The sequence below is a fragment of the Vulpes vulpes genome, chromosome 8 (assembly GCF_048418805.1).
Source record: "Vulpes vulpes isolate BD-2025 chromosome 8, VulVul3, whole genome shotgun sequence".
NCBI lineage: Eukaryota > Metazoa > Chordata > Mammalia > Carnivora > Canidae > Vulpes > Vulpes vulpes.
In genome coordinates, this window is record NC_132787.1 from 37224941 (window position 1) to 37297029 (window position 72089).

General features: G+C 39.6%; 1 protein-coding gene across 1 annotated transcript; it reads right to left on the minus strand.

Annotated features, from left to right (window-relative positions):
* Window positions 1–18408: 18408 nt before the first annotated feature.
* On the minus strand, window positions 18409–49932 carry LOC112917512 (antigen WC1.1-like). The gene is made up of 14 exons (XM_072765101.1): window positions 49793–49932; window positions 42527–42847; window positions 36682–36987; window positions 36271–36588; window positions 32041–32109; window positions 31649–31963; window positions 30293–30607; window positions 22930–22971; window positions 22523–22837; window positions 21643–21780; window positions 21147–21239; window positions 20775–20858; window positions 20101–20238; window positions 18409–18661 (listed from the first exon to the last, which is right to left on the minus strand). The coding sequence occupies exons 1-14, from the start codon at window positions 49866–49868 to the stop codon at window positions 18543–18545; spliced, it is 2649 nt and encodes an 882-aa protein (XP_072621202.1). The 5' UTR covers window positions 49869–49932; the 3' UTR covers window positions 18409–18542.
* Window positions 49933–72089: the final 22157 nt, after the last annotated feature.

Consider the following 72089-nt stretch of genomic DNA (forward strand, 5'->3'; position numbering starts at 1 on the left):
CTTAAAAAAAAAAAAAAAAAGATGATGTCAAATTGGGCAATTATTTGCATCTTTCACCAGGCTACCTTCCCTCCTCACTGCTTCCCTCAACACTAAATTTCAGCAAATGCTGATTACATAAGCTTTTGATAATAATGTTTTGGAGGAGGAAGAAGCAGCAAAATCTCCTACATTTGATGAAATGAGACAGCAAGAAGGTAAGAGGCATAGGAAAGAAAGGAAGAAAACAGTGATGGAGAATTCAACAAAAGGACGCTTTAAGGAAGTAGTAGTGAGAAGGATGATAGCCTAAATACACTCAAGAACCATTAGAAATACTGGGAACAGTATGCAGAGCTAATGATTCAAATTATTTCATTTCTTATTTTCCAAAGGACTTGAGAACTTGAGCACATTATATGTAGATGGTCTATCAGTCCCCAGCAGATGTGTGAGCTCTAATGATTTTTCTCAGGAACCTCAGGAGATGAGTCTCACCCTACTGTATATATCACATGTGATCCTGTTGACTTTAACACAGCAGGCCAGAAATAAGGGATTTCATTCTTTTTCCCTTTGATGGATAGGCACACATTCAGATGGAATTTGGGAGTGAAAGTGGGTACTTTTTACTTTTCAGGATTTATCATTTGACCTTCCAATATTCCTAGCTTGAATCTAAGGGGTTACTTCATTTCTTCAAAACAAGTAATTCAGACATAGTGTTGTAGAGAGTAATTTTATAGAAACAGTATACCACTTATCACAACTATTTTCCAAGATGTCATGCACCTGTTCTCACTTCCCCAGGCTATCAAAAAAGATCAGAAATTACATATCTCTTGGTGAATATTGGGAATGCTGGAAGCTGGATTAGAGTCAGGTTTAGTGATGGTTGATTAGGAGTTGGGCCATTATTATTCCCTCAGCATGTTATAGTCATGGTGAGTGTGGATAGTCTTCTCAAATCATATCCTATAAAATATCCCACCTATGGGGTAACTTGAACCAATTTACATTTTCAAAGATTACTGGACTGAGGACACAAGAAATAATATTTATTTTAATTAAACTTGTGTGTGCTATACCTAGTAACCCAATAACTCAACCATGAAAAGGCATATCAGGTTTAGAAGCAAGTTGAGGTTTAGATATCTTCACAGCCAAAGTCATAAAGTTAACACAAAAACATTCCACTTCCAAGTGAATTTTGTGCTTTACTATTCCAATTATGCCTCTGAGTTTTCAGATTTGTTTATTTTTACAAATATTTAAGATATTTCTGAAATACACACATCTATCCCCCCACTCCCATGAAATCACATTCTGAAGTCCAAGGGGGGAGGGGCTGAAATTATGTAAGAAAAGATGATGTAATTAGAACATTTCTGGAATATTCACATGTTTTCACTGTGAAGTCATCCTGAGGAAAGAAATCTCAGATCCGGAGCTGGATTCAGCATCTGCTTCAGTCTGAGCGTGGATCAATCACCTAGGATTTCACTCAGGGGAAGAAAATGTGTTTGGATTAAAGCAGTTTGGGGTATGAATTCTATAAAAGCAGTTTGTGTTAAAGTCTCTAAATATTCACAAAGATTTCTTGATAACACAGAACTGGTCTGAAAGGACAATTTATATAGAAATGGAACACAAGTTGGCACTATCTTATCTGGATATAGACAGTGCTACTTTCTGGACCTCTAGTCTGGACCAAAATGTAACAGGAGTTTCAATACAGGCATATTTGTTCTTCATATGACACCCCAGTGCCTCTAATCTCAGTATCCTCACATACAAGTGCATCTTCACTCAGGAGTTTCTCCTCTTCCACACATTCATTCCATGAAGGATGTGAAAACCAATCTGCAAGAGCAAATTTAGGGCCTGGTTATAATTATATCTGAAGACTAAACAGAGCCCTCTAGAGGTATCAGAGTCATACGCAAGAGGAAAATGCAGCATCCCCGGGGACCCAGATTGAGATGATTTCTGCACAATATAAAACACATCAGGGAAGCCATCAAATACAAACTGGTGATTTCAGATCATTGTCTAGAAGATCTCTGTATAGAGGCTAAAAAACTCTGTGAAGAGTCAGCCAATATAAACAGGAAAGACAGGAACCTGGAGAAAGGAATAGTAAGTATCCTACTTTTCCCAATTAGATTGGGCTGAATCAACAGGAATTTGGTGACAGGAAGGTACAACTCTGTTACCACCTGTCCCATAAGGTCACTTAGGGACCAGATCCTGGTTTCCCAAATGTCCACAAGGATAATCCCAGGCTTTCCTGAAAGTCCTCTGATGGATAGAGTTGCTTCAGCTTCTACTGTTTTTCTCCTGCCAAGTGATCCCATCACCTTCTCACAGGCTACGGTAGCAGATGATTCATTAGGTCTTCCAACTCTGTAGTTGTATGGATAAAGCTTCATGAACATGTAACTGCATCTTAAGGATGGCCCTGTGCTTGGCCTAATCTCGCTCTCAGCCATCTTCAAAGTCTTAATAATTTTTGAACAAGGAATCCCACATTTTCATTTTCCATTGGGCCCAGAAAATTATGAAACCAATCAATCAATATGGAGTAATTCCTGCCCTTCACCCAAAACTTGTCCCCATGAAGACACATAACTTAGCAGAGTAATCTAAATATCTTAGTAGCCATAAAATATCAAAATGTAGTTAAACATCAATTTTTTGCCATTTTAACTACAATTCTCACTTTGCCACATTTTGAATTACCCCCCCAAAATCTTTTGGTAATCTATGTGATTATTGTGATTGGGAAAATAGGATCACAGCATCAAAAAATACATGCGTGGCTATAACTGCAGGAAAGTCTTTTTCACGGAATCCAGTCTATTCCCATCCTCCCTAAAGATATCAAGAAATAACTGAAATTACTTGGAAATATAATTCTGGTTCTAAATAAGAAATATTCTTTTACTTGTATATAAGGGACTATTTTTTTTACTTGTCTGTGAGGACTATTCTTTGGATTATACAATTTGTGGGACCTGGTGCAAAACAAAATACAGAGCCTCTTATTCACACATTATCAAGAGGTTCAAGATAGCAACAGGAGGACAACAAAACGAGTGTGAGATCCTTCTTAGTTTGGGAAGCTGGGTAATTGCATATATCACATGTCCATGAGGGTGACCCCAAACAGGTCCATCGCATCCATTCTATGTAAGTAAGTCTCGGGAAGAATTTTAGGTACAGAAAATCCTTCATTGTTGTAGCTCTATTCTAGACCATCCCTCTCTTTCCCTCTACTAACAGGCTACGGCCTCTGGTGGTGCATATAGGTAGAGAGGACCTACCCCCAAGAATCAGAATAGGGTCATTCTGGATCTAATAGTGACTTCTTGCATAACTTTGAGAAAGTCACACCTTATCTACTTTTGGTTACTTTATTTATTTATTTATTTATTTATTTTATTTTTTTTTATAATTAATTTTTATTGGTGTTCAATTTACCAACATACAGAAAAACACCCAGTGCTCATCCCGTCAAGTGTCCACCTCAGTGCCCGTCACCCATTCCCCTCCAACACCCGCCCTCCTCCCCCCTTCCACCACCCCTAGTTCGTTTCCCCGAGTTAGGAGTCTTTATGTTCTGTCTCCCTTCCTGATATTTCCCAACATTTCTTCTCCCTTCCTTTATATTCCCTTTCACTATTATTTATATTCCCCAAATGAATGAGAACATACACTGCTTGTCCTTCTCCGATTGACTTATTTCACTCAGCATTTATTTAATAGTATTTGACTATACAATTCCTTTCAAGTACGAATAATCCAGGGTCTATAATTAAAGGCATTCCGGATAATTGGTCTATATATCAGCTTAAAAAATTGTGGCAGCATTATCTCCATAAAACACCAAAATTTTCACAAAATCCTAATGTATTTCAGTAAAATGATATTTCTCACTTACCTCTCATCCTGAAGTTTTACAATGTTTTGTTGAACCAGATATCTTGGTTTGAGAAATACCATATGAACATATGCTTGAAACTATCAGAATAGCTATGTACACATATAAGCAAGCTGGAGAAACAGTAATTCAGTTCCTCAGAGAATGGTCCCCAGGAAACCAGACTTGCCCTCTTGGAGGCCTGAGATTGCAATCTCCCAAGGCTCTATTCCTCCTTCAGTGTCTCTTCCAAACAGACCTCCTTACCTTCACCCCAATCCCAAGACCAGATTGGCCTGCCTTTTCTACAACACGTCCAAACTAACTTTGTCTTCATACTCTTTGGCACACAGTGGCAGCTTAGCCACAGAATTATCTGTCAGGTAAGCTTTCCAAGAACAGACAAGAAAAGATAAATTTGCACATGTGAAAACTAAATAAGGGTTCAGAACAGAACCCCAGGCTTGAAATAATTTCCTTCCAGAGAGAAGACTTAGTGTTCACTGGGGATCAGAGAAAACTGTTGATAGCCTTAGAGCATGGAGAAAAGATATGGTTCTGAGGAGGGATACAGAAATGCCATGTATAGAAGTTGCACCCACAGATGCTATGAATCACCCCAGATGGTGCTTTATGGCCAGAACGTGCTGGAGAGGGTGGGGACATCCATGTGACTCCAGCTGTTTCTCCTCCTTAGTTTCATAATCATATCAATGTCCTCATATAGATAATATTTATAAGCAGGCAAGATTGATACAAAAGTTCTGAGTCAGAGGCTCACATCCTCAAACATCTTCCCATAAAGCCATCTTTGAAATCTATGGGGCTGCTCTCAGCTCATCAGAGCCATTTTCTTGTTCATGCTTTATGGGCATATCCTGATCTAGTCCTAACCTGTATCCCTATCCCTGGTGCTGAACTCGTTACTGTCCTATATAACTCCATATTTATTTGGCCCTCCTAGTTCAAGGTCATTGAAGCTTGAGCAGTACAAGTATAATTTTCTAGAAAATGTAATATGGACAAGAGGCACCTTCAATATCCCACATAACAATGGGTCCCTTCTCATCCACTGCCCACAAGCTCTTCTCATACTCATCTCCTTTTTAGAGCTTACCTTGGCACTTTATTTTCTTTTTGCATTGCTGAATCATCAGGAAAATGAGAAAAAGGAAGATACAGGGCCCAAAGATGAAAATGAGGATACCCGTCACAAAGAAGATTCCAGGGCCAGGATCTGAGCCTAAATTGGAGTCTGAAAAAAACATATCCTCGGGGTGGGAAAGGACATGGGGAAATCCTGCCCATACTGTCACCTGTTGGGTTTTTAGGTTGGTGAAGTCATAGCACAGGCACAATGGGGAGATTGTGAGAGCCTAGCTGGTATGGGCCTGGCCTTTGCTCTGCTGGGAGCTCAGCATCGTCAAGTACTATCCTGTGAAGTTACATGAGAGAATGCTAAGGAATATTAGGAAACTTCAAATTGCCACAGACTCATAGGTTCAGAAGCACTATATCCAATGCCCTTTCCAAGGATAGAGCTCAGTCACATTAGAGCAGAGAGAAAGCTCAGAGCTCTCTTATTTAGGATAAGAATATTCCCAAAGCAAACAAGACACACATGCATGGCAAGTGGTTTGTTTTCCCAAATTTTCTATTGTAAGTAAACCCAACGAAGGAAAAAATTTCCCAAAAAAGGGACTCCTGATCTTTTCCTGAAGGGTCAAAGTTTCCTTAGGGCACATCCAATCTTGTCTAAAATGTGTGCACCAAAGAGAATCTTAGAATATCTCTCCTTTCATGTGGAACAAAAGAAAGGAACACTGTATCCAAGTGAATAGGAGGCAGATTTTCCCTATTGCCTGGGCAGTAAAGAAAGGGCTTACAATTGTCTAGTTATCACCAGGACAACTATGCCCACTCCCTCACCCTGCTCCTGAGGTGCCCAAGGTTTCCCTCTTTCAAGACTATGTGGAGAAACCCATCAATTTAGGTACAGAGCCTCACCTGGTATAAGAACTCTTATAGTTCCATTGAAGCACTTTTTGAAAGAGCATTTTTACATTCCTACGATGTTTTCTACAGCTGCCATAGCAAATTGCCACAAACTGCATAACAACAAGAATTTATTGTCTCCTAGTTCTGGAGACTAGCAGTCCAAAATCAAAGTGTCAGCAGAACCATGCTCTCTCAGGAGGTATTAGGTATTAGGTATTGCCTAATGTCTGGTGGGTTTTGTCAACATTTGGCATTCTTTGCTTGTAAATTCATCACTCCAATCTCAGCCTCCTTCATCACATGACATTTTCCTTATGTGCCTCTGATCTTCACAGTGATCACACAGTGTTCTTCTCTGTGTTGTATCTAAATGTCCCTTTTCTTATAAGGGCACCAGTTATTGGCTTACAGCCCAGCATAATTCAACATGACTTCATCTTAACTTGACTACATCTACAGAGATGCTATTCAAAATAAGGTCATATTCTGAAGTTATGAATGGGCATGAATTTGGGGGCAATACTATTCAATCCAATATATAGCTCATCCCCAAAATTGTCAAAACTATTTTCCTTTACAGAGTTTCAGTCTATAACCCCCTCTCACTCAAGAAAATCACTCAAGGATTCTCTTTGCCCTTACAGTTTGTCTTACAGTGACTGCAAGCACTGGCTTGTGAGGAATACTGGCTACCCCTGTACTGCACCTCAACCCACCAGACATTTCCATTCCCTAGACCAAATACAGCCTCTCAAAATAGCCAGAGGGTTTATATGCACTCCGTGATAGAAAGTAGAGAAAAGAGAAACCACATCTTCAGGAATCCACTAATCTGTATAAATACATCCTGCACAGCATCATGAGTTGTATAATAAAAGCAAATTGTTTAATCCTTTTTGGGATTCTCAACAGAATTGACACCAGTAGTCTGTGACCTGCAGTGACCCAAAACACAGGATATCAATATTACCTTAGAGCTTATAGAAATGCACACATTAGTAAGCTCTGAGCCAACTCTTCCAAAGCTTCATACCTGATACCAAAATAAGGACCAAGAACTAACACTTTAAGTACTCCTTCTGAAACTTTTCACTATAACAGAAATAGCTGTTACAAGTTGAGTACCCCCAGAAAATAGGCTTAAGATGACGATGTGAGAAAAACAAAACAAAAACAAAAACAAAAAAAAAGTTGACGATGTGAGGACAGGAAATTTATTGAGGAATATTCTTTTAGGAGACCAAAGGAGGCAGATTAGACAGAAGGATAAGTTGAAATATAATGTAGTCACACAGAGGCTCAGTTGATACCACAGGGAGCTGCGGTGGTCCTTTGTAGTTGTCCCAAATAGAGACAAAGGGGCCCAGGCACTGAGTCATGGGATGAGGACCCAAGGAGAGGACAGCCACCAGCACTTACAGCAGCTGGGAAATGAATGCCTTAGTCAGAAAGAGTGTCACATAACAGCCTCCACCACAGCCATCTTTTGCATCTCTCCAGTTCATTCACCTTATGCATTAAGTATGAGAATAATCTTGCTTAATGTTTCTTTTTCTGGAGTAATCTGTAAGAGGAAGGTTAAGACAAGCTACAGACTCCCTCCACTGCAGTTGGGTCTTGAGTCCATAACTATAGATCATCATCTCTGACCTCTACCACATTCTAGATTTCCTTCATCCTTTATTAGCACCTCTGCTCATCTAGATAGCTTAGCTGGTGGGGTGATCCTGACCCTCACCCTGAGGGATCTAAAACTCTGGCACCAAACTATCAAAATGAGATAAGGGAATGCCAAGAGATACTCAAATATAGGTGCCAAGTATATTCTTGTCTGCACTTGTTGTGCAGCAGTTCTCCTTGTCCTGATAATTGGGATAATTTACCCCAGTAATGAGGTTACTGTTTTCTTGCTTGTTGATAATTTGTCATGAATATCCTGATGTGACTGGAAAATAGCCATAGCTTAAAGTTTAATGTGATACTTACTGTGGCACCTGGTAGAATCATTTTGCCTTCTGGGAACCAGAGCTTCTAAATCTACAAAGCCTAGACTTGGAAGATGGAAATCCCAAATACTTCAAGGGGACCACTGAGAATGAAGGTAAGCATTGCCACTCCTATTTCCACTGATTCTTGGATCCGTGTATCCTTACCTGTTGGCTATATCATGGGGGACTATAAAATGGTAACTGATTTTGAGGATATATATTCTACTGTGGATGGTGGGCCCCATCATGGCAGGGTATCATCTCCAAGCTGGATTTTAGCTACATCTTCAGTAAACATTTCCATCACTCTTGTCAGTGGATAGATGATAGAGTCCTTGGATCCTACAGTCACATAACCCCTGCCAAATCTCCTTTGCCATAAAATGGAACTCTTGGTCTGAAGCAGTGTGGTTCAAGATCCCATATCAATAAGTTGAACACTTTACAGGACTCCAAATAGTGGTACTGGTTGACATCCTGCAGGATTTCCTGATACCTCAAATAGAAAAGAACATTACTAGAAAAGAGAACTAAGGTCAATATCCCTGATGAATATAGATGCAAAATTCTCAGCAAAATACTAGCAAAGCAAATTCAGCAGCACATTAAAAGGATCATTCATCATGAACAAGTGAGATTTGTCTTTAGGATGTAAGGATGGTCAATAAACTCGAATCAGTAAATATGAAGCATCATATTAATAGAATGAAAGAAAAGAATCATAGAATCATATGATCATTTCAATAGATACAGAAAAAGCATTTGACAAAATTTAACACCTATGCATTCATAATAAAAATTTTTAATAAATCAGATATGGAATATAACTCAACCTTAAAAAATCCATATATGACAAGCCCACAGTTAACATCATACTCGATAGTGAAGAGCTAAAAGCCTTTTCTCTAAGATCAGGAACAAGACATGGGTGCCCACTCTCACCACTCCTATACAACATACTATTGGAAGTCCTAGCCAGAGCAATCAAGCAAGAAAAAAGAAATAAATATTATCCAAATCTGAAAGGAAAAAATAAAATTATCTTTATTTTCAGATGACATGATTTTTATGTAGAAAATCCTAGACTCAACCAAAAAATGATTACATCTCATCAATGAGTTCAGTAAAGCTGTAATATCCAAAATTAACATACGAAAATTAGTAATTTCTATACACTAACATTGAATTTCCTGAAAAATAAATAAAGAAATGGATTCTATTTATAATAGCATCAAAAACAATAAAATACTTAGGAATAAATTTAACCAAGAAATTGAAGGATATCTACTCTGAAAACTATGGGACATTGACAAAAGAAAAAAACACAAACAGTTGAAAAGATCTCCTGTATTCATTGGATTGGAAGAAGTAATATTGTTAAAATGTTCATACTACTCAAAGTCATCTTTAGATTAAACACAATCCCTATCAAAATCCTAATGGCATTTTCACAGAAATAGAAAAAAACAATTCTGAGATTCATATGAAATCACAAAAGACCCCAATTAGACAAAGCAATTACAAGAAAGGAGAACAAAGACATATCACACTTCCTGATTTCAAACTATATTACAATGCTATAGTAATTTAAGCAATGCAGTACTATTATAAAAATTAACACACAGAAAAATGGAACAGAATATAGTGCCCAGGGGGATCCCTGGGTGGCGCAGCGGTTTGGCGCCTGCCTTTGGCCCAGGGTGCGATCCTGGAGACCCGGGATCGAGTCCCACGTTGGGCTCCCGGTGCATGGAGCCTGCTTCTCCCTCTGCCTGTGTCTCTGCCTCTCTCTCTCTCTCTGTGACTATCATAAATAAATAAAAAAATTTAAAAAAAAGAATATAGTGCCCAGAAATATATTTCTACATATATCATCAACTAATATTTGACAAGGGAGCCAAGAACACTCAATGGGGAAGAAGTTATCTCTTCTACAAATGGTGTTGGGAATACTGGTTAACTACATGCAGAAAAGTGAATTTGAACTTCTGTCTTACATCAATCAGAAATTAACTCAAAATGAAATAAAAACTTTGACACAAGACGGATAGAGTGAAACTCCTAGAAGAAGAAAAAATGGGAAAGAAGTTCCTTGACATTGGTCTTGGCAAACAATGATGTTTTTAAAATATTACATCAAAAGAGCAAACAACAAAAGCAAAAAAACAATAAATGAAACTACATGGGAAAAGGGCATTATGCTAACTGAGATAAGTCAGAGAGAAATACAAATAACTGTGTGATATCACTTGTTTGTGGAGTCAAAAAAAATCAAATTCTTATAAGCAGAGAGGACATTGGTGCATACCAGAGGTGTGGGTTGGGAGAATTAGGAAGATGTGGTTTAAGGGAACAAACTTGCAACCAGTGGGTAAATTCTGGAGAACTCATGTACAGCATAGTGGTCATAGATAACAATACTGTGTTATAAACTTCGAAGTTGTTAAGAGACTAATCTTAATTGTTTCCACCACAAAAAAGAAATGATAATTATGTGATATGATAGAAATGTTACCTAATGTTATGGTAGTAATCCTATTGCATTATATAAACATACCAAATCAATACACCTAAGTGTACACAATATTATATGTCAATGATATCTCAAAAAGTAACTTTTTAAAAAAAGTGAATACATGACAAGTACTTGTTTTGTTGACAGCAAGGATATGATAAGCAAGTTGTGTAAAACTGACTTCATTTCCAAGGACTGTAATGATAGCCATCTTATTTACTTACTCACAGACCTGGAAAGAATGTGAAAGTAGACTAGCTGGTTTATATGAAAATGAACAGAAGAAAGGGAGGAGAGTCACAGAGACAGAAATGTTGAAAAGAGGACCTAAGCATAGGAAGGCATGTATCTTCTAACCACTAAAGACTAGATTGTCAGGAACAGATTGCCACTGTGTAAAATAGGGATTCATTTTGTAACTGTTTTGTAATATGTAGGCCACATGTCCTGGGGAAGTACAGTTTATTCCTTGGTGACATGTATGCTGGCCATGATAGTCTTGGGGGCAAAAAGTTCTCGATAATGTGATAGAGAAGAAAGACCTACTTCATTCTTGTTGACCTCAGGAGCCCTGGATCTTTACAAGGCTTTCACTTACCAACCAGAAATCAGAGGAAAGCCAATGCTAAGACCCAATAATCATGTCTCCTTGTTGTCCATCTGAACTTTTTGTTTACGACCTAAACAACCATGACTGGATTCTGCTTTCTCCAAAGAATTGCTTTTCTCCTCCTCAGGGTCCTGGTGAGTGCTCAAGGTAAGCATAGCCTCACTTCTTCAATTCAGCAGAGATATTGGATTAGCTCAAAGTCTCTGGGGAGATGATCCCTGGGACTGTAAAGACAATGCCTTTTTATCAAGTATTTGATTTTAACCAAATGTGGTCTTTAGTGACAATGAATGTTGATTTTCCTCCTGTGGAAAAGGACTCTGTTTTTCAGGTTCAGCAGTGAGATGTTGCAGACATATAAAGTTTGTTTTCTGAGTCAGCCCCAGTCACCTAAAAGCTCAGATCATTTCCAAGGCTTCTCATAGTGGGTTATGGCTGAGAGACTACATAGCCTGGATCTCTGATCAGTCTGTCCTTCCTATACTCTTTGTTACTCTTTAGACTATGGGCATGTACATGAGAGAGGGGGCAGGGAGAGGAATCAAGTGAAGGGGAGTCTGAAGAATGTGTGAAGGCCAAATGTGTAAGATTATGTCTGCCTGGTAAAAGTAAATTTTTTTAGATAATTCTCTAAGACAAATTGCTAGATTTGGTGGTGGAGGTGGTAGTGGTGAGGATGATATGTGCGTATATGTATATGATAGAGCAGATATGGAAACCTTTCTGCCTATAAAGACAGTTCTCCCAATATGAACTATAGTGACACTATAAGCCTGACTTTGACTTTCTTTTTCTTCCCCACAAATCTATAGCTCAGATGTTTTTCTGTTTTACTGTGGTCTTTCTCCAGCATTGGCAGAACTTTGTCTTCCTGCCTATAATGTTCTCCCTTCTTACTTCTTGGACTGATCATCCTCCAACCTCATTGTGCACCAGCGAAAAGTGATACCAAATGCAGGTGCCCTTAGATGGATTGATATTAGCCTTGAAAGCAGAAGAGAGATCTAGCCTTACAGACATCAGGATGTGCCTCTTTTGGTCAATATTCCTCTCCTCATTGAGGGGTATTCAAGTTTGTTTTGTGACATCCTAATGGATCTGCCATTTAGGAAGAACTCTGGGCTTAGGAATGTCCTTTGGTAAATTTTCTCCCTTGTAGTTTCTTCAGGTCCCAATTGAAATCGTGTCTCTGTTGGGCCCCTGACTCAGGGGAATGCAAACTATCAGGGCTTGAGCTCCTGAAATGAGAACAGTCTAATCACGTGGCTAGAAAGCCAGCTTTTCCAGGTATGGGCCTTGGTCCCTGGCTGCTTTAGCAATGTTCCTCATCTCTCTGTCCCTTCCCTCAACTACATTTCCTCCTGTTTCAAACCCCTGCAACCACGAGTCCCTGTCTCTCTTATTGGGGAAATTCTATGCCTCTAAACAAGAGCAAGAGGTTCTGCTCCCCAGGTCCTTGTTCAATTTCTTGGAACTTTCAGTTCCTTGAGTTTGGAATGCTAATGATGGTTATCCTTTTTTAGGCTTTGCAGGCTCTTTGGTGTTGAGGTAGACTCAAAATAAAATATAAAATTGATGCCCTCATTTCAGATTGGCCTCTCCAGTTCTGAGAACAATGAATAGATTTCTCATTAGGCTAAGAAGAAATCACATTTCATCAAGTGTATTTTTTCTTGGAGAGAACTTTTTAGAATCATATTTTTGAAGAGTATGTTCACATATTAAAGCATCTGTTCACATGAGTTTGCCGCATCTATTTGTGAAATTTAAACCTTGCTATCATGCTGTCAGAGAGCATCAAATATTTCCCGAGCCTGGCACATGTTACAGAGTTTGTACAGTACAAGTCAGAATCTTCCAACTCTCTTTAGATTCTTTCTGAACACTAAATCTCAGTCTCTACACACACATGTGCATACACACACACACACACACACTCATAATTGGATCATAAAGTTCCTATATGGCATTTTATATATGCTTTCAAAATTAACAATAGATTTTATATTTCTTTCTGTCCTATTAAAACATCTTCTATGTTATTTGTATGGTTGCCAGTATTTCACTGTACTACTGAATCATAACTTATTTATCTAATCCCATTTGTTGCATATTTATGTTTTCAATTACAATGTTGTGATAATATTTTTATGAATACTTACACTGACCCAATAGAAAATTCATTATTATTTTCTCAAGGTAACATTCTAAAGGCCTCTGATATATATTGCCTAATAGTCCATCAGAATAGTTTTCAGGAGCTTTAATTTTCAATAACATTAACTGAGAACATACTTTTCTTCATTACCTTGCCATAGTGCATTATATCGTGTATTTTTATTCATATTTACCCTCTACACACAAATATTATCTTCTTTCTTATCTCATAGCCCTAAAATGTCTGTCATACCATTTATATTTTTCTCTAGAATGTTTTTCATTTTCTTACTTACTTATAAGAATTCTTTATAAACTAACATCATTTACTATTTGTCTTACATATCTTACCCAATTTTTGTATATTAATGTTTTAGGGTTATGCATGCATTGAGGGGATAGGTTACATAATCAAACCTATAAAGCCTTACCTTTAGGATTTCTGCCTTTATTTATGCACTTATTTGTTTGTTTATTTTTGAGAGAGAGAGTATGAGCAGAGAGGGGCAGAAGAAGAGAGAGAGAGAGAAACTTAACCAGGCTCCACACCCAGTACAGAGCCTGATGCAGGGCTTGATCTCACTACCCTGAGATCATGATCTGAGCTGCAATCAAGAGTTGGTCAGTTAACTGACTGAGCAACCCAGGCGCCCCTAGGATTTCTGCCTATAATGCAATGCTTCAAATGACATTCTTCATCCCACAATTACTTTTAATCAAGTTTTATTTTCCATAAATAATTGTATAGTTTCATTAGAGAACATTCAAAACCTTACTGTGTCTGAATTTATTTTACTGTGTGTAATGATGTTGTATAAATTGCACCAAATAGGAATTATATTTTAGATATGTGACCTATGAACTTATGAACTAATTATTTCTTTTTAAAAAATTTATTTATTTATTTATTCTTGAGAGACAGAAAAAGAGTCAGAGGGAGAAGCAGGATCCCTGTGGGGACCCTGATGTGAGACTCAATCCCAGGACCCTAGGATCGCCACCTGAGCTGAAGGCATACACTCAACCACTGAGCCACCTAGGGGCCCTGAACTAATTATTGCTTAATGTGCAATATTTATTACCACAAACCATTACGATTAATTTATATTTCCTTCCATCCATGTTATGCTGAGTGAAGTAAGTCAATCGGAGAAGGACAAACATTATATGTTCTTATTCATTTGGGGAATATAAATAATAGTGAAAGGGAATAGAAGGGAAGGGAGAAGAAATGTGTGGGAAATATCAGAAAGGGAGACAGAACATAAAGACTCCTAACTCTGGGAAACGAACTAGGGGTGGTGGAAGGGGAGGAGGGCGGGGGGTGGGGGTGAATGGGTGATGGGCACTGAGCGGGGCACTTGACGGGATGAGCACTGGGTGTTATTCTATATGTTGGTAAATTGAACACCAATAAAAAATAAATTTATTATAAGAAAATTTATATTTCCTTTGTTATTTTACTGATTAACAAGAATTTAAAGGAATTGTTTTACCGCATTCTATTCACTCATTCATTGAATAACTATCAAGCCCCTATACCTAGTATTTATAAAAAGTTTCTCAATGCACACTTGTTGAATGAATGCATACAATATACCAGGTACTGTTCTAATAGCAGAAACACAAAGGTGAATAAGACATGCAAGGTCTTTCCTCTCGTGGAGATTGTGTGTGTGTGTGCATATACATATCTGTATTTTGTTTATTGTGGAATGTGGAAAGTGATAAACAAGTAAATAGATAAAATAACGCCAGATGGTGATAAAGGCTATGATTTAGCAAGCGAGCGTCTCAATAACTCAGCCCATTAGATTAATTACAAAGCCTGTTATTTACACTTGTCATTTGGACTGAGCCAAGCACTTTAGATCGTCTTACTTGAGGCAAGACCACCCCCAGCTGTCCCTGATCTAGCACTTCCCCATTGTCTGCTTCTGCAGGAGTGAGACCCAAGAGCTGTCCGACCGCTGGCCCCTGCACAGGTACATCAGCCCCTCCTGCCTCCCGTGTTGGCTCCCAAGGGCTCCTTCCTTCCCACTGGGGACAGTAACAGAAGGTGCTGCTGCCTTTTCAGGCAAGGAGAAGCTCCGACTGAGGGGAGGAGACACGGTGTGCTCAGGGTGAGTGGGGGTTTGGCACGAGGGCTCCTGGGGCACAGTGTGTGATGACTCCTGGAGCCTGGCAGTGGCCGAGGTGGTGTGTCAGCAGCTGGGCTGTGGCTCTGCCCTGGATGCCCTGCAGAAGGCAGCATTTGGGCCAGGAACTGGGAACATCTGGCTGGATGAGATGAAATGCAGGGACAGAAGGAACAGGGTATTGAACCAGGATCCAAGGACATATGAGTTTATATCCAGAAGCACTTCCTGGACTAACTTTCTATTGTGCTCTAGCTTCAGGAGAGGCTATTGCCTGATCTTTTGGGATATGGAGGAGAACAATATGCCACTGATGTAGGTGCAACCCCATGGCTTTTTCAGGCTAACTCAACACAGTGATCCCATTCTTCTTCTTTCCAGATGAGAGGACAACAGTTCCCCACCCCCCCATTCATGCAAGTAAGTGGTTCTTCTACTCTGAGCCATATGAAGAAAGAGACACCCATATTTCCAGGGACCTGCACTATGGAATCTACATATTTATGGAAAAATTAACCATGCCAATATAAGAAAGTCTTAATGATCAGGTATTCATAGTCCTATTAAGTTGTGGCAGCTGTTATGTTTCAAAGATTTACCAGCTTTCATTTTATAAAAATCCCTTAGAACCAGATTTATAAGACAGTTGACACAGCTCAGGGCAGGACCTAGGTCGATCACATCTTGAGATTCAAGTAGATCCATTGTATCTGAATGATGATTTCATGGTCTTGAGGACTCGGGAGATTGCTAGACTATGGGGGATTCTCCTGGGTTAATGACCTTCTCTAAAATCTCATGCCCCTCTTTTCTCCTCAGGCACCAGTTCAGGCTCAGCTCCTATTCCTGGTATCTTCTCCCCACCTGGGATACTCTCTATATCATCCTGAGGGATCTTCTTTCCCTGGTCCTTATCATCCCAGTGACTCAGCTACACAGGTGGAAAGCAGAGTACCAAAGTGTACCTTAGGGATGCTAAAGGATCTGGAAAATAGTGGGAAGACTATTAAGCCAGTTGTGATATCAAGAAAACTGCACAAGTACTAGTCTCAGGCCTCATATAGCAAAACTCTACTTTCTCTACAATAGACTTTAAGAATTGAAAGATTTGAATCCTTGGCTCTGGGCTGAATATAAAATCTCTCAAAAATTATGACTTCCTATGTGAACATGTTGGTGGAAACTGAAAAATTGGTGGAAACTGAAAACTTGTAGTAGCCAGCTTTCTATTTTGGCTTTGTTGATAGCATTTATCAGAAGTAAAATATAATAATCTTGGTGGTTATACTTTATTCCATCATTGACTTCATTATTTCCCTATGGCAAATGGCCATGTATATTGCACTGAGAGAAATCTTGAGCATCTTCTAATCCCCCTCCCCTGTGAAAAATTATGATGACTGCAAAGTGATTGTAGATTGGAATCCCTGACAACATCCAGAGTCATCAATTAAGTACTAAGAGGTTGGGCTCAGCTCATAACCAGGTCATTACTCTCAGTTCTAATACTATGTGATGGGGGGTTTGGAGACATAATCTTTCCTTGGCTATTGCTACAGAATAGCTCTCTCCATCTTGAGGAATCACATTTGCATTGTAGATAGTTACCAGATCAACGCAATCTTGGAGCAAAATGTTTTCAGAGAAGAAACCCACTGGACTCAAATTCTTCCTCTTAGAGTTCAATCATGTCAAATCCCTCCATCCACATTTATAAAACCCACATAGCTGATAGTCCCTGGTTTGTCTACAATTCCTTCTAGATCTCCTCTGCCTCAGTCTCTTCTTTGCCTTCTTGTCCCACTTGGATGCAAGTCTGTAGATAAGTGGCAAATTGTCCTTTATCAATTTGCAGTAAAGAAATATGAGTTTATATAATTCACCTAGAAGGCTTTATAATTGGGCAGACAGGAAATGACAACATCCTGAAGAAATAGGAAGTAGTGATGGAGAGGAAAGACTGAATTTAAAAGGAGTTGAGGGCAGCCTGGGTGGCTCAGCAGTTTAGCGCCGCCTTCAGCCCAGGGCATGATCCTGGAGACCCAGGATCGAGTTCCACATCAGGTTCCCTGCATGGAACCTGTTTCTCCCTCTGCCTGTGTCTCTGCTTCTCTGTCTCTCTCATGAATAAATAAATAAAATCTTTAAAAAAAATAAAATAAAAGGAGTTGATAACCAACTAGACATGAGAGAAGAGTGAGAAGGAATCTGTATGAGCTTGAGTAACAAATGGAGAAAGTAACCTACAGAATAAGAGCTTAAATAGGAAGATATAGTTACGGAGAATTGGATTTTTAAAATTTTACTTATTTATTTATTTTTGAGAGAGAGAGAGAGCAAGTGCATGAGCAGGGGGGAGGGGCAGAGGAGGAGGAGAGAATCTTAAGCAGGCTCCACACTCAGTTCAGCACAGAGCCCAATCTAGGGCTGGATCTCACAACCATGAGATCATGACCTGAGCTGAAACCAAGAGTCAGATGCTTAACTGAGTGAGCCATCCAGGTGCCCCAACTTGGATTTTTAATTGAGCCACAAAAATTTGGGCAAGATATGGAAAACTGTATCCCTTCTCTCCCACTAGCCAACCTCCCACCTTCAACTTTGAAATTCCTACCTAAGTATGGTGTCTAGGAATTGTTTAAAAACAGATGATATGGGCAGCCCCGGTGGCTCAGTGGTTTAGTGCTGCTTTCAGTCCAGGGCGGGATCCTGGAGACCCAGGATGGAGTCCCACATCGGGCTCCCTGCATGGAGCCTGCTTCTCCCTCTGCCTCTCTCTCTATGTCTCTCATGAATAAATAAAAATTTAAAAAAAAAACAGGTGATATGACATCTCAAGGAAGAGCATACATGAATGTTCAGGTCTGGTTTTTATCACATGAGTTCATCATAGTAAGAATGAAGGTATGAGTATGGACTAAATTTAGAGTCCCTTGCCTAAGAAAGAGACCTGGAACATTTGTGAACTCAGGTAAAGTAATGCCTAGAGTAGTCTGTAGGGGAGTTGAGAAAACAGGTCAGTTTGTTCACCTTGTATTTCCTTTGAGGGAAAATGTGAATGGAGATAAAACCTGCTAAATAATCAACAAAGCAAAAAGTACTTTATTCAGAATATTTAATTTTAATTAATTTCCATATAATTCAATTATAAGTCACTATTGAAATATAGGCAATTAAATATCTGAGACTTTATCTCATTTTTAATGCAATATCGGGGGGGAAATATAGTGAGTGTTTAAGGTACATTTAGTTCAATATCATCATACCCAGGGTCCCCTTCCCCCTGGAGCAGCCAGGGACTATCTTCTCCTTTCTCAGGTCCAGCTACTCCTCTAGAGAGCTGTAGAGAAGAGCCTGAAACAGTAAAGATAAGTTTGATTAGAACTGTGACAAAGGGGGATCCCTGGGTGGCGCAGCGGTTTGGCGCCTGCCTTTGACCCAGGGCACGATCCTGGAGACCTGGGATCGAATCCCACGTCAGGCTCCCGGTGCATGGAGCCTGTTTCTCCCTCTGCCTGTGTCTCTGCCTCTCTCTCTCTCTCTCTCTCTGTGACTATCATAAATAATAAAAAATAAAAATTAAAAAAAAAAAACATATTAGAACTGTGACAAAGGGAGAGGACAGTGCCCCACAGTGGAAGCAAGTCAAGTAAGTGGTGATGACAAAGTTTCAGGTAGGCTCAGACAATTTAATATTAGTTACAACACAGATATATCAAGGTTATTGCATCAGGTTCCAGTTCTGTGGGTCTCTGGGAAACCCTGTTGTCACAGGAGATCTAGGTCAACACAGATGTTCTATGAAGGCATGTTTCTCAGCAAAGAGATGGCCCAAGGATGATAAGAATCATAAGAAAGGCCATGAAAATTTCTCCTTTTACAATTGACAGGTCTGAATTCAGCAGAAGGAGGACACAGGAGACCTGGAAAAAATCTCAGTTCCTCCCTGACCATCTATCTCTGCTCTTGATGGCCTTGACTTGTGTTCCCAAATGCCCACAATCACAGGATCCTTCTGTAGTTGCCACCTTCCCAGAGTCACATGCCCTAGATGGAGAAATACTCTTCTCTGGAGAATTAATATCTTCATTAGACCACTGAAACATCTGGAGCATATTGGCCCTTTAATGCCCATAATTCAGACTCTATAATCTACCACCATGGCTTTAATTTTCAAGACTACCATATATCATAGACTTTGTGCATATTAGTGCTAATATATGATTATAATGCATCTAAAATTATCAAAATACCTCATAAATTCCAATATTGCAATATTTCTTAAGTCTCTAAATGCCTTTCACATATGAGAGCACAAACATGTTATCAGAACAGTTGTTCTATTTTTGGACTTGATTAATTTATAAGTCTTAATGCAAGCACATCAAAGATGAAGTTATAGGGATCCCTGGGTGGCGCAGCGGTTTGGCGCCTGCCTTTGGCCCGGGGCGCGATCCTGGAGACCCGGGATCGAATCCCACGTCAGGCTCCCGGTGCATGGAGCCTGCTTCTCCCTCTGCCTGTGTCTCTGCCTCTCTCTCTCTCTGTGACTATCATAAATAAAAAAAAAATTTTTTTTAAAAAGAAAAAAAAAAGATGAAGTTATAGAGATGCAGATATCAAGAATATAGAAGGATTCTTCCCTCCCAAGAAATGTGAGAGCACTAAAGAGAGGAAAATGGTCAAAGGATATAGATCTTCTGAATTTTGACTCTATAGGAAGGATCGGCAGTGCGAGGCTGAAGTTCACCCCTTCCAGGACAGAGACAAAAGATTACAAGAGATCCACTCACCTGCCTGAAAGGCCCTCATCCCATTTTCCTCCTCTGGGGGCACTTCCCCCTTCCTCATCCATGAGGCAGGGGCAGCCTCAGGCACTGGTAGGTCTTCAGCATTATCATAACCCTCACTGGGGGCATCAGTCCTTTGAGCTGGGGGTTTTAAGGACAGACAAGGGGTTCAGATGAAACCACAGTAAATGGGTTGACCTAGGTAATATCTACAATCCCTTCTGCCACAGAGATTCTGATGGCTGCTGAACAGAGGCACTATTCACCCTGTGTTTTAACAAGTCTTTTCCAAGGTATATATTTCATTTTGATGTGTCCATAAACCAGAAAAATAATCTGAACATCCCAATATTTCCTCGTTTAAACTACATATTTCAGAGATACTCTTACACCAATGTGCATTACTAAAATATTTGGTCAGTTACACTTTCCAAATGTTATTTATTCAAAACAGCGTGAATTTGTTGGGACTGAATGAGGGTGGTTCTGGACACAGACAGCCCAGCCTCACCAGCCTTCATCATTGCTCTGATGAAGTACATCAGAGCAATCAGAGAAGGAGAAGAGAAGAGACTTCTAATCCTAGTCAAAGGGAGACTGTCCCTCTTGAATCTCATCTCTAGGGAGGAAAGTTACGTGCTCCCAATACCCAGCCGAGGTGGATTCACCCCTACTACCTGGAGCAGACTGAAAGTCACTATTCTCCTCACGATCTCCAGGGTAATATGGCAGCTTAGGCACGGATTCATCTGACAGGGCCCCTAGTGTGGAGAAAAACATCACAAAACAAAAAGAACACACCTTCTCACACCCATGGGACCTGTGGTAAGGCTGAGAAGAAATGCTGGAGCACATGTGGCTCCTGTTGTATAAAGAGAAGGCTCAGAGCTCACAGGGGCTCAGCAGGAACCCATCCTGCAGTCTTTGGAGGGGCTGCTCCTGTGAGCCTGGAATAGATAATGGGTCTGCAGATTCTGAGAAGCCTTGGATGACAGACGGCAGGGAGCTAACACCTAGGGGGCCCAGGAGGACAAGGCAGGGATACACACCAGTGCTGTCCAGCAGATCTTCCTTCGTTGTCACAACATGATCAATCTCCTCATACTCAGCCTCATTAAGAACATCTCTGAAACTGGGGAAGGCTGAGCAAACCACCAGCTAGTGAGAAATTGCCCCCTGAGTTCATCCCTGAAACAATAAGCTAATCATTCTCCCCAGTGCTTTGCACATGGAAAAAGCCTCGGGGCTTCCAGGACTCCTCATACCCCAAGCACCATGTCTACATCTTCTCCCTCTCCCCTGTCTAACCCTGTATCCATAGCTCAGCCTGTATTCATTCTTGTCTCACACAGAAACCATGACTTATGAGTGCTCACACTCCAACCTTAAAAGCTTCTACAGATTCAGCCCTTAGAGTTTAACAAGGGGCAGATGAAGTTTCTCAAACATATTTCCGCCCCCCCCCCCCCGCCCCCGCCCTTGTACCTGGCCAGATCTCCTGCCTCCACACACTCTCCATGTTACCCTGTACCCTCTGTAGCCTACCTCTTTGCTTTGCTCTCCATCTGCACATCTGAGTCACCAGGATGACGAGGACCAGGAAGAGAAGGGCCCCCAGGATGAAGCAGAACATCTCAGACAGGGAGAAGATGTCATGGACAAGACTTGGGCCTTGTCTGATCCCTAAGGAGAATAAAACCAATAGGATTTGGAGAAAGGCATGGGCCCAGGGAAACTCCCTCCAGAGCACCTGGGACAAGGAAGTCCCAGGCTCGGACCTAACAGAATTGACTGTGACCCTGACCCCAGGCCTTGTCCTAAGATAAATTCAACTCCACTCCAGTGAGGTCCAAGGGAGTGCTGGGATTAGCAGACAGCTTCCCTGCTGCAACAGCCTCAGAGGACCAAACCACACAGCTGTGGCCTCCTTTCTTCGGGCCTCACCAGACCAAAACATCAAGCAGCTCCTGGGATGGGCATCTTGCTGTGGAGGAGTGACACTCATGGGCAGACGGGAAAACCTTAGATTCTGCAACACCGGAACCAGACTCCCTTGGCCCAAGGGCAAAAGAAATTTGAAAGGAATAAAAAGAAGCTTCCTTAAGGAAAATACCCTAAGACCTCCCCACCAGCTGATGGCTCTTTAGGATCTTCCCTTTTCTGAATTGGTTAATTCTGTCAGATTCCACAGAATAGACCTCAAGAATCTGAATATTTGACCTTGCCTCAGATGGTGGCTGCAGTAGATAGCACAGGGCAGCCCCTTTTCCCTACATCTTAATTACCACAACATCAAGGTTGAGACTTCCCCTTCTTCTAGATCAGAGCTTACAGCACCTAGATATTTTTTGAATGCAAACTTCCCATTTTACCCAAGCCTACCCCACTGCCCCACTCTTGCTCCAGCTCCACCAGAGCCACTCACCAGAGCACCGCACTCCAGCATCATCCTCGTGCTTGCAGTCGTTCTTCCCCCAGGGGTCCGCAGCACAATCCCACAGGGAGGACTCCCTGCCCCTGCATTTCACCTCATCCAGCCAGATGTTCCCAGTTCCTGGCCCAAATGCCGCCTTCTGCAGGGCATCCAGGGCAGAGCCACAGCCCAGCTGCTGACACACCACCTCGGCCTCTGCCAGGCTCCAGGAGTCATCACACACTGTGCCCCAGGAACCCTCGTGCCAAACCTCCACTCGCCCTGAGCACACCGTGTCTCCTCCCCTCAGCCGGAGCTTCTCCTTGCCTGAAAAGGCAGCAGCACCTTCTGTTACTGTCCCCAGTGGGAAGGAAGGAGCCCTTGGGAGCCAACACGGGAGGCAGGAGGGGCTGATGTACCTGTGCAGGGGCCAGCGGTCGGACAGCTCTTGGGTCTCACTCCTGCAGAAGCAGACAATGGGGAAGTGCTAGATCAGGGACAGCTGGGGGTAGTCTTGCCCCAAGTAAGATGATCTAAAGTGCTTGGCTCAGTCCAAATGACAAGTGTAAATAACAGGCTTCATAATTAATCTAATGGGCTGAGTTATTGAGACGCTCGCTTGCTAAATCATAGCCTTTATCACCATCTGGCGTTATTTTATCTATTTACTTGTTTATCACTTTCCACATTCCACAATAAACAAAATACAGATGTGTATATGCACACACACACACAGTCACACACACACACAATCTCCACGAGAGGAAAGACCTTGCATGTCTTATTCACCTCTGTGTTTCTGCTATTAGAACAGTACCTGGTATATTGTATGCATTCATTCAACAAGTGTGCATTGAGAACCTTTTTATAAATACTAGGTATAGGGGCTTGATAAATATTTATTCAATGAATGAGTGAATAGAATGCAGTAAAACATAATTCCTTTAAATTCTTGCTAATAAGGAAGATAATAAAGGAATGCAAATTGATATTAGTGGTTTGTGGTAATAAATAATGGATATTTTTTAAAGTCCAGAATCACAGAAGTAATTTGTATTCAATATCCCATTATATTTTTAATGGGAAATTATATAGCAGATTATAAACTTTTCTTATCTATTTTTCAGTATGATGTGTGCACAAGCAAAGATTACTACATTAAGGAGATATTTTGGGGGGCACCTGAGCGGCTCAGTCAGCTAAGCACCTGCCTTCAGTCCAGGTCATGGTCCTGGGATCCTGGGTTTGAGCCCCACATCAGGCTCCCTGCTCAGCAGGGAGTCTGCTTCTCCCTCTGCCCTCCTCTTGATTTGTGTATTCTCTAAATAAATACATAAAATCTTTAAAAATATTTTTAAAAAAATTTTTAAAGAGGATTTTTTTTGCCAAAAACTGAAATAAGTAGGATTCAGAGAAAAATATATTAAGTAGACAGTGGCTAGGTACTAAGACATAAATGTTTGCATGATACGCAAATATACTGAGAAAAAATACATTGAGAGAGGACACAGATAACAAATATGGTATAAAAAAACATAAAAAATTGAAACCAAAGGAAAAACATAAATTTGAAACAATATAAGAAAACTGACGTATACAAAGTACTTGTCATAAGATATCAGAATTAGCATATCCTTTTCATATTATCCTATCTATCATAGGGAACTTCATACCCTTTGAACATCTCAGAAAATGATGGCAGGACCTCTTTAGGGTGGTTGCTCACTTTCAGGACTGGAGACCTCATTATCACCCAACTCATCATATTTGATTGTAGACAATTATCATCCATGTAAGTTCTGATAGTTTAATATCTAATCAGCTTTCCACAGGAACAAGAAAAGGAGGTGAGGAAAGAGAAGGAAGGGAAGGGAGCGAGCCTCTGCCTTTGAAATATCTATCACCATGCTCTCCCTTAGCTGTGGACTTCGCCAACTCCTAGCGGATCACCCAAGTTATACCTGAGCTGGCAGAGAAGGGATGGGGGGACCAAGGAACTGGAAAAGAATGTTGAGGAAAGAGAAAACACTGAAAATGCAAAAAAAGTAAGAAAGGGAGAGAGGGAGAGAGGGGAGGAAGGAGGCAAAGAAGAAGGAAGGGATAGAGGGAAGGAAGGAGAAAGAAACCAGGAGCAAAGCAATTGTTACTCTTACTTCAGAGTTCAAATATTTTAGCATAAGACATGGGTTTTTTAAGCTTATTGATTTGGGAGCTTCTATATTATTTGTCTTTAATACTCCCGTTATTTAAAACCTAAACATTTATATCTAGATAAGAAGACAATTGAAAAGAGTTAGTCCTCAAAAGTAATTTGACAATATCTATTAAAATTTATGTGTGTGTGTGTGTTCTTTGATAGAATAATATCAACAGTGAGTAATCCTACAGTAAAAAAAACCCACCTGTATGTAGAAAATCATATACAAAAATATTTATCATGGAAGAGGGAGGAGAGTTACCATGAGCTGCTCCAGGGGCAGGACTCTCTTGCTGATGGATAAAGGTTATAAGGAGGCAGGTTTACATTGTTTATAAAGTGGGAAATCAAAACCAATCAGACTACCAATAAATAGGTAAATGGTTACATTAACTGCACTAGCAATCTGGATGAATGAAATATTATACCACTGATTTACAAATGAATTAGATCTACCTGGAGGAATATCCATGATATATTAGGCCAATATAACAATAATGTGTAGGGTATAATTCCAATTTTGTACAATCAAAAGACAAGACACTATCAACATAAACCCTTTAAGAGCATATGAGTTTGGATATGTTTCAGTGAAAATGGATGATTTGGGAAAACAGAACATACCAGTCCATTAATCCTGTTTACAACAGGATGGTATGAAAGGACAAGGAGTCATGGGATATGATTCACTTCTCTTTCTACATTTTTATATTTGTATTCCCTGCTCATGATAAGTAAGCAGTGTTTTTGTAATTTAAATGAACAAGAAAGGAACTGATCTCTCTCTAAGTGTAAAAGAAACTAGTGGAAAGAACATGATTTCCCTAGTGCCACGCATGGTACAACCCCAGCAGGAGCAGGTGTCATTGATTCAGGAAAGAAACATAGAGACAGGCAAAAATAAATATAAGGGAAGGGCGCTGGCCATCCCATCATGACTCTGGTGTTTTTTACCTGATAGTATTATTAATTCCCTGAGGGACCATCACGAGGTGAGATACCTTTATGCTACGTGTACTTAAAATGGATCCAAATCTGCCTTCTTGTAACCTCTATCCATCAGCTGGAGTCCTGCCCCCTGGATTAGCTAGTTCATAGTGATTCTTTTCCTTCTTCCATGGTAAAGTCATTCAAAGTCTGAGGTCAACAATCAAGTTACATCTGTTCTGGCATTTCTGCTAATTAGCCTAAGACGTCCTATGACAGTCCATAGAGTGTATTAGCTTTTAAAAGTTAGTGCTACTTGATGGAATGAGCACTGGGTGTTATTCTATATGTTGGCAAATTGAACACCAACTAAAAACTAAATTTATAAAAAAAATAAAAAATAAAAGTTAGTGCTAGTTGGAGTCTATTTTAGGATCATTTATATTCCCAGTGATCTCAACCACTCCTATCTAAGCATCTCTAAGACCACTCCCATATTTATATCTCCCACCCGGATTTCCTTTCTAAATTCAAATTGTATACTTTTAAATGCCAAATGAAATCTCTACTTGAGTGTTCTGACCCACTTTAAATTTAGCATCTCCAAAACTGAGCCCATGAATTTCCTCTCATGAGTTTCTGTGTCTCCTATATTAGTAAAAAATCAATGTCATCCTTCCAGCAGCCACCCTTGCTCCTCCAAGCTATTGCAAGTCACCATTATGCATTTACATTTCCCCTGCAATAATCCTTTATCTTGTACTCAGAGGGATCTTTTCTTAATGCAAAATGACACTTCCCAGCTTAAAACACTTTCAATTAGTTTTGATTATACCTTGATGAAAATATCTTTAATTGTAACTATGCAATCAAAAAGATTATTATTTGATTCAAGAACTATTTTTTGTCTGTTGTATACCAGGTACTGACCACAGACAGCATTGGATGTACAGTGGTGAACATAATAGTCAAAGTCCTTGATCTCATGGAATTTACAAACTAATATGAGAGAGAGAGATAATCTGAAAAGAAATAAATGATCGTTTCACATAGTAGTACTATGAAAAGCAAATATATATTATATATTACATATTTTTTTACTGTAAAATGTATTATAGGTTGGGCAGAGGAACTGGAACCCTGCAGGAGATATTGAGAAAAGCAATCATTATATTCAGGGATAATCACAGAGTATCAAGAGTATGTCATAAAAAATTTTGGGAGAGGTAATAGCACTTAAGTTGATAAGAAAGCCCTCACCAAAAAGATGATATTTAATGTGAAAACTGAATGATGAGAAGTTGACAAGCAAGCAAGCAAATAGAAGAGCCAGTGGAAGGTCTTAGAGTGAATAATACCATCTGTCTGGTAAAAAAATACCAAGGCACTAAAGGATGGTCAGCCTGCCTTCCCTTACTTCCTCCATGCCTGGCTATTTCATGAACACAAAGAGAATCAATATGTGTACTAACTGAGTGGAAGAGTGTCTCCAGAAAAGGACTGAGTGGTGGGTAGGGGACAGATTATATATATAGCTTTGTCAACCAGTATAGGTTCCTTAAAACAGGAAGCCCCTGGAGGCTTGTAAGCAAGAAACAAGATACAGACTAATTTTTAAAACTTTTCTCTGTCAGCCAGAGAGAAAATATTATAGAAGAAAAAGAGTGGACATGGAAGACCACGAGAAACTTTTGGAATAATTCAGGCAAGAAGACTAAGATAGTGACAATGGAAGGAATAGAGGCATTGAGAATATATTTGCAGATAGAGCCAGCAGAACTTACTGGAAGTGGATGGAGTCTAATAGGAAGACTAAAGAGTCTGATGCTGAGCCCTGAAAGCATCCAAGATCTAGAGACTGAGCACAGGAGTTGTAAATCGGTAAGCAGAAGAACAACAATGAGGCCAAATAAGAACAATCAGTGAAGTCTAGTGATGTCAGGGAAAAAAAAAAGAAGAAGAGAAGTGAACCTGCTGAATACTGTTGTAAGTTCAGGAATACTGAAGAGAGGAAAGTTTGCTAAATTTAATTACTTTACCAATTCAGAAGAATGGTGGACCCTAATACTTAACTGGGTGAGTTTAGAACACTAGAGAACAGAAAATTATGAAGACCCTGAGTAGTTACTGACCATACTTTCAGAAACTTAGCTGAAGAGGAGAGGGAAGTGGGATGCGCAATAACAGAGAAGTCAAGGAAAACTGTTTTTTTCAGGTAGTTTTCAAGATGTGAGACACTCAAGCCCATATATACAATGATGAGAACAGGAGACAAAGCGGGGGAAGGGAGTTGATGGTGCAAGGAAGTGGGAATAGAAGTGAAGACTTTGACAAGATAAGTGCAGTTAGGATCCACAGACTGGGCAGAAGAGTTGACCTAAGATTAGGACTGAGGCCACTGATCCAGAAGGCCAGGTAAGCACAGAGTGTGTGCAGAGACCACATGTGAGTAGATTTGGTGAAAGGAAGATGAGGAATTCCCAAATGACTGTTCTAATTTCTCACTGAGGTAAGAGGCAGGATTATGATTTGAGAATAGATGAAGGGAATCAGGTGTTGACAATGCAAGAGAGCTCTCTTGCATTGTCAACACCTGATTCCCTTCATCTCTCTTGCATTGTCAACACCTGATTCGCTTCATCTATTCTCAAATAGAATAGGTAAAAAGATAGGGCAAGCACACATATTGGAGAAGTACAGTAGAACCCAGACACACTATGGAATGCCCAGTAGAGATTGTGTCCATGGATTCAAAAATAGACTAGCAACATGACTATGTGTTATTTCCCCACATTTCCCTTAGTCCAGTTCAGGCAAGGAGTACTCAGGGAGTTGACTTTAACCAGGTCTAGAGTTTGCCAGGTGAGGTTGACAAAGAAAAGGCAAGGGAGTTAAATAAACTAAAGGAGAATGATTATAATGTTGGATATATTATCTCATCTGGCTAAGGAAAAAAAATGTGCAGACATGAGGAGAGTAGGAAAAAAAAACTGACAAGGGAAAAGATTGGGCATCTCCACAAGAACGAGAAATTATTTGAAACAGAGCACTCTAGGTGAGGATCCATAAGAATAAGAAGCATTGGTCAGAGAATGGAATAAAGATATCAAGATTTTGAAGTGTACAATTATTGGTGGTCAGTAGTATATGCATAGGCAGAGATAGGATGGGAGGAAAGGTGCTTAGAAATGAGAAAGTCAGTGAACTGAGAGGCCAGATGTTGTCTCAGTTGTGTTTAAGGATGTTGAAGCAAGCACCAAAGGTTCCAGGAGTGAGACAGAAATGAAGGACTTGGTACAGTCTTCAGTGGACCAGGGGAAGTGACCAGAAAGTTAAGATGATGACAGCAACAAACAAATGTACTGGGCGGTATTGTCTCAAGGTGTGAATTTCAAGTAGCTGGATGTTGGGAAGAGAGACAGAAGAGGAATTGTTGAAAATGACAAACTGAGAGCAAGGAGTATATCTCTTCCAAGTCTCAGCCCAGAGAAAAGTATGTTCAGAGAGAAACAAAGAGCCTCCAGTTGACAGGAAAATCAACATTTTCAGGGAAAAGTCAGGTTCTAATCAGAACATAAAAGTGAAGGGAACAGTGCGGGCATAAGAGACTTTGAAGATGATGGGCTTTAAATTCCAGCAGTCTCTCCAGAACATTTTGGGAGAGTGAGATGAGGAAGACAGATTAAGCACATTGTAGTTAATGAAAAGCCTAGAGGACAGGATCAGCCCCAAAAACTGGGATCCTGAGGGCCTCTTATAAGGGACAAATTAAAGCAGAAAGTCAATGGAGACATGAGGCCACTGACTTCTGAGCGGTTCCTCATGGTGCAGCAAAGAGACATATTGCTCTTTAACAGGAATGTTTTCCTGAGCCTTCCCACAGAGGGGTCTCTGGCTCTGCTCACCATTCCAGGGAAACCCTGAGCCACTCTCCCACCCTTTTCTGCTCTGGCCATGATGGGATTTTCTCAGTGCTTCAAAGACACCATGTTTCCTCCCACCTCAGTACATACATTGAACCATGTGATCCTCCACTTTCTTCCTCTGAGGAACTCTTACCCTTCAGCTTTTCATCTAGGTATGATTTCTTCTTTTACCCCAATTCCACAGTTCCACGGCACTTTCTAACTCTTCATGAAATTTCTGCCTAATGAGAGTTTTTAACACTGAACTGTATGCTCTGTGATGGCAGAGACTACATTTTCTTCTCTTCCTCATCCTCCTGCCTGCAGTATAAATTTGTGCCTACAGGCACTCAGTCACTATCTACGGAAAGACTGATTGGAGAATGAGGCATTCCGGAGTAAAATACCATTAGCTTAAGAGACAAAACGATCAGGGTGGATTCCTTACTTGGTTCCTTATTTACTTTAACATGTTGGGATATCACTTAACTACTCCTAATTAATTAGCAAGTTTATCAGGGTATTACTCATGTTCAATGCGATCCTTCTGGTATTTTTCACATAGGCTGCTATTGACACAGGTCTCCTTATTTTTTCCTGTGAAAGAAGACTGGAATATGTAAATTAAGCAATCATCCAAACTTCATTTTGTAGTCTTATCTTAAACTCATTCCTTAGATTTGAAGATATAAAATCTCAGTAACAACATTCCACAGGACTGGGACAGACACATGGAAACAGACAGTAAATTACCTGCACACGAGATATAAGCTTCCTCTCTTGAAGAGCATGAGTTGTGTCTCCAGGGGTCAGAAGGACATTGCCAGAGAGAGGAATCAGTTTTCCGACACTCAATTTGATCCACCCATCGAAGTCTAGAACCTTCCCTGGGAGCTATGGAAGAGTTGAGGGTCCCACTGTCTCCACAGCCAAGCTGTCTACAGATGATGGACAAAGTCATGGCTGCCATGGGGCTGTGGCAGACACTGCCCCAGATCCCATTGTAGAAAACTTCCAGCCACCCAGCACACTCCTGGTCCTCGCTCACCATCCTGAGTTTCAGGAAGTCTAAATTGAAAGGGGTGAGAAGGGGAAACAATCCACAATAAGCATTCCATTCAATGCTCTTGATTTTTTTTTCTCCATGCCAGAGATTGTGAACACTCATCACTGACTCTGCTGAGTAAGCACACATTAGGTGGTAAGACTGAAATTGGTCTCCCTTTTACCTGATTTTGTGTGTTTGTGTCTGTGTTTCTATGTCCACCACAATGATGCAGTAGAATATGATCAGAGAGGAATACCCACCTGGGCACTTTACACAGAGGGAAAGCTGAATCTTGCTTCCTGACAAGACTTCTGAAAGAGTATGTGAAAGTGGGGAGGTAGGCAGAAAAACGGCCCCCCAAAGGTGTTGCATAAATGCGCTACTTTACATGGCAAAGGAGACTTTACAGATGTGATTCAGATAAGGACCTTGGGATGGTGAGATTAACCTGGAGTAGTGTGGGTTAACCAGGTGAAAATCCAATCACATCCTTAGACCTACTCTCCTTAAAAAATGGGAACTCTTTCCCAGCTTCAGTCAGAAGGAAATGTGACTGTGGAAGAATGGTCAGAAGCAGGCAACATTGTCAGCTTGAAGGGGAAAAAAGGGAGCCAGTGAATGCACAGGGCCTTAAGAAACTGGAAAAGGTAGGGACAAGGAATCTCCCCCTAGGGCCCCCAGAAAGAATGCAGTCCTGTCCACACCTTGATTTTAGCACAGTGAGACCCTTGTTGGACTTCTAGCATACAAAACTGTGCATTAATAAATTTGTGTTGTTTCTACCACTAAGTATGTGGTAATGCATTTCAACAGCAATAGGATCTCAAGACTTTACCACCATAGTGAACTGAAGAATGAGCCCTGCTTTCGAATGGAAGTCACCTGAACCGCAGCTGTGGGAGGAAAAGAAAGCACCTAATCTTCACATCTAGAAAGACAGACAGTGTAGAAGGAAGGTTTCTTCTTCTCTGGCCCTCTCAACGACACCCCTCTGGGCTCAGACTCCCCTTCTCCAGAGCCCCCACCTCCTCACCCAACCCATGGACAGGGCGCGGGCAGACCTGAGCAGATGACCCCTGCGTCCTCCTTGTGCCTGCAGTTGTGCTGCCCCCAGCCCTGGGAGGGGCACTTCCAAATGTAGGATTCTTTTCCAGTGCACTGCAGGTCATCCAGCCAGATTGGGTCTGATCCCGCCCCGAAGTAAGCAGAGACTGTGGCATTGAGAGCTTCTCCGCAGCCCAGCTGTCTGCACACCACGTGGGCATCGTCCAGGTCCCAGTTGTCATCACAGACGGTGCCCCAGGAGCCCTGGTGAAGGATCTCCACTCTGCCAGCACAGGGACCACCCCCGTCCACTAGGCGGAGCTGTCTGCTCTCTAAGGAGAGAGAATCATACCATTGGCGCGTTTAACAGGAAATGAGAAGGGCCTTCTGGTCCCTTGGGACCCCTCACCTGAGCAGCGGGTAATACTCTCCTCAGACACAGAGTCGTTGCACTGGGGCAGCACCTGGGTCTGGTTTCCTGCAGAAACAGCATGGTCAGAGGGTTAGTAGGGTTGAAAAACAGGAAACTGAATTAAACTAAATAGTAACCTAGTGCTGGGGTCTGAGATGAAAGCTGTTAACATACCAGTAGAGTTCCCATAATTTTAGATTTCACCTCTTTATGGAAAGTTCTGCTTCTAACAATGCCAAAATTTGTTTCAAGCCAAGTGCTGCACTAAGAATGAATTTTAAGAAGTAGGAATATATCAGTACTGCTTGAAAATGGTGAAGAGCTACCAAGGCAGTGCAAATTTTTGAAGCCAAGGTCTGAGAGTAAAGTAAAGGGCAGAGGTGAGTCACTTTCTCCTTGAGGTCTTTGTCAATTCAAAGATTATAGATGAGATGCTGAAAAGTTCAGCAGAGGTTTGCCAGACTCATAGGGCACAGGGAGTACAAAGTATAATTCAGCCAAGGAGGAGACACCCTGTTAACCAGAACCTTCTACCATAGAAGGAAAAGTGAACTAAAAGTAGACTATTCCTCATAAGGATAGACACCCAGTGTCTAATTACTTCAATTCCCTTGTATAAGGTCATCCGTCCAGGGGCACCTGGGTGGCTCTATTGCTTAAGTGTCTGACTCTTAGTTGTGGCTCAGGTCATGATCTCAGTGTTATGAGACTGAACCTCATGTTGGGCACCCTGCTCAGAGTCTGCTTGAGATTCTTTCTCTCCCTCTGTCCCTTGCCCTACTCACAAGCTCTCTCTTTCTCTCTCTAATAAATAAATAAAATCTTTTTAAAAATCCAAAATTTAAATAAGTAAATAATAAAGTGATCTGTCCATAAACAGGTTCCAGGAGGAAGCAAAATAAAATCCTTTCTGAAGAATTTCTGTAATTTTTCACCCATGATGCCTGCCAATCAAAAATACCCAGACATAGGGGCACCTGCCTGGCTCACTTAGTAAAGCATGCAACTCTTGATCTAGGGTCATGAGTTTGAGCCCCACATTGGAGTTAGAGATTACATTGAAAAAAAGGTTAAAACTTAAAAAAAAAAAAAAAAAAAAAAAAGATTTGACAAAAATCCAGGAGGATAAAAGAGGAATTGGAAAGAAATTTGCAAGGCATCCAGATATTGGAGTAACCTGACAAGGAGTTTAAACTACCATGACTGAAATATTCAGGGAATTAAACAAGATAGCATTTTGAAAGGAAAATATTAACAAAAATCAAATAAAAATTCTAGATACTCTGAAAAAGTCAATAACTGAAATAACTCAAGGGTTGAGTATAATAGCCCATTAGATCAGCACAAGATAGAATAATAAAATGGAAAATCAAAAGGAAATACACAGAATGAAGCCCAGAAAGACCAGAAAGTGGAAAATATAAACAAGAACATAAAGACATGCTGAAAAGTTCTAACATTCATATATACTTAGTCCTAGATACATAAAGGCACAATTGACAGAACTGAAAGTAGAAATTTAAAAACCCACAATCACCTATTTCATATATCTTGCTGTTTTTTTAACATACCCCAAAATCTTTGACACTGCATCCTTTGATAGGTGGGCATCTCTGCTTCCTTCCTTTGAATTTTGGCCTTCATAAATTGTTTGTAAGCAATGGAATGCAGTGAAGGTAATACTACTTGATTCTGAAAACTAGATCAGAAAGGTCATGTAGCCTCCCATGAACTCACTTAGGAGAGTTGCTTCTGGGGAAATCTACCCTGAGGAGACTACCATGCTGAAGAGACTAATCATATGCAGGTGCTCTGTCAACAACCCAGTTGCACATTCCAGCTGCCAGACATGTCAATGAACCATACTGGTTTCCCAGCTCAGTTGAGTCCACAGATGACTTCAGCCTCAGCTGATATATGAATGCAATTTCATACAGACCCCAACAGAGAACTGCCAATTGGAGCCCTTTCCAAATTCCTTATACAGGAAATAATAGGCAAAAATACAAAGGAGTTTTAAGCTGCTAAGTTTGGAGGGAAATTTTGTTATGCAGCAATAGGAAACAGAAAACTTATACTTTCCATATTATTGAGTATTTACTGAAGACAAATGAAATGTTTGTCTTCATTAGGACTTGTATATACATGTTCATAGTATCTTTATCCATAATAGTGCAATACCATGATGCCACCTAAACATGTGGCATTGCCTTTGGAACAAAGAACAGGCAGAAGCTGGATGGCCTGGGGCAATGCTGTCAATGAGGACTTAAAGGAGGTAAGGAAAATGTTACTACAAAGCAGGAGGGGAAATGAACAGTGATCCGTGTTACAGAAATTAAAGTGGAAAAAAAAAAAAGAAATTAAAGTGGTTGCTTCAAGTGATTAGATTTGGAAGAAACTTGTTATCCAATAGTCACCAGAAAATACTTTCCATCAGTCTCAGTAAAGCAAACCAGCAAAATCAGCCAGTATATTTACCTCAAAACCACAGAATACACATTATTCCCAGGGCATACAGGTCATTTGCCAAGGCTGATCACATGTTATACCAAAAAGAGAGAGAAAGAGAGAGATCTAAAAAATTTTCAAAGGGCTGAAATCATTAAAAATGTTTTTTGAAAAAAAAATTTTTTTGACCAAATGGAATTAAACTAGAAACAAACAATTCATACTATGCAACAAGGTAAGGAAGATTGGTATTCAGTGATTGACTTTGCTAATATTTTCAATTTCTACTTTGAAAAAAAGCCAAATCCCAATTTGCATTCAGGCAGGATGGGATGTAATACCAATTTACCGTGCTTCCACAAGATTTAATTCTGATTATAATTCTATATAGAATTCTCATTATTATAAGAATTGGAAAAGTGTATTTGTTGGAGATGATGATCTCAGAAGACTCTTCTGTCACCATCTTGGACTAGATCATCAGGCTTTTTTTGGTGAAAAAACAAACTAATTCCAAAAATTAAATGGAAAAGACCAAGAATGATCAACATACTTGAGAAGAAAAGCAACAGTTAGAGGTGTAACTTTAATACATATCAAGACATACTACAAAGTTATAATAACTACTGAATTGAGGATTTAGTGCTGGAATAGACAATGAAACAATAGAAGAGAATAGAGCCCAGAAAGAAACTTAGACATACTCTAGATTCATTATGACAAAGGTGGCACTGCAGTGGGGAAAGATGTCTCTTCAGGAAAAGATTCTGAGTCTACTGGATATCCATATAAAAATTGAAATTTGACCCCCATCACATGTGAAAATCAATTGGAGGACTACGCAGTTACAGGTGAAATAAAGATAACTAAACTTCTATAAATATCATAAAGGAAAATCTTCAGGATCTTAGGGTAGACAAAGTTCTCTTCAGAAGGGCAAAAGAAGTAGTATTCTTAAAAAAAAAAAAAAAAGAAAGTTGATAAACTGAACCTTGTTAAAGTGAAGAACTTGGCTTATCAACAAACACCATTAAGAGAGTAAAAATAAAAGGGCAAGAGTAAACACCCAAAATAAATACATACATATTTGCACCACAAGTCACTGTCACAATAATCTCTAACATCACTATTGTAATAATTAAGAACTGGAAGTAAACCAAAACTCCACTATCAGTTGATGGATCAATACCTGGTCACAAGGTCATTCCAATGAATGACTTTGCAATAATAATTATGAATGAAACACTGCTATAAACAACTATATGCCTGAATCGCACACATAGTATGGAATCAAAGAAATTGGACACAAAATGAAACATACTATATGGTTTTATATGAAGTTTAAAATAGAAAAAAACTATTCCATAGCATTGAAGTTAGGAAACTGGAGGAAAGTTAGGAAACTGGAGACAGGAGGACGGGCATAGTGATTGGTAGAGTATGAATGTGGCTTCTGGGGTACTGCTAAAGATCTCTTTGTTGATCTGGGTTGGGGTTACACAGTATTCATGCTACTGCGTTTCACTGAACTACACACATACTACTTACCATACTTTCTCTGTAAATAATACTCAGATATATTTAAATAATAGTGTTAATTTTAAAAGATATCCCTCTTAACACTCTTTGCCTTGAACTGAAAGGCAAACAATTAAAAGAACCATATTTTATCTTGGATTATCTCACTTTTAAAATAATTTTTCTATGCTCTCTACTCCTGGGGACATTTCACTCAAGGAGCATCCTGAGTACAAGTTAGCCCTTCCTCTCTTTTACCTGAGCAGATCACTGAGGCTGTGTTTCCATGAGCACAACCAGGAATGCCAAGGGCAGTCACAGAGCAATTCCACAAGAAAGATTCAGCCCCTGAGCAGTGAAATCGATCTTTCCATATCTGATCACTTCCTTCCACAAAGTATGCTTCTTTTGGAGTCGAGATGGCAACTCCACAACCAAGCTGTTGACAAACAACGTTGGCATTGGCCATACTCCAGTGTGCGGCGCAGAGTGGTTTCCAGCTTCCAAAAATATTCATCTCCACTTGTCCCTCACACTGAGAGGTGCCATTTTTCATGAGCCGAACTTCTGTGTACACTAGTAGGAGAAGACAGGATTTCAGCCAAATCTCATGTTTTTCTTACCCTAGCAGAGTATGCAGCAAAGTTGAAGTCCTGTTCTGCATCTCACCTGAACAGAAAACTTGAACAGCCCCATGGTGGCAAACACCTCCTGGACAGGACTTTTTGTGGCAATACCTGAGCTCAGGTTCCTGCCCGTTACACCAGAATTCTTCAGGCCAGACTCGTCTATCTGACTCTCTTAAGGACACATTCCCCTGGAAAGACACTGCTTTGCCACACCCCAGCTCTGCACAGATGACCTGGGCAGTAAGTAATGTGAAGTTCCCATCAGACACTGGAACCCAGTCTTTTCCAGAATGCACTTCTACCTGCCCTAAGCAGGGTCCATCCCCTCCAACTAGACGCACAAATCCTAAAAGAAAAAGAGAAAGCCAAACCAAGGGAGTGTTAGCGATTCTGACTTGGCAATTAGAAGTGACATGTCATGAACAATGATATATGACAATGACATATCATAGATAAGTTTTTCTTCTCCCAGGCATTGAGAATGAGGAGAGGACTTAGCAGTTGGAGTCAGAGTGGGGCCTCCATGAGTGAGTATCTGAAGACAGATTATATTAAGTATTGGAATACTAGGAAAATATATTTTGGGGTTGGTTAGAGAAGTGAATTCCTCCTCTGAGCCCAAGGAAACTGCATGATGTGTAGGCATTCTACTTGAGTACAGAGGTATGAAACAGAACCAACCCAGAGGGACATTCGCTATGAGAATAGAGATCTATCAGCCAGATGAAGTTAGAAAGTCATCCTGAGGGATGCCTGGGTGGCTCAGTGGTTGAGCATCTGCCTTTGGCACAAGGTGTGATCCCAGACTCCCAGGATCTAGTCCCACATTGGGCTTCCTGCATGGAGTCTGCTTCTCCCTTGCCTATTTCTCTGCCTCTCTCTGTGTGTCTCTCGTGAATAAATAAATAAACAATCTTTAAAAAAGAAAAAAAGAAAGAAGAAAGAAAGAAAAAGAAAAAGAAAGAAAGAAAGAAAGAAAGAAAGAAAGAAAGAAAGAAAGAAAGAAAGAAAGAAAGAAAGAAAGAAAGTCATCCTGAGATTTGTGGAGCTCAAATTCTGGTTGGCTTTCTTTCCCAGGAACCAATCCTCAAGTGACTGAGGATAGGGAAAAATCATGAGGGCTGTATCCATGAATGCATGACAACCTATAGACAGACTGATGTCTCAAGATTAGAAATATGCACATTATAACCCATCCATAGTTATGGATTATGATTTTTTCATAGTCATGATTTCAAATTTTATCTATTTGACAATTTTTCATGGCAAAATATTCCATGAACTTCTTAGGTGACCAAAGCAGGAAATAAAATGAGTCTGGATGTTAAGAAAGCTCTAATGAGAATGAGAAGAAAGGTGTGGTTTTAGCCATATCTCTTGAAATCCTACAATATAAAAATAGCCACCTTCCAATTCCTGAACACAAAATAACTTTTCCATTTGTCTGTATATTCTTTCATTTTCTTCATCAATGTTTTAATTTCTTTAATTTTTAAAAGAGAAAACATTAAAAACAGATGCAGAAATTAGGCAGATGATTGAATAAGCTGACAAAGTTTTTAAACCATTTATATAAATATACTCAATGAAACAAAGCAGATTTTTAAAAACTAGAAAAAAATAACCAAATGGAGCTTCCTTTTTTTGTCTTCTTTTTTTTATTTTTAAAGATTTTACTTATTTATTCATAAGAACACAGGAGAGAGAGAGAGAGAGAGAGAGACAGAGAGAGAGAAGCAAGAGACACAGGCAGAGGGAGAAACAGGCTCCATGCAGGGAGCCCTACGTGGGACTGGATCCTGCGTCTCCAGGATCACGCCCTGGGCTGAAAGCAGCACTAAACCGCCAGGCCACCCGGGCTGCCCCCAAATGGAACTACTAAAATTGAAAAATACAATACCTGGAATGAAAATTTATCTAGATTAACTTAACAAGAGATTAGACAGGGCAAAATAAAAGAATTATGAAGTTAAACACAGAATAGAAGTTTTCTCTCTAAAGCATTGAGAGAAAAAAGACAAAAATTGCATATGAAAATGCATTTCAAAATTGAATGAAAATAAAAACGTTTTCAGATAAATACAAAATTATAGAATTTGAGGCAACCAGAACTGCATAACACAAAAATGTTACAGAAGGTTCTTCAAGCGAAAAGAAAATAGTAACAGATGAAAATGTGGATCTACCCAAAGCTATAAAGACTACTGTAAATAGTCTTTTTTATATTTACCCATGTATAAACCCATGGGTAAATATAAAAAAACTTCATCTCATTTTTAAAACAGTAGAGTATTTAAGGCAAATATAACAGCAATGTATTATAAGATTTATTTATAATATAAGTAAAATGTATGACAACAATAGCACAAATGACAAGAATAGGGAAATGGAAATATACTGTGGTAAGGTCTTACATTAGATATTAAGTAATATAATATCATTTGGAGGTAGAATATGATTAAAGAATAATAATTCCAACATTATGGTAAACTCTAAGCAAAGCAGTATATCTAATAAACCAATAGAGTAAATAAAATAGAATACAAAAAATACTCAGAGATTAAAATAGGAACAAATAATACATAAGACAAATAGCAAGTTTAGTAGACTTAAACTCAAGCATATCAAGAATTATACTACATTGAAATAATTTAAATACTCCAAATAAAAGCAAGGTAATCATACTGAATAGAAGACACTTCAATTATATCTCAATAAAACTAGGGAAAAATAGTAAGACACACCATGTTTACTGTCCATAAGAACATATGTACATTAAATATAGAAATGGGCACCTGGGTGGCTCAGTCAGTTAAGCATCCGACTCTTGATTTCAGCTCAGGGTTGTGAGATGGAGCTCTGTATCTGGCTCCATACTGAGCCATGGAGCCTGCTTGAGATTCTCTCTCCCTCTTCCTCTGCCCCTCCCCCCCCACACCACATGCATGTTTTATCTTTCTCTCTAAAATAAAATTAAAATTAAAAAAATAAACACAAATATATTAAAAGTGTCAGGAAAGATAAACCATGCAAGCACTAATCAAAGAAAGCTGTTGTACCTATGTTAATATCAGACAAACTAAAACTATAGGACAAAGTATATATTTAAAAATAATGAAAAAACATTTTATGATGATAAAATACAAAAGAAATCATATAATATCAAAATTAGTGGGATACAGCTAAAGCAGTGCTTGGAAGAAAAACTAGAGCTTTGACACTTCCTCCATGCATACATTATAATACAAAAGAAAAATTAAATTTAAATTACCTAAGATTCCAACTCAAGAATCTACAAAAATAACAGCAAATCACAACCAAAAGAAGAGAATATAAACTAAGACTCAAATCAATGAAATAGAAAACAAATACAATAATCAAGAGAGTTCATTGGTGATTCTTTTTAAAAGAATAATAAAACTGATAATCTTCTAGTAGACCTGATCAAGAAAAAAATGAGAAGATACACAAATTAACAATATCAGGGATGAAAAAGGGGTTATCATTATGTATACTATTAATATGTAAAAGATAATAAGATATGAACAAATTTTATCCTAATTTGAAAATTTTATTTACAATAGGATGAGTCCTCGAAAATTAATTACTTGAAAAACACAATTTATCAAAAACCGATACAAAAAGAAATGGAATATCTAAGTACTCCTATATTTGTTAAAGAAATAGAACTCATATTAAATTGGGACACCTAGGTGACTCAGTCAGTTAAGTGTCTTCCTTCAGCTCAGAGCTCAGGTTGTGGTCTTGAAGTACTAGGATCAAGCCCCTCTTTGGGCTCCCTGCTTAGTGAGGAGCCTGATTCTCCCTCTCCTTCTGCCCATCCCTCCTGGCTCATGCTTGCTCTCTCTCTCTCTCTTTCTCTTATTCTCTCTCTCTCCCTCAAATAAAGAAATAAAATCTATTTAAAAAAAAAAAAAGAAAAGAAAAAGAAATAGAGCTCATATTATAAAAACCTCCCCACAAAGAAAATTGAAATGCAAGCTTCAAATACTCGCACTTCCAGAGAGCTCAAACACAATTCCTGCATCAACATGGAGGAAGAGAGGGAGAGAAGAAAGGAGAAGTCTAAAACAGAAGCTGTAGTGAATATATGAATTAACATGGATTTTCAGTCCTCAACCTCCTCTCCTGAGGTTAATTGCATCTTCATCCCCTTACCATTTTGTACATCAGTGCTGTGGCCATTCTCAATTTGTGAGGCGCCCCGCCATTCTCCTGAACCCTCTGGAATCTCTTTATTTCAAACAAGCTCCTCTGTATTCTTCACAGATCATTCTTTCTACCTCTGGATTTCTGCTAAACACAGTACTTTATTTCTAACAATCTACTAGATGCTGAAATTTCTCTTTCATACCCCTTTCCTACAATTGAGAAAAGGAAATTCCAAGAATTCGATTTAAATTAAAATATTGCAAAAGGCATGGTTTCCTATTCTTATCAATGCTACATTACCACCATTACTTCTGTTTACATCATTAAAACATGTTCATGGAAAATATGGAAACATACTAGAGGGTAGAAACTGATGACAAAGAGATTAGCCAAAGAAAACTGAAATAGTTCATTAAAATATGAGAATTTAAGTTAAAGCAATGGTAATGTTAATTAGGGAGTAAAAAATAAAATCAAAGTTTAGATGCCATACCATTCTCAAACTCTTTTTATCTTTACGTGTACCTTAACTGAAATTAAAATTAAAAGTATCAATTTTCTTAAGATAGTAATAGATGTTCCAACATCACACACTCCATTTTACTCAAATACTGATTTATCAAAGTAAGTCAGGTCCCCTGTAGTGTTTCCACAAGTTTATCTGCACTTGATACCATGATTAGGACATGATGACAATAAGGAATGTTACCTGAAATACCAAAAAACAAGTTTTCTTAAAAATATCCTAACTGAAGGCAGTAAACTCAAATGCCCCTTGAAAATATTTTTTAAATAATAATAAAGAAGATGGGAGGAAACTTTTGAGATGATAGATAACTCTATGGCACAGATTGTGCTAATGCTTTCACAGAAGTATACTTACCTCCAAACTCATCACGTTGTATACATTAAATATGTACAGTGTTTGCATGTCAATCATACCTCAATATATTAACTTTCAAAAAAAGAAAATAATTGTGTTTCTAGGGACCTGAATTCATATTATGAAAGATCCACTGAAAAGATGACTTTTCCAGTGATCCTCATCATGCCAATGACAAAAATGCTAACTGGCTATGGATTATGCTGTTGAGTTGCTATAGACCTAGTCAAATGTTATCACATCTCCACCTGTCCTATCACTCCATCAGATGGGATGGACCTTTTTAAAGACCCAACTACCTACCTTAAAGAATTCACTGTGACATCTGATAATATCTTCCTAAGTGAAACTGTTCTGACGGCATTAGTGACAGACTTTTCATCCGCAATTGTGATAACAACTGAAAACATCTCTGGCAAATACCGACACCACCCATCCACACTCTAGTTTCATTGCTGTCTTTACTGCCTCCACTTTGGCATATGCTAAACTTTGTTTCCCTGCACCTCTCTCATGTCCCCTCTTGTGGATGCACCTGATCATCTCAGGAAAAAAAAACAAAACAGCTACCACGATGAAACTTGACCCCACTTTCTTACCTTTTGACACACCACAGATATCTGAATGGCCCAGTGATCCATAGGTCTGGAGCTTTCACTGTCCAGAGCCAAGCAAGTCCTTGTGCTTCCTTGAGTACCTAATACTCTAGGAGTTACTGTGTGACTGGAGTTTTCAACCAAGTGTGTGATCCTGTATTGTTAGCTATTCTGGGAATTAAACCAAGGGTATTCTTACTGGGTATCCCTCTAATAGATTAGACAGGCCTTACCTGAGCAGACTACTCCAGCATCCCGACTATGGGAGAAGAGTCGCTTCTGGTAGTCTTGAAGAAAAGAATGACTACAGTCATTGAGAGTTGATTCTGTCCCTTTACAAACAATATATGAAAGCCAAATAGGCCCATGCCCTGATCCAAAGTAGGCCCCTCTGGGAGCATCAACAGCATCTCCACATCCCAGCTGTCTGCACACCACATGTGCAGCCTCCAAGTTCCATATGTAATCATTCACTGTGCCCCATTTTCCTTGGTATTTCACTTCCACTCTCCCCTCGCAGCGGTAGCTCCCATTCTTCAGTCTCAGCTCCATAGCTGTAAAAGAGACACAGACACAGAACACAGAACACAGAACACAGAACACAGAAGAGATTTCAGGAGACTATACAGTGATATGCTGGTAAGTACTTTAAAATACACACACTGGGGGAGAAAAAAAAATCCTCTCATGTATGGCATTTCTTGATTTCTATAGTAGGAATATTTCCACTATGGTCAATTTTAAGCTACCAATGTGGCATCACTGAACGTGGAGTTGAGAAGAGATACACACAATTATTTCTCGAACAAGCCAGTAAGACTCAACGCCATGTATAGCAATAAGGACAGGCCTTCAGATGACTATAGATGCTGCCTTCCCAGTAGAGATGCATGAAGCTGGTAGGGGCCCAAATTCCCCCATCTCAGTTACAGTTCATGATCCGCGAAGTCAGTGGAGGAATCTTCTCTTTCCTTCTCTATCCTATAAGAAACATTCTCATCTAGCTTTGGAAGAGAAGACCTCTAAACAGTCTGGATTATTTCTGCTTCCTGATATTCATGCTTTTATATAATCCTTGCACTTGAATGTGGTCTGAATCTAGTACATTCATATAATAATGGAATTTAGCAAAAGTGATGAGACGTTACTTAAATAATCAGATTTCAAGATGACTCTGGTTTCTCTTATCTTGCTCTCATATGCTTGCTCTGTTAAAGCTAGCTGCCATATTTTGAGTTGCATGTGGAGAGATTCACATGACACAAATATAATATAAGCCATATGTAAGAAGACCATGGTTAATATCATACTCATTGGTGAAAGTTTGAAAGCTTTTCCTCTAAGATCAGGAACAAGTAAGATTCCTTTCCTTACTTGTTCCTCTCACCACTCTTATTCCACATAGCATAGTAAATTCCAACAAGAGCAATCAGTCAAGAAAAAAAAAGTAAAAGACATCCAAATCACAAAGGAAGAAGTAATATTGTCTTCATCTGCAGATGACTTTATGTATAGAAAATCCTAAAGACTTAACTAAAAAAATCTAATCAATGAGTTCAGTAAAGTTGCAGGATACAAAATCAACATACAGAAATTGGTTGTGTCTATACACAAACAATGAAATATCTGAAAAAGAAATTTTAAAAACCCACTTCATTTACAAAAGCATCAAAAGAATAAAATTGTTAGGAATAAGCTTAACCAAGGAGGTGAAAAATCTGAAAATTGGAAATTATAAGATTTTGATTTAAAAAAAAATTGAAGAAGACACAAATAAATGCAAAGATATACCATGTTCATGTTTGAAATTAATATTGTTAAAATATCCATACTACCCACAGCCATCTATAGATTCAACACAATTCCTATCAATTCCAATCATATTTTTCACAGAAATAGAAAAAAAAACTATCTTAAAATTTGTATGGAACCACAAAAGACATTTGTATGGAACCACAAAAGTCAAAGCAATATTAAGAAAAATAAAGCTGAAGGTATCACACTTCCTGATTTCAAACCAAACGACAATTGTATGGTACTGGCATGAAAACAGACACATCGACTAATGGGAAAGAATCAAGAGCCTAGAAATTAACCCATGCAATATGATCAGCTAATATATGACAAGAAAGTCGAGAATATTCACTGGGAAAAGGACAATCTCTTAATAAATAGAAACTGGAAACTGGGGAAACTGTTGGGGAAACTGGAAGTTTACATGCAAAAGAATGAAACTGGACCATTGTCTTACACCACTGACAAAAATTAACTCAAAATGGACTAAAGACATAATTGTAATACCTGAAACTGCAAAACTCCTAGAGGAAAATATAAGGGGAAATCTCTTGACATTGGTCTTGACAATGATTTTATGGCTATGACACCAAAAGCACAAGGAAAAAAAGCAAAAAGAAGTAGGACTCTACTCAAGTAAAAACAAAAACAAAAACAAAAACTTCTATAAAGCAAAAGAAATGGTCAGCAGGATAAAAGGTAACATATGGAATGGGAGGAAATATCTGCAAGCCATCTATCTGGTAAGAGGTTAGTATCCAAAATATATAAGGAACTCATACAAAACAATAGTCAAAAAGGGAGGGAGGGGAAAAAGGGGAAGGGGAAGGAGAAGGAGAAGGAGAAAGAAGAAGAAGAAGAAGAAGAAGAAGAAGAAGAAGAAGAAGAAGAAGAAGAAGAAAGAAGGAGGAGGAGGAGTAGGGGAAGGTAGAGGGTGACGAGGAAGAGGAAAGGAAGAAAGAACGAAAGAATGAAAGAACAAAAGAAAAGAGAAAGAAAGAAAGAAAAAAGAGGGAAGGAAGAAAGGAAGGAAGGAAGGAAGGAAGGAAGGAAGGAAGGAAGGAAGGAGTGAAATCTAATTTAATTAAACCATAAAAGACTCTTAACTATAGAGAACAAACTGAGGGTTGATGGAGGGAGGTGGGTGGAGATGGTCTAAACGGGTAACGGGTATTAAGGACTGCACTTGTGATGAGCACTGGATGTTGTATGTAAGTGATGAATCACTAAATTGTACTCCTGAAGCCAATATTACACTATATGTTAACTAACTAGAATTTAAATAAAAACTTGAAAAATATTTTAAATGTAATTTAAAAATGGGCAAAGAATTTGAATAGACTTTTTTCCGAAGATGTAAAAATGGCCGACAGGTATATGAAAAGGTATCACAATGAGAAAACCACAACCTCACACGTATTAGAATGGTTATTATCAAAAAGACAGGAGATAGTAAGTGTTGGCAATAATGTAGAGAAAGGGGAACCTTTGTGCACTGTTGGTGGTGATGTAAATTGGCACAGCCACTATGGAAAAACAGTATGGAGGCTCCTCAAAACATTAAAAATAGAACTACTATATTATCCAAAAATTCCACTTCAGATATATATCTAAAGAAATGAAACCATGATTTTAAAGAGATATCTGCGCTCCATGTTCATTGTACATTATTCACAATAGCCAAGACATGGAAACAACCTAAGTGTCCATCAATGGTTGAAAAGATACAGAAAACGTGATATAAATACGCATATACTAAACATGTATGCATTCATGGGTCTGTATAATATTAGACATTATTATTAATACCAAAAATTATAAACAACTTCACTTCTAGAATGCAAGGCCTTAGCTTAAATTTTATTTCATAAAGGAAATATCTGCTTTTCTCGGCTAGAGTATATAACCCTGATTGTGTCCCCACCAGTGGCACTTATTAGAGTTTATTATAAATTCTTGTGTTGGTGCCCAGTCTCACCAGACTGTTAGCTTCAGGGGCCAGGGAACACTTGCTTCACCCCTGCTAGGTCCTCTGTACCTAATGAACTGCAAAGGGGATATATCAACTTAACAGTCCCCCCACCCCAGCCCATCTTAAACTCAATAAACATTTGTGGAATTAAAGTCTAAATAAGTCCAAAAAGGATATAATGGAAAGGCCATGGTGTTATTTAGCATGTTTTTAAAGTGGCATTCAAATCAGTCAGAAAAGATGAAAACATCATTCAGGAAATAATATTGGAAAAAAATAAAGTTAGATATCACTTCCTATCATTCAGTAAAATAACTTATGCAGTTATCTAGTATTGATGTATTTTTTCAGATTTTTAAAAAGATTTAATTAATTTACTTAGAGAAAGAACAGGCAAGTACAGAGGCTGAGAGAGAGGAAGAGAGAATCTCAAGCAGATTGTGCTGAGTGCAGGGCCTGATGCAGGGCTCAACCCCAGGACCCCAAAATCATGAGCTGAGCCAAAATTAAGAGTCAGATGCTCAACCAACTGAGCCACTCAGCAATGACATATATTTTAAAATATTTACAAAATTATTAAAATAAAGATGCAATAATTTATTTAAAATTGAAGCCGAGAAGAGCTTTTTTAGGCTCTGAACGCAGAAACCAAAAGGGGGGGAAATTTTTATAGATTTGACTATTAACATCAGAACCCCCCATGCAGGGCATGATGCTGAGTGAAATAAGTCAATCAGAGAAGGACTATCATCATATGGTTTCACTCATACGTGGAATATAAGGAATAGTGAAAGTGTTTATAAGGGAAAGGAGGGGAACTGAGCAGGAAAAATTAGAGAGGAAGACAACCCTTAAAAGACTCCTAACTCTGGGAAACAAACAATGGGTTGCAGAAGGGGAGGTGGGGGGAGGATGGGGTGACTGGGTGATGGGCACTGAGGGGGGCACTTATGGTATGAGCACTGAGTGTTATACTATATGATGGCAAATTGAATTTAAATTTTAAAAAAAGAACCCTCCATGCATCTAAAAACATAGGAACGATAAAATAAAAATAAACTGAGAGAAATATTTGCAGCCTATTAATGGAAAAATTCAATAGGGACAATAATCATGGACCCAACTTGCCTGGGTTCAAATCCCCCCTTTGCTACTTACACCTGTCTCACCTTGGGCAAGTGATTGAACTTTGCTTTGCTTCAGTTTTCTGATCTATTTTTTGAGATAAAAACATCATTTGCCTTGTAGGGTTGTTGGGCACTCACAGGAGGTCACAGAAGTGAATGCAGTGAAAGTATCTGGTGCTGGTAATCATAGTCATATTTGTAGTGGTAGTAATAGTACAAAGAGCTCCAATATAAATCATGACAAAAACGACAAACATCCCAGGTTTAAAAGGACAGACGTCATTAGCAAGTAATTTGCAAATGAAGGATTAAATTAACTAATATATAACAGTTTTTGTTTACGACACTGGCCAAATTTTTAAAACTTGATAAAAAACCAATGTTGGTGAGGGGCTATGGAAACTAACACTCTCATACAGTGTTGGTGGGAATAAAACAGTGCAAACATTTCTGGCAGGCAATGGATCTTCATGTATCAAAAGCTCTGAAGGTATTCACAGCCTATAAAACAGCAATTCCACTGTTAGGATGTTATTAAGAAAAACAATCATGAAGTAATTTACATTTAAACTCAAGGAAGTTCATGACAACATGTTTCATAAAAGCCAAAACATTGAAAACAGCTAAATGCCCAAAGCCCACTGGCGAGTGACTGGGCGAGTATGTTGCATTTTGGTCATATAATGAAATAACTGGAAGCAATTAAATTTTTCTTTTTTTTTTTTAAAGATTTATTTATTTATTCATTTATGATAGACAGAGATACAGGAGGAGGGAGAAGCAGGCTCCATGCCGGGAGCCCGACGCGGGACTCAATCCCGGGACTCCAGGATCGCGCCCTGGGCCAAAGGCAGGCGCCAAACCGCTGAGCCACCCAGGGATCCCCAAATTTTTCTATAATACTCCTATAATAGTCCATATTTTTGTAAGACTGCCATAAAACACTTTTAGTGTGTAAAAGAGGAGTAAAATGATGTCCAAAATATATTGTCAATTTTTAAAAAGAGTTTACAAAATAATAAACACTGAATTGTCCATCTTTGAGGGTCTATGTTTCTGTGTATAATGGCATAAATTGTATTTCAAAGGATAATCTTCTCTCGATGCCAAACATGAATTTTATAGTGGAGACTCCTGTTAACGTGTGCCCAACTCAGAAATAATCAATGCTCCGAAAGGCCAGGACTATTATTTTACAAAGAGCAAGGCCAATGTTGTATGAAGTAGAATAAATTTTTAGCAGGATAACACTGGATAGTGTTGATTCTAGGAAAATAAAAAGAATGCTTGCTTTGGTGAAATATTCTTGCAACTTAAGCTACTATTGAAAAAATCCTATAGTTTCCTAGTAAGAAGAGGGGGCTTTATATCAGAACACTCATTGTCACTCTCCCTCATGGGACTGAAACCCCTATCGGTACCTCAGAGTCATCAAGAGAAGAATTTTCACCAGCATCTGGCCAACACTCATGGAGCAGAAACTTGGCAGGATGAGTTTCCCAATCCCCATTCCAATTCCCTTGGACTGAGAGGAGTCCAAGCTGTAAGCAGCCTCAGCCTGGACTTACAGCCAAATCTGAAAGAGTTGCCCCTTCCCTGGGCTCAAAGCTAGATTTTTTTGCAGCCCTATCTCTCTGAGTCCAAGGCTCAGTGGAAACCAGCTTTCAGAGAGGGGTAGAAGAGAGAAAATATACCCTACAGAATTCAGAAAGGACCAGTCCAGGATCCCAGCAAGTCAGGAAATGATTCACAAGGACTGGGACAAAGACTCGGGAGACTTGATTTAACCAATGCTGTGCATCAGTTAATCTCTATCAACAAGAGGCCTCCTGTAACGGCTGCGGGTACCTCTGCTCTACAACAGACACTCAGTAGGAATAAGTGAGGCCAGGAGACAAAGCCTCTCACAGAACCCAGCAGACACCACAGTCAAGCAAAGAGAAGGCCATGGGACTGAAGAAGAGAGGCCAAAGAAGAGAGGCAGGTGTGAGATTATCTATGATCTGGTTACATACAGGACATGGCACTCCCAACAGTGTGGGCACTGTGTGTTGCAGAGCAACCGATTCAGTCACGTCTCAGCAGCCCTGCTCCTCCCCCAACAGACAGCCTTCATACCCTCCCATACTCATTCTATATGCACACACACAAGCATATAGCCTACACATAAGCACAGAAAACATAGAAATCCTGATGGGGTAATCCTCTGCAAAGCAGGCAGATGGAGTGTGCAAGGAGCAGCCCAGAGACACAGCTGAGGTCAATCACTGTTCCTTCCCACACTCGAGGAGCCACCAGGACCGACCAAATGCTCCCTGAAAACAAGGGAGATGTTGGTAACCTGGGTGGCTCAGTGGTTGAGCGTCTGCCTTCAGCTCAGGGCATGATCCCGGGGTCCCAAGATCAAGTCCCACATCAGGCTCCCTACATGGAGCCTGCTTCTCCCTCTGCCTGTGTCTCTGCCTCTGTCTCTCATGAATAAAAAAATAAAATCTTAAAAAAAAAAAAAACGCATGGTTTACATGGAGGCTTTGACTCCCTGACTCCAGAAACCTTTCCCTTCACCAAGGTATCCACTCACATACTGTTGATCCCAGGAAACTCACCATGAGCATCCACCATGGTGCTGAAGAAGAAATAGAATCCCTGAAGAGGGAGATTCAAAGCTATCTTGATTCCCATGCCGTCAAGGTCACAGTCCCAGCTGCAAAATAGTCCTGCAAAGAGGTACAGTATAACACCCACAAAGATCTACAGTAATGGGAGGGGAGAATAAAAACACATCCTCTGACATGCTACCTACTGAGAGCCAATAGAGACACATTTTACCATCTAAGATGTGATCGGAAGCTTCTTCTGCCATTTTCTGAAGCTCAAGCACCAATTAGATTCTGAATCTCCAAAATCTCCTTATATGAACAACATGGCCTTTTGAGACCATGTTTCCTTAAGTCTCTGAGAACCAGGCCCCCATGATGGAGGCTGACGTAGAAAAGTTACATCAAAAAGTATGAGTGGCTTTCTCTCCCCTAAGGGTCCGGGCTGCTCGTAGTAGACTGAGATCTTTGAGGGCCAGGGTGCCATGGTCCGTTACCGTTTGAGAGGAAGTTTTGGGTGGAATCAAGCATTGTTCTTCCCTGTGACAGCTCATTGCTGAAGCAGAGAACTACAAGGAGGTTTGGAGTACAATAATGATTAGAGGGATGCAGTCAGTTAAGCATCTGCCTTTGGCTCAGGTCATGATCCCAGGGTCTTGGGATCAAGCCCCACTTTGGGCACTCCGCACTTACTGGGCTGGTGGTCAAAGATGTTACACAGACCAAGTGTATATGAAATTGTTTCACAACAGATGTGAAAATCTGTCATGGAAAAAATCCCATGAGTAATAAGAGGTTACAACATGGAGGAGGCTGTGGGGAAGCCCACTCTTGCCCGGGAAGCCTCTCTTTGAAAGAGACATATCAGCTGATACAAAGTTGGAGTTTACTGGGAAACTCTGAGTCCTTCAACTCAACACTCCTAGCCCCAACCTGCCATTGCTGGGAAACAGTCCCTTTCAGAATGTTTATATACTGAAATCCTGTTCTTCTGGTTCTTTTTTTTTTTTTTTAAGATTTTATTTATTTATTCATGAGGGACACAGAGGGGCAGAGACATAAATAGAGGGAGAAACAGGCTCCCCATAGGGAGCCTGATGCAGGACTCAATCCCAAGATCACAGCCTGAGCCAAAAGCAGATGCTCAACCACTGAGCCACCCAGGCACCCCTGTTCTTCTAGTTCTTGCTCTCATTTCAACCATATCTTTCCTTCAATTCAACCCCTTTCCTTCTTTGAATCTTTTCCTCTACTTGAGATAGAATGCACTGAGAGTTGGAGAAAGAACTAAAGATTAGATCATCAAAAGACATATTTGAGTTGACTGGAGCATAAAGATCTGGAGCCAGGCTCCAGGGGGTTCCGAATTTGAAAGAACTAAGCTAACATTATTGAACTTGTGGAGAACGGTGAACGGGAGCAAGAGGGATGGATGGTGATGCTACCATTTTCTTCAAATGTGTAAAATGCCACAAGGAGTGATGCTACTTAACTGACCCTATTATTTTTATGGTTTATTGTGGAACATAACTTCACATAGACCAATGCTTTGGTGCAGTCATGAGAGTGGAAATTCAGGAAGATCCAGCCAGTAAGTACCTAAAGTTGGGGAGAAAACACATGGAACTCCCAAGTTGAGGCAGAAACTGCTACACAGAGGACCAAGACAGCTGTATAATCTGTACAGTCTGTCTAGAAAAAAAAAAAAAAAAGAAAAGATAACCAGTGGAAATCTACCTGATGGAAGAAAAATTGCAAACTACCTCTCTACAGCTTGCAGATTAACAGCAGAATGAGCTCAGTCAAGCTGATCCACCAATACTACTTATTGTCAATAGGTACCACTCTTAAGAGAAGCTATCTCTTCATCCATCTGGCAGGCATCAAAGCAAAAGAAAAGGAAGCTTTCTATTAAGCAGGGTTTCAAATTCACTGCTTCTCTTCCACTCAGTGTTATTTGATGCTATTTCAAAACCACACAGGATCCTTGCACCCGCCCCCCCACAAGTAGTTCTTGTGTAGCCCCTACACAAGTAGTTCTAAACCTTGGGCCCATTGCTGGTTTTCTCATGTGCCAGTATCTGATAGTGAACATAGGAGTCAGCCTACATCCTCTGGGTTTAAACAGTTATTTCCTCTATCCAGCTAGAAAGGGTCCTGCAGTTCCTTTCTTGCTGGATCTCTTCTCAACACTCCACTGCTCCCCACAGCTGCCTCTCAGTCTTTACTAACAGGTGTTAACAGCTATTAATACAGAAGCCTCTGAAGCCATTGAGCCAGGCCATAGTCAAGACTGGATCAAAGGTAGAAAGACTCATGGGAAGTCAGACAGCAGTCCCAGCCTTTCCTCTCCCTCAGGCCCACAGAGTTTAAGGGTGAGCCCTAACACCTTCACTTCCATAAAGCGCAGAAAGCCCCCATTACTCACTTCCGGGTTCAACCATTTTTCCTTGGCAACCATTTTCTCTACACTCAGTCAGGAGAGGAGTATTGTAAGGCTGCTACATTAAGTTTAGTGGTAAAAGTGGAAATTCTCAGGACTTTGTAAATATTTCTGTTCAGGGTCAGTTCATATCTTAGATGGGATACAGAAGGTTCACACAACCTTCAGAACCTTCTACTCCTTACCTACTTTTGTGGAGTAGATGGCACTGGGTTAGACCCATTTCCTCATTTGGTTCTTGAAAGGTTTGAGATCTAGAACAGGAGCAGAGAGACAGACCTTGAGCTGAGAGGAAATGACTCTGTTCTTAGGGACAAGAGGGATGAATAAGTACTGGTGCTGCTAACACTTGTAGTGCAGGGAGAAGATAATGTATTAAGTCATAGTCTGATTACCTCTTGAAGTGAAAGAGAAGGCAAAACTACTTGAAGGAGGGAAGTGGTTAGTAAAAGGTTTAGAGAAAAAAGCAAGTTTGCAATTGCCCCCATGAGAATTCCATTCTTCTTATTATTATTCAAATTGCATTGTTTCATTTAGCTGTTATAACAATGAGCTTCTAGAGTTAGAAACCCAGAAACTCATCTGATGACAGACAAAGCAAATACAAAATTTATTGAAAAGGCCTGAAGCAATTCATTGAGCCTTTGAACCAAAGGAAGAGCCTCTGGATATGGAAGCAGGGACCAGCCACTGCCAGGAGTTTCTGCATTTACCCCTCAGCTGTCCGGTTCTTGCCTGGTTCCATTCATTTCTACTGCAGACCAACTCTATCCCAGTCTTACCCCAAGAGGCAAAGGAGTCTCTCCTTCTAGCTGCAGTTTGACAAACCCAGAATAGGCCACTGGATGGCCTGCTTTAAGTCTCATGCCCATCCCTAGACCAGAAGCTATGCTCAGAAGGATGAGCTACTCTCTCTGGCTCATCCTGCATCAAGTACTCAGGATGTGGAGTGCATTACCCAAAGTTAAGAAGAGTAGAAAAGACAGGGGGATGGATAGGGGCATGCTGTGCACAATAAATGCCAAAGTTACTTTTTTGGGTTCTCAGACCCAGTTTGAACAGAAGATCGTAGGGGGAAGAGCTTCCCATATAGCACCAAGCAATTCTCAAACGCCAGCAGGGTGTCTAAGAATTCAACTCCATTCTGCCATTATCTACCCAGAGAGAGCATCAGATTCCACAGGTTAATGGTTCAGTCCTACAGGATTGCCCCTCCTCCCCCATCACCAACATACACACACCACACTCAGGTGCTGATCCCAAGCCCAGGTTGTTACCTATATTCCTGACAGACCAGCTACAGATGGGTGGTTTACACAACCTCCCCCTCTCCCCTCTCAGGGTTCCTTTAATCTGCTAGAGCAGGTCACAGAGCTCACAGAAACATTTTACTTACTAGATCACCAGTTTATTACAAAAGGACACAATTCAGGAATAGCCAGATGGGAGAGATGCAAGGGGCAAGGGATGGGGGAAGGGTGCTGAGCTTCCATGTTCTGTCTAGGTAGGCCACTCCCCCTGCACCTCCAAGCGTTCAACAGCCCACAAGCTCTCTGAACCCAGTCCTTCTGGGTTTGTAAAAAAATAATAAAGGAAACCTCACTAAAATAGAGTTGGGAGGTTCAGCAGGGGGAGCTTTCATGCCCTACCACTGGATGTCTACTGCAGAGCCAACACGAAGCACAGACCTTGCCCTTGGGTATCACTTTACTATCCCAGCAGGAAGAAGGAAGGCTTCCTCCTCCCCAGCCACAGCCCAGCCAATGAAGAGACAGTCACAATTCAGCCAATGAAGAGCCACTATACTTAAAACCCCCAGTTTATTCCAATGGACTTTTCTTTTCTTTTTTTTTCTTGAATATTTTATTCATAAGACACACAGAGAAAGAGACAGGCAGAGGGAGAGACAGGCTCCCTGCAGGGAGCCCAATGCAGGACTTGAACCTGGGACCCCAGGATCAGGCCCTGAGCCTAAGGCAGTCACTCAACCACTGAGCCACCCAGGCATCCCCAATGGACTTTTTCTTAATAACACCCTCCCAACTTCCTACTCTCCTCTGTAAAAAAGCATTCCTGTCCTTTGTTTGGCAGCCTTGCCAATGGTTTTGACAGTTTCCTAGTCCCAGATTACAATTCTCTGTTATTCCTGAATAAACCATCTTTTGCTAGTAAAATAACTGGAAGTGTTGTTTTTTCTAAGGTTAACAGGCTTAATGGAGCCTTCATTACATAGTCATATTGATTATATCATTGGTCTTTGGCTATTGTTTCAATCTCCAGCTCCTCTCCCCTCCCCAGATGTTAGGGGATGGAACTAAGAGTTCCAACCCTCTAAGTATACTCTTGGCCCCACTGGAAACCAGTTCCCATCCTTAGGTGCTTTCCCAAAGTCCCTCATTAACATAACAAAAGACACTTTTTATCACTTTATATCACTTAGGAAATTCCAAGAGTTTTGGGACTGTGAACCAGGAACTGTAAGTGGTCATCTGAATGATGAAATATATATTTCTCATAAATCAGAATTCCATGGTTACCTAATGGAAAAGTTGAATGAATCCTGGTTAAAAAAAAAAGAATCCTGGTCACTAAAAAGAAGATTAGTCAGCCATGGAACAAAATTAGAATATTGAGTAAACACAACTGATAAAGAAATGAAAACTTTTTCACTTTATTTATTTCTTAAAATTAATTCAGAGGAAAAGTTTTCCCTGTTCCCATGGCAGGTCCCAGGACTTCTCACTACTAAATAATGAACAGTCCAAGTTCACTTTAAATTACAAAACAAAGCTTAGTGCAGTAATTAGACCATATCCAGGCAGAACTCTCCTTAGACTCACCCCGGAGGATCCTGCACTTTATAGGACACTGCTCTGGCTGTCCCCTAGCCAACCCCTTTCTGCAAGGAGGAGAGTCTACGGGCAAAGTGGACATCCCCATCAAGACAGAGTCCATGCCATCCCCCTCTAGATCTCCTCTGGGTTCTCAGAACCAGGAAATCCCTGCTCAAATGGATTCCAGCCTACTCTCAGACCTGCATTGACCTTTTCCCAACCCATCCCCCCAAAAGTGGACAAAAAGTAAGAATCCTGGCCCTGAGAAGGCCTGGTGTTTGCTGTGGAGGTAGGGGTGCAATTTAGACCAGGGCTTCTCAAAATATGGGCTACCCACAGGCTGTATCAGCATCACCTGAGAGCTGATTAGAAATGAAAATTCTCAGGTCACACCCAAACCTACTAAATCAGAGTCTGCTTGTCACAAACTTTCCAGATTATTCTTATGCACATCAAGATTCATGAGCCCCAGGTTATATGGAGCAGGGACATATAGATTGGACTGAGCACACTTGCTCACAGGCCAGGCCTCTTGTTGTGTGGACATGTGGGAATTAGAAGAGCAGGAAGACAGGCCTTAGGCTGAGTCTCCCCACAAGGCCATGTTCTAATCCTAGCCTTCCAACCTCTCTGAGGGGATAGGAGTCCTCAGTACCTTTTGGGCAAAAGATGCCTGCCCTGAACTAAGGAAAAATATCTGGCTTCAGCACTCAAGCACAAAAGGTATCCAAATCCATCTTCAAAAAACCCTCCTCTCTTGACACTATGATCTCTTCAATATCCATAATCTGCTTAATGGGGCCAAGTGCCATGGAACCAAATCTAATATATTACCTTTGCAAATTCTGTATTTAGCTGTCTGGCTTCAGAATTTCCTATTTATTACATTTTGATGTCTTGGTGGCAATTTCCATTTTAACATTCTACTCCAGAAGTGTACGAGAGCTACCGAAAACAAACAGTGGCTATGCCTATGCAGGGATCATTGAAGCTAGAGGATGCCCTTACTGGCCAAAAAGATGGTCTGGTCTCCTGAAAGGCATCTGACATTATCTTGTTGGAATGGAAGTGCTATCCATTTTTGTTGGAAAGATGGGTTTATCAGCTTGCAGAGCTTGAGGCCATTAAACTTTCCAACTAAATATCCAGCTTCCCTTGTTCATTAACTAGGTTTTTGATCATCTCATTCCAACCCCTCCCCCACCCTGGAGGTTACCATCAGAAGATGCTTTGGTCATATTCAGGTAACATCTGGCTAATCTGACAGGTGCAATTCCCAATGTAAATTAATAAAAATGGTATTCTCATTTCAATTTTAAATTATTTTCTGAAAAGTTGCAGGTCAGTAGACATATCTTCTTGAAAATAAAGACACATTTACAGTTGGGTCTCTTAATGGTAATAATTTATCAATAATTATTGATAAGCAAGGAAAAAGAAGAAAAGAGTGAGGATAAGGAGGAACATGGAAAAGAAAATTCCACATGTTCATTTTCATCTAATTAATGTTACCATAAAAATCATTTCACATAGATTTGTCCACATCTCAGATTATTTACCTATAGTAATGCCCAGAAAGGGAGTTATTATTATTATTATTATTATTATTATTATTATTATTCTATTTGCAGAAGAGCAATTTATTATTATTTAAATGGAAAAAATATTATTTTGTATCAGATTTCCATTGAGGTACCTAGAAATACTTCCATTCTCCTCTGAATCACCCAACCTTCTTGAAGGAAGAGAAAGAAAAAATAAATATATCTCCTTCATCCCACACTACATCTAAGTCACTATCTCTTCTAAGAGTGGCTGGAGTGGGGAGTATTTCAGGCACAATGTTGATGACTCCCCCTGAACCCCCAAGGCTCACTGTCCACCCTACCATCACCCTACACATGGAATCTTTCCATAGCCTTTGTCGGGTTCTGGGTTTCTGAGTTCCAAATATTTGAATGGTTCCTTTTTACAAAGAAATGTTCGAGTCTAACTGTAATCCACTCCATGTATCAGTATACTTGTCCAACGTGGGAGAACATGAGCCTCTACACGGGTGTGAAGATTCCTGGTTCCAAGTATGCCAGTTACAGGATCACAAGATGGCAGAGCTGGGAAGATGAGTTCCTGGAAGCAGATAGAGCCAAGTCAAAAGTCATCATTTGCCCTGGGTGTTATACTATATGTTGGCAAATCAAACTCCAATAAAAAAAAATATACAAAAGTAAAAAAATAGAAATAGGGGAATCCCTGGGTGGCTCAGTGATTTGGCACCTGTCTTTGGTCCAGGACGTGATTCTGGAGACCCGGGATCAAGTCCCGCGTTGGGCTCCCGGCATGGAGCCTTCTTCTCCCTCCACCTGTGTCTCTGCCTCTCTCTCTCTCTCTCTCTCTCTCTCTCTCTATCATGAATAAATAAATAAAATCTTTTAAAAAAAAGAAATAAAAAAGATCACAATATCTATTTCATACTCAAGTGTCCTAGAATGGTCTGTTGACTAAGATATCAAAGCTCCATTATTTGAACTCTGAAATAAATTAATGAAGATAGAAATATAGACACTAAAGAAATGGGTTATGGTCATCAATCATATGGTATGATTGATGATGGTGTTGATGGTAATGAATAGATATATACATGCATACATACAATATCTAAACATAAGGGGCTTTTTAATTACACTACCCTTTCCTTTTATTGCATTTCATTTTATGTGAATTATCCCTTTCAGCAAGTCACCAAATGATCTTCAGGTGAGAAAGAGACTATTACTACAGCAAATAGAGGAAGAAGGAGTCAATGTTCAACTCTAGCCCTCCAAAATAAGATTTTTAGATGCCAAGAAGAAAATAAATAGTTTCAGAAAACCATGTTTCCCTAAACTTCAAATGTTTCCCCTTTGTATATTAAGAATTTGGTTTGGTAGGACTCAGAACACATAGTGGTATTATAAACCACAGCTAAAGAAGACACAAAATATAATTTAAGGAAACCGCCCCAGACAGAAAGGGAAATGAGAAAGTCCTTTGCTAGGGAGGGTGGCTGCAGAGGGTAAAGGTCAAAGGAGAAGCATGTGGAACAACAAAAAGAAGGGGGCAGATGCTGCCTGAAACAACCAGTGACCCGACACACATACCTTCTTAGACCTAAGGCCAAGAGGGGGCAAGAATGAAAGCCCAGATGGATTGAGGGGAAAGCCAAAACAGAGAGGACTTGTGCCCATTTTAGTCATTGCTGCCTTACTCTTAGCTTCAATTGATCAGAGATGTTCTCAGAGTTTCCCCCAGAGAGCAGCCCTAAGGGAGGTATAGAGTGAGAAGGGCAGCAGGAAAATACAAGACAGAGCCTCCCACTTCAAAATTCAGCCTTGCTAACACACACTACCACTGCATTCTTCACACCCCCTTAAGCTCAGGTTCTCATACTGCACCCCTGCAGTACACATAAACCCACCCTGGCCCCCCTTCACCTTGGCCCTCAACATTTAAGCACACAGATATGGAATGATGCATTCTGTGGCATCCTCATTCCCCAGGGTCACCCCTCCCCCACCTCTCAAGCTCAGAGACAGCTTCATGCCTCACCCCATCCTACACAGGAAGTTCTCAGTGGGACAAACACGGAGGGCAGCTATGAGTCAGTCCACAGCCTTGTCACATACTCCACTAGAAGGACCCACCTCATCCAGGTCAGCAAATACAGGTTCTCTGTCCCTCCCATGCCATTTTTTTTGTCCTGGAGACCTGGGTAAATTATAAGGGAGAAAAAAGCAATTGAACACATGTATTTCTCTCCCTAAATATTCGAATAGTTACTTATTAATTTCCCAAGAATCACCTACTTGTCTGTATCTCCCATTCCTAAGTCCCATGGCTGTCCATGAGCCCTGTCTCCTTCTATATCTGTAATCTTAACAAATTAATGATAATAACTGATTATAAATCTCAGAAATGGGATTCGATCTCAGGTGCCACAGCTAAGATAGGATCTCGTCACCCAGAGTCAATGCTTTCCTTCATCTGAGGCCCATTCCTTCCCCAGTTTGAGACTCTACATCATCACTACAAACCATTCACCCATGCACCTAGAACACAAGATATGCTTGCTGCAGTCCAGGCATCCCTTCCGACAGGATGACGTAAGCATGCATTTAGTATAACCAGTTTCATTGGGTCTCACTTCTCTCAGGACTAAGATCTCATAGAGAAGGCCTGTTGTGGGCTCCAGACCCTGTTATAGGGAATGATTGGCTGGAAAGGCGTTGCTCAACTCAGGACTGGCAGGCCATCTCCAGGCAGCACCCTGTACTCCAGAGCTAAGGGTACAGAGTCGACATTAGCCTACTTGCCCTCCCCCCAACCCCCGATAAAAATCTTCTTTGACACTTGAGGAAATACCAGTGTACAATCTTATCAAAGATGAAAAGGAGGAAAATTTGAGAGGCTACCAATCCGGCTGGGGCTCACAATGCATGTGACAGAGAACAACACGGTAGTCAAGAGAACAGACCCAAGAGCTAGACCATCAGGTCTTGACTCACAGCTCTGCCACATACTCTATGTGTAATCTTTGTTAAAAAGAAAACCACAGGCCCAAAATGGCATCCCTTTGGCTGAGTTCCCAAACTGCATCTTAATAGCTTATCTAATTGCAATCTCAATCTCCCCAGAAATGTAGTTTTAGCCAATCAGCCAGGAATATTCTGATCCAGACCAATGAGTCGGCCACCCAGGCTCTCTCCATCCCAAAAATGAGGAAATCTGCCTAAAGCCCCCTGCATATCCCCCTAAGGGAAAGCTACCTTGCCTGGAACAATGCTTTTCTTTTGCTAGTAACTTTCCTATCTCACCCTCCTTCCTATAAAAACCTTCCATTTCACTCAATTCCTTGGAGCTCCTCTCTGCTTGCTAGATGGGATGCCGCTGATTCATGAATCATCTAATAAAGCCAATTCAGTCTTCAAATTTACTAGGTTTTTTAACACCTTGAATGGATTTCTTAAACTCTCTGTGCCTTGCTTGCCCCTTCTATGATAAGAGGGTAACCACTATGCCTGGAGAAGAGAGTTTTGGTGAGGATGAAATGAGTTGGCATTAGTAAATGATATTATGGGGTGCCTGGGTGGCTCAGTCAGTTAAGTGTCTGTGTCAACTTGGTCATGACCCCAGGGTCCTGGGATTGAGTCCCATGTAAGGCTCCTTACTCAGCAGGGAGCCTACTTCTCTCTCTCCTGCTCCATCTCCCCCTGCTTGTGCGCTCTCTCTGTCTCTCTCTGTCTCTCTCTCTTTCTCGTAAATAAATCTTTAAAAAAAAAAAGTAAATGATATTATAAGTGCTAGCTCATAGTAGTACACAAAAGTAGTGGAAAGGTAGTATTAGGGCATCTTTCTACATCCCATCCCAGGAATCACAGGACTTTAGAATGTGCAACTAAATTCTTTTACCCCTAGCCTATCAGAAATCCATCATGGAACCACACTGGTGGCTCAATGGTGTGATGAGAATTGTTTCCACTCAGATGCGTGCCTTCTGCAGTTGCCCCTCTCGTCTCTGTTCCTGTTCTACTGATCACGAAATTGTACCTTAGTATCTACAGCCTTTCATTAATTTATCTGCCCATTTTGCTTCATAAGTTCCAGTGTGCTATAAAAGCTCTATATCTAATTTACCTCTATATTCTCAATGCCTGGCTATTAAAAAATCCCGTTATATTTAGTAAATTATATTAAATGAATGCATAAATAAAATGGCACTCAAGCAGGTGTTTTTCACAAACCATCTCAACTAAAAAGAACTATTTCAAGAATATCATTCAATTCCATGTCATAAGAGCTTCACATTGCAATGCAAATGCTCATCGCAGTAGCATTAAGTGCTATTCTATGAATATATTTCATATAATACCATTAAATGGTATGAGTGAGGGTTCAAAACAACACAGTGGGGACACCTGGGTGGTTTAGCAGTTGAGCGTCTTCCTTTGGCTCCTGGACTTCCAGGATCGAGTCCTGCATTGGGTTCCCCACAGGAAGTCTGCTTCTCCCTCTGCCTGTGTTTCTGCATCTCTCTGTGTCTCTCATGAATAAATAAATAAAATCTTTAAAAATTAAAGAAAATTGTATGTTTTTAAAGAAAACATACAATGTTCCTGCAATGAATACAGTAAATCCCAAATTCCAGAAACCAAAGCAGCCCCATTCCCAGAGCAGTGATAAGACTGCCAGTTTTAAAAACACACAGATGCTGCAGGTCTCTTTGTGTACCCCAAAATACAGAAGACAAACCACAATGTATTGACAGGTGAAGACTTGAAGCCCCTTAACCTAGCCTTAATCAGATATGGCTAAGTTAGCAGGATGTTACATATTTATCACTTGGTACATTTCCAATTAAAACCACACGATTGTAACAGGAAGAAAATTTTGTTACAAAAACTATTAATTCAACATCTTCTATATGGAACACAAAATATAGAAGTAAAGAGCAGAAAGAATTTTGTTTTTCTACTTAGGATACCAATTTGGCCTTTTGGATCATAAGATAATGCAGTATGTTACAATAGTATTGTAACATAGTGTTACTACTCCTAACTTACCCATGAGAAAGTGGCTTAAGAGGTTAAGTAATCTCTTCTGAAAAGTTAATAATTAAACTTTCTTGCATGAGAGATAGTTCATCAAGAGCTATCAGAGTGACCAAGATGCAAAATATTCCAACTAAGATATAAAATATTCCTTATGAAAAATAATAATAAAATGTTCCTTATGAGTTAAAAAATATCTATGCAACATTAAAAAGAAATTATCAATTGAATTGTTTCACCCAAGCATTAGAGCTCCATCTCACCCATTCTGTGCTCCTTATGTGGGTGGTGCCAGGATTTAGGTAAGGCTGCTTTAGCAAACCCATTTTGTTTCAAGGGACAAAGGCATGAGCGGGCTCAGGTCCAGTCCATGATTATTCAGCATTTCACAGTCTATGGGCAGCAACATCTAGCAAAGAGCTTAGCACTGAATGGGTCTCATGCATTTCTCCACAAATCCAGTTCCTGATGCACAGAAACTAAATCAGATCAAATCTGTTAAATTGAAGACAAGCAGACATAAAGTGGAGAACAAAGACCCTTTCTCCACTGCCATTAGGGTAAGAAGCCCCCTGGGGGACACCTGGATAGCTTAGCAGTTGAGCATCTGCCTTCAGCTCAGGTTGTGATCCTGGAGTCCTAGGATCAAGTCCTGCATTGGGCTCCCTGCAGGGAGCCTACTTCTCCCTCTGTCTATGTCTCTGCCTCTCTCTGTCTCTCATGAATAAATAAATAAAATCGAAGAAGAAGAAGAAGAAGAAGAAGAAGAAGAAGAAGAAGAAGAAGAAGAAGAAGAAGAAGAAGAAGAAGAAGAAGAAAGAAGAAGAAGAAGAAGAAGAAGAAGGAGGAGGAGGAGGAGGAGGAGGAGGAGGAAGAGACGCCCTCTGGTCCCAGATACCACCTTTGGAAGGAGAAACAGGAAATTCTTCCTGAAAAAAGAAAACCAACTCCAATCAAGGATCTCAATCTAGAATCAGCAAAGTATTTATTGCCCTGACTGAGTGAACTTCAAGAACACATTTTAAATGAGAGAGTATGAGTGAACTTTATGGAAATTTTTAATCGACACAAACCCCCCTTGCCAGTGAGCAAGATGAAATCAATTACAAAAATAGAAAACACTACATTTGTGTATATTTGAGTCCTAGAGGACGTTCTCAAGTCCATTAAAGATATATAATTCCCAAATCTTACTGAGATTTTTTTCATTTTGTAAATTCTTTCATCATGATAAGTGTACTCTTTAACCCCATCCTCTACTTCCCCCACTTCTCTACTTCCCCCACTTCCCTCCTCCCCCACACCTCCCTCTGGTAACCAGCAGTGTGTTCTCTATAGTTCAGAGTCTATTTCTTGGTCTCTCTCTCTCTCTCTCTCTCTCTCTCCCTTTCCCTTTGTTCATTTATCTTGTTTCTGAAATTTCACATGAGATCATATGGTATTTGCTTGGAGTTCCCTGAACGATATATTTCAAGTAGCAATATACTCTGTAGCTCTATTCATGTTGTTGCAAATGGCAAGATTTCATTGTTATTATGGCTGAGTAATATTCCACTGTGTATATATACCACACTTTCTTTTTTTTTAAGAGATTGGTTTTTTTTTTTTTAATTTTTTTTTTTTATTTATTTATGATAGTCACAGAGAGAGAGAGAGAGAGGCAGAGACACAGGCAGAGGGAGAAGCAGGCTCCATGCACTGGGAGCCCGATGTGGGATTCGATCCCGGGTCTCCAGGATCGCGCCCTGGGCCAAAGGCAGGCGCCAAACCGCTGCGCCACCCAGGGATCCCTATACCACACTTTCTTTATCCATTCATCTATCAATGGGCACTTGGGCTGCTTCCATAATTTGGCTATTGTAAATAATGCTGTGATAAACACAGGGGTGCATGTTTCCCTTTGAATTCGTGTTTTTGTATTTAGGGGAAAGATGCCCAATAGTGTGATTCCTGGTCAAAGGCTAGCTCTATTTTTAATTTTTTGAGGAAACTCTATCCTGTTTTCCACAGTGACTGCACCAGTCCACATTCCCACCAACAGTGCATGAAGGATCCTTTTTCTCCACATCCTTGTCAACACTTGTTGTTCCTTGTGTTTTTTTATTTTAGCCATTCTGATAGGTATGAGGTAATATCTCATTAGAGCTTTTTTTTTTTTTTTTTTTTGGTAGGTTTTTTTTTTTTTTTTTTAAAGTAAGCTTTATATCCAACATGGGGCTTGAACTCACAAGTCAAGTATCACATGACTTACCCACTAAGCCATCCAGGTATCCCTGTCACTGTAGTTTTGATTTGCATTTCCCTGATGATGAGTGATGCTGAGCATCTTTTTGCCTGTCTGCTGGTTATATGTCCTCTTTAGAGAAATATCTATTCATATCTTATGCCCATTTTTAATTGGATTACTTGTTTTGAGGGTATTAAGTTGTATCAGTTCCTTATATATTTTGGATACTAATCCCTTATGATAACAATATCATTTGCAATATCTTCCCCCATCCCATAGGTTGCCTTTTAGTTTTGTTGATTGTTTCCTTCATTTGCAGAAACTTTTTATTTTGTTGTAGTCCCAACAGTTTATATTTGCTTTCATTTCTTTTGCCTCAGAAGGCATATCTAGAAAATTGTTGGATGGCCAATGTCAGAGAGATTACTGCCTGTGCTCTCTGCAAAGATTTTTCTGGTTTAGGTCTCACATTTAGGTCTTTCCTGAGTTTATAAATGCTCCAAGCCATCATCTCTGTGAAGCACTTTCTGATTCTTCCAGCCAGAAATCACTGCTGTGACTACTTAATCTGCACAAACATGCTTACTGTCTCCAAATTGGAAACTTTTTTAGAGAAGGGACTGTGTCTTATTCTTCAGTGTCTCTTTAGGGCCAAGTAAGGGTGCATAGTAAGAACTTAATATATATTGAATAAAGAAATGGATGTATGAACAAAGGATGAAAAAAAAACCTACAGTTTGTAACTACTGGGGTTCATGGGAGCTAGGAACCAGGGAAGACCACAAATCTGACAAATCACATTCAGCACGGACTAAAGTAGAGGTAAGAAGTTCGAGATCCTATCAGTCAGAGGAATCAAATATAAAATGACTTCAGTACCTACTCCGGGGAAAGTTCAAAGGATGTTCAATTTCTACACAAAGCTGTACCTCACAAGCTTCTCCAAGAAAAAACTGACATCATTGTTATCAAAAGTTTGATTGAAGAATATGACATAGACAGTAAGATTCCCATCAAAGATCTCTTTTGCTAGGCACTAATGACTAGTTCTGGCCAATGAAGTGCAAGTAGGTGTCCCATATGTTTCTTCCCAGTGGAGGCAATGGGAAGCCCAAGTACCACCTTCTAGTCTCTCACTTTCTTCCCCCAGAAGCTATATGTTCCAGATGGTATATCAACAAGATGGCAGAGCCTTCAGTCAGCCTGGGCCCCTGATTTACTGAGGAGAGCAGCGCCCTCCACTGACCACGGTAGATTTGTAGCACAGTGATAAGTCTGGTGTGTGTGTGTGTGTGTGTGTGTGTGTGTGTGTGTGTGTGAACTACTGAGATTTTTGTGTTCATTTCTTCCAGCCACATAAGGTAGTCTATTCTGACTGATGCCAAGGAGAAAAAAAGATTTAGAAAGAAGGTGGAATCTGCCGCATGAAGAAGGTGCTTCTTCATAGTTTCCTGCATCCAGAATTCCTCCTGTGTATTCATCCCAAGCTGCCCTCTCAGATCTTAGCATGCTTCCTCTGTTGGACTTGTTGGTTTCCAGTTACCAGTTCTGATTAACTGACAACTAGATTAAAAACCCTTTTAAGAGCAACTGGACCTGGACACATCTCTATCCTTTTACATCTCCTTTTAGCACAGTCTATGCCAAAAGTCACACTCCCATTTCCCTGCTTTTGTCTCTTAGCATCTTGACCTTAATCCTTAGCCATCTCTCCTGTCTTCTGGGTTAGTCAATCCATCACCTTTGACTTTATTTTCATCCTTCCACATTCCCATGCTTTTCAACCTCTTCAATTCCTTCTTGGTTTCCTGAGCAAACCTGATTCCTGGATTTAGGGCTCCATGCTCAGGCTTTCATTACCTTCTTGGCCTTTGGGTAAAAAATAATTTCCCTGAATTACTCCTTTTCCTCAACTTAAGAAAATGGCACATTCAAAACAAATGAGCACAGTGTTGGGTCCCCTGCCAGGACCTTGTAAGGGCCCCATGCAGTGCGAGGCCATAAAGTCAGGCTTCTTAGCTTTGATTAATCCACCTCTGGTGGGAGCTTATGTAATTAACAATTCCAGAGCAATTTGAGTTCTTGTAGGTAGTGATTCTTAGACTTAAATCCAAGGTTATTGCTAGCACCATTTGTTCTCTGACCCAGAAGACAGTTCAAAATAAAAGGAAAGCAGAATCTGGGCATCTGAGCCATGTACGGCTGGCACTCAGACTTCAAAGCTACATGCTCCCACATTGGTGCTCTGTTGCACATGGAGCTTTGATGCACCTTAACGTCCTGCATGCAGACCTGCTTGGAAACCCTGAAAATATAGCCAAGTGTGTTCTTCCTTTTAACATCTAAAAAGTCTGTAAACAGTTTCTCTTTTCCTTATCATTGAATCCTTCCCTATCTGGGCATGCTTACTAAGACCCCTGCAGGCTACAGACTGCTGAGGCCCTGCAGGGCCATAGCGTGGGATAAAGCCTATACCTGCTTTATGCCCCATTTTATCTCCTAGGTACTGCTACCAGAGTGCTTGAAATTTTAAACTCATTTATATATGTGCCACTTAATCTCCTAAATTAGATTTTGAGGGGAGCGGCTCTGTATTTCCAATGTCTATAACTTACTAGATGCTCAATTAATGTTTATTGAATGAATAACACTGTGCTGGACTTTTAAGAGAAATGATCTTGTGTAGAAAGAACTATTTTCAAGAACATTACTTATATGATTAATATTTTAGCTTCAAGGACATAAGATTTGAGCAATTAATAAAGTAAAATCCATTTTTTAAGAACAGAAGGAGCTTACCACTCACGAATGTATCAGCAGCAGCAAATGCTGCCAATCTGTCTCCAAAGATACACAGGACAAACCACAATATACGAACAGCTGGAAACTTAGTAAAGAAGAGATAGGATATTTATATGTGTATATACTTATCATTTGGCTGCTTTTCAAGTAAAACTACACAGGAATATAACAGGAAGAAAAGAATATTACTTAAAAGGTTCTGCAATTCTGTTTATATGACATAAGGTGGAGATGAGGTATAGAAAGAATTCTTTTGCTTAAGAAAACAGGGTAATTAGTCTTTCACATCTTGAAAGGAGAGTCCTCTTGAGCTGATCTTGAAGGATACTGTAAAGACCGAGACAACTAAACTGTTCTACACAGTAAATTACCAGTAGGAGTAACAACAAATAGAAGAGGAGCCAGAAGGTCAGACTGCAGGAATAGATGTATGTGTCTAACAGATTTTTATGAGGAATTTCCCAGGAGATTCAGTGGCTCCAAAAGTCTGATCCTCCCTGCCCTGAAACTTACAACTGCTGTCCTGAAGCAGAAAGAAATCAGTCATTCAAAAATGAAATTAAATGGTCATCTGTAAACCTGTTACTACATATATTACCCTATCAGCTCCAGTAATGTAGCAGGATATCCCCTTAACAGTAAGAAGGGAGGAAAAGAAATCAAAAGAAAGTATGGAAGAAGACCAAGAAATAGGGACTTTTATGCACTCATCTGAGTAAGACTCTGTAGAGAAAAAGGCAACAGTGTAGAAAAATTAATAGATCACCTCCTGTTGCATTCTCTGGATGTCATCGTTGCTCATGAAAAATTATAAGAAATTTGAGTCCTTTTTGAAAATGAAGTGTTGCATGGCTTTCCAAATGCTAAAAGGCACGCTGGCTTTTCTATGTTGGCTTTTCCAAGATGGGTAAACTGTAATATTAATGATGTATATAAATTTATATATTTGTATATATCAACATAGCAGCTTACCTGGTCAAAACACTCAATAGAAAATACCAAAGAATACACCATCATGCCGCCCAAACTGTTAGCAAAATGGTACTTGGTGGGGAGGGAGGAGTGTCAAGGAGATTCAGTACAAATAATTATGGTGCAAAAAGTAAATTATTAGAGAAAAGGAATTGCATGGATGAAGAAAAGATGAAGATATTGGGACACAAAACAGTTTCTAGAATCCAACTAGAGACCCAGAGCCATTTATTATATGAATTTATTGGAGTGATTCCTTCAGGAATTTTCCCCATTAGAAACAGTAGAGGAGAAAACCCATTGAAATACTCACATCACACAAAGTACATTTTTATTTATTTATTTTATTTATTCATGAGAGACACAGAGAGGGAGAGAGAGAGGCAGAGACACAGACAGAGGGAGAAGCAGGCTCCATGCAGGGAGCCCAACGTGGGACTCGATCTTGGGTCTCCAGGATTACACCCTGGGCTGAAGGCGGTGCTAAACTGCTGAGCCACCCGGCTGCCCCAAAGTACATTTTTAAAAGAAAGCTGTATTCCTCAAAGGAGAAAGAAAGAAGATCTGTGAATGAGATGGTTAAGATCATGGAAAGTCCTTTGGCACCACCTGCTGTTGGTCCAGGGTTGGCAATCCCAAATGGTTTAGATTCTCTACACAGCTGATGTTTTTTCTTCTTCTTATTGGAAAATCTGCATATATTTTGTTCTTCTATTGGGTCATTTATTCAAAGAGATAGAGATTATTTGGTTCTTTTTTAAACTAAAAAAAAAGTGGTACCTTGAACTAGCTGTTTAAACTGAGAAGAAGCAAATAGCAGAGAATGAGGCCTCCAGGATGAGTTCACCTCCCTTTGAGTCTTGGGTATGATTTGTGCTTTCTTCTAACATGATCCAAACAACTTAGGGTAACTTGACCTGAGAACCAGCAGAAAGTAAGAGAATTTCAAATATAAAATGGTGGTAGTAGGAGTTTTTGCCGCCTAGTAGTGGCTGCCAGATGTTGTTAGTGGAGTCAACACAGGAATTTTAACTGATAAAGTCTGTATAGGGAAACTTAAAGGAAAAGTGGTTTTTAAAATTCTGTCCTCTTGAGGGTGCCTGGGTGGTTCAGTCGGTTAAGCATCTCTTGGTTTTGGCTCAAGTTATGGTTTTAGGGCCATGAGATGGAGTTCTGTAGTAGGCTCCTCGCTCAGTGAGGACTCTGCCGGAGATTCTTTCTCCCTTTCTGTCTCTGTCTGCCCCTCTCCCCTAATAACTAAATAAATTTTTAAACTCTCCTCTTGGAAATTTTGTAAATTATTTGAAAATTTTATCAATTTAGATAAGATAGTAACCCAACTTGAAACAAACAGGTTCTTTCTTGGTGACATTGGAGATAATAGCCATTCAGCAGGGACCAGGAGATGAGTTCCCAGGCTACCAGAAGACATTGGCTACAGTAGAGCTTAGAGGAGAACAAAAAGAATCGCCCTAGTGGCAGCCCTTCATCAAGACAAGGAACCTGCTGCTTAGAGAACAGAAAAAACGTGTGGTTACTGGAAATCCTAGAACAAGCTGTTTTAGGTGTTTTATTCTGAGAATGTGGATAGGGTTTACCCCCGATTCAATTATTTCTTTTCTTTTCCTTTCTTTGAAATATAAGCATATTATGAAAATCTAGAGTTACCCTACTTCGATAATTGTCATCTTTTGTTTGAACAAGTAAAGGTTTGCTTTCCCATATGAGTGCCCAAGAAAACTGAAAGAAGTTGAGCAAAGAACCCAAGATGATTTCAGGACCCCAAGGGAACGAACCTCAGCCTTTGGATTCTGAAGCAGTGTCTGCTGTCTATTTCTAGAGGAAAGAAATGGGTAAATTGAATAGACCCAGCCAAAAGAAACTTTGGAGATTCCAGGTCTAAATTCCTGTCAACTCCTAAAAAAATAAAATTAAAATAAAATAAAATAAAATAAAATAAAATAAAATAAAATAAAAATAAATTCCTGTCAAATATACTATTATAAATTGAAAGATATTTTATTGAAAACCTTCTGTTGGGATTTCTAGGATCCTGAAACTCAAAAATAGGAAGTTATGATGGCAAAAATAAATGAGAATTAAATTTTAATGCAAGTTACCTTGGGTTACAGTAACTGAAGTGCGAATTTCAGATATACAAGATTTTTTTTTTTTAGATATACAAGATTTCTATATACATTCCTCCAATTTTTCCCACAGTATAATATAAAACAGCAAATGTAGCATTACAGTTTATGTGAGACTTTGGATTTTTCTAAAAGGCTAGATTAAACGAAACCTACTAAATTACTTAGATTTGCCTTAGAGATAAATATAAGTTGTTACCTTTGCTATTATTTAACAGCATGTAAATGTATATATATGTGCAAATGAGTGTTTAAACAATTTTATGTAATAAATATTTAAATTTAATAATTGAAATAATTAGTATCTTTATAAAAGTTTTCTTAATCTTAGTCATTAGCAGACAAATTATGTAAACTGCAAAGTTACCCTATATCCACAATCTGAGCAAAATTTTAAGCTGCCACATTTCTCTGATAAATTCAAAGTATCAATAGTAATTGATCACTGAAGCTAGCTTCAATATAAATCTAAAATCCCAAATTACTTTAGAACTTTGGAATAATACAATATGATAATAGTTAATAGTCTGTATTCATTTGAAAATTTCTAAAAAATAATAAAAAAGAAAAAATAAAAAAAAGAAAATTTCTAAAGACATTAATGTACCTATTCATGTTTTTTAAATGTAACATTTACAATTAAAAAAAAAAGCTCTTGGGCAGCCCGGTGGTGCAGCTGTTTAGTGCCACCTGCAGCCCGGGGTGTGATCCTGGAGACCCAGGATCGAGTCCCACGTCGGGCTCCCTGCATGGAGCCTGCTTCTCTCTCTGCCTGTGTCTCTGCCTCTCTTTCACTCTCTCTGAATAAATAAATAAACAAATCTTTAAAAAAAGAAAAAGCTCTTGGCAAATGGAGAAGCTTCTGTAAACTGATAAATTGTTTTTACCACAAAAATTATAGCAAAATCATTCTTATCTGTGAAAAGTAGGAAGCACTGAATGTACTGAGCATTCATTTTTAAGCTTTTTTTTTTTTTTAAGTTATCTCTACACCCAATGTGGGGCTTGAACTGAACAACCCCATAGAGTCACATGATCTACTGACTGAACCAGCCAGGTGCCCCAAGAACAAACTCTTTTATTAAATATTCTATTAGAGTCTCTAGGTGGCACAGTATGATAAGAACAGAGTAGTTACAAGGATTAAAGAGAAAGAAATTAAAAGGTCATTGATTTTATATGACATGATTGTCTAGGTTTGTTAAAAATCTAATACTGTCAGATTAACTAAACCTGCTGAATTCATAAGAGATTTTGACAATTGGATATAAAATCATCATACAAAAAAAATCAATTGCATTTTCATAACCAGAAATAGACAATTTTAACATATAACTTAATAAGGACAGTAGTAGTAACAATAAGAATCTCAAGTACCTAGAAACAAATCTTACAATTCTAAAACCTTACATTAAAACAATAACAAAGATTTAAGTAAAACTGAAAGATATTTCTACAAGTTCACAGAAGAATCATTGTAAAGATGTCAGCTCTCCCAAAATTGATCTACAAATTAAATGTCATCCCAATTAAAATCTCAATGGACTTTCTCATGGAACTTCGTAAACTCATATTTATAAATATGTATTTACATATATATACATTTATATATATATACATACATATAAACATATGTATTTATGAGCAAAGTCTCAAGAATTTGTTTTTAAAAACTTAAAATGAATAAACTGAGAAAAGACACTCTCTGAAAGCAATAAAGACTATGACAAAGATAATGAAGGCAAGCGGTCTTGGCACAAGGATACACAAAAAGATAAATGAAGCCAAACAGGCAGAAATAGATCCACATGTATATAGGCTCTGGATAGATGACTAAAGGCAGCATTGTAAATCACCAGAAAAAGAAGTCGTTCATTGTATGGTGCTGGGGTAATTAATTATCCAAATAGGGAAAAAATTAATTGGGTCTTTACCTCACATAATATGTAAAAATCAACTTGAGATGAGTTAAAGTTTTAAGTGTAAAAATCAAAGAATTAAAACTTACAGAATAATATATAGGATATTTCTAGATCTTGAGGTAGGCAAGGACTTTTTAAATTTACACACAAAAAGCACTACTCATTTTCATAAAAGAGAAATTCAGCTACATTAAAATTTAAGAATTTCTGTTAATCAAAAAATACCATAAATTTAGTGAAAAGACAAACTACAGACTAGGAAAAGTTTTTTGTAATACATATGGATTAGTCTCTAGAACATATAAAGATCTTCTTAAAAATCAGAAATAAAAAGATAACACCCTCAAAAAAAGATAACCCAATGGGAAAATGTGT

Coding starts and splice junctions, on each gene's coding strand:
- LOC112917512 (XM_072765101.1), bottom strand. CDS start 49,868: ATGGGAATCAAGATAGCTTTGAATCTCCCTCTTCAGGGATTCTATTTC. Junction 32,110..36,270: donor AGCCTCAGTGATCTGCTCAG/GTAAAAGAGAGG, acceptor CTGTTTCTGCAG/GAAACCAGACCCAGGTGCTG. Junction 20,239..20,774: donor TGACTTTCAGTCTGCTCCAG/GTAGTAGGGGTG, acceptor TAAAACCCCCAG/CTCAAAGGACTGATGCCCCC.